The sequence below is a fragment of the Zingiber officinale genome, chromosome 5B (genome assembly GCF_018446385.1).
Source record: "Zingiber officinale cultivar Zhangliang chromosome 5B, Zo_v1.1, whole genome shotgun sequence".
NCBI lineage: Eukaryota > Viridiplantae > Streptophyta > Magnoliopsida > Zingiberales > Zingiberaceae > Zingiber > Zingiber officinale.
The window spans coordinates 124,219,428-124,291,516 of NC_055995.1; the positions used below are offsets into that span (position 1 = coordinate 124,219,428).

General features: G+C 36.0%; 4 protein-coding genes across 4 annotated transcripts; 2 read left to right on the top strand and 2 right to left on the bottom strand.

Moving 5' to 3' along the window:
- The first annotated feature begins 5,793 nt into the window (after nt 1-5,793).
- LOC121985768 (protein trichome birefringence-like 3) lies at nt 5,794-7,132 on the top strand. The gene is made up of 2 exons (XM_042539397.1): nt 5,794-6,116; nt 6,204-7,132. The coding sequence occupies exons 1-2, from the start codon at nt 5,998-6,000 to the stop codon at nt 6,631-6,633; spliced, it is 549 nt and encodes a 182-aa protein (XP_042395331.1). The 5' UTR covers nt 5,794-5,997; the 3' UTR covers nt 6,634-7,132.
- Nucleotides 7,133-8,084: 952 nt separating this feature from the next.
- LOC121985767 lies at nt 8,085-11,982 on the bottom strand. Its single transcript, XM_042539395.1, has 6 exons — nt 11,830-11,982; nt 11,067-11,274; nt 10,866-10,997; nt 10,726-10,785; nt 8,648-8,740; nt 8,085-8,558 (listed from the first exon to the last, which is right to left on the bottom strand). Exons 2-6 carry the CDS (start codon nt 11,214-11,216, stop codon nt 8,439-8,441), a joined length of 555 nt encoding a protein of 184 aa, XP_042395329.1. The 5' UTR covers nt 11,217-11,274; nt 11,830-11,982; the 3' UTR covers nt 8,085-8,438.
- Nucleotides 11,983-32,797: 20,815 nt separating this feature from the next.
- LOC121987830 (protein trichome birefringence-like 42) lies at nt 32,798-34,763 on the top strand. The gene is made up of 4 exons (XM_042541552.1): nt 32,798-33,305; nt 33,398-33,572; nt 33,698-34,041; nt 34,121-34,763. The coding sequence occupies exons 1-4, from the start codon at nt 32,830-32,832 to the stop codon at nt 34,458-34,460; spliced, it is 1,335 nt and encodes a 444-aa protein (XP_042397486.1). The 5' UTR covers nt 32,798-32,829; the 3' UTR covers nt 34,461-34,763.
- Nucleotides 34,764-56,033: 21,270 nt separating this feature from the next.
- Nucleotides 56,034-59,932, bottom strand: LOC121985772 (TPR repeat-containing thioredoxin TTL1-like). The gene is made up of 7 exons (XM_042539403.1): nt 58,710-59,932; nt 57,755-57,950; nt 57,494-57,675; nt 57,083-57,416; nt 56,810-57,005; nt 56,614-56,720; nt 56,034-56,529 (listed from the first exon to the last, which is right to left on the bottom strand). Exons 1-7 carry the CDS (start codon nt 59,642-59,644, stop codon nt 56,377-56,379), a joined length of 2,103 nt encoding a protein of 700 aa, XP_042395337.1. The 5' UTR covers nt 59,645-59,932; the 3' UTR covers nt 56,034-56,376.
- Nucleotides 59,933-72,089: the final 12,157 nt, after the last annotated feature.

The window sequence follows — 72,089 nt, forward strand, 5'->3', positions numbered from 1 at the left end:
GGGTGGCCAAGCCTTGCTTGGTGCCCAAGATGTGGGTTGGCCAAGCTATGCTTGGTGCCCAAGCATGGGGCCGACCATAATATAAGAGAAAAAGAAGTTTTTATTTAAAACAAAATTTTATTAAAATCTTTTCTTTTATAGCTTTCTACACAGGATCAAAAGAGATATTTTAATTTTGTTAAAATCTTTCCTTTTTTATAGTTATCTACAATGGTTTAAAAGAAAGATTTTAATTTTGTTAAAATCTTTCCTTTTTGTAACCAATAATTATAGAAATAAAAGGAAGCTTTTGTTAAAACAAAGTTTTGTTATAATCTTTCCTTTTATAGCTATTTACAATGATTTAAAAGAGATATTTTAATTTTATTAAAATCTTTCCTTTTTTTTGTAACCATTCACAATAGCAAACAAAAGGAAAATTTTGTTAAAACTTTCCTTTTTAGCCGCTAGGAAAGAATATAAAAGAGGAGGAGGGTGGTGCCCAAAAACATAACCTAAGTCCTCTCTCTTTTATTTTCTTGTGTGGTCAGCCCTCTTCTATTATTTTCTTTCTCTCGAGGCCGGCGACACCTTGCTTCAATCTTTGTGGGCGACGGTGCTTGGAGGAGAATAAGAAAAGGTTCGGGTGCTTTGTCTTGGTAGATCGTCGCTCAAACGACGTCCAAGAGGAGGAGAGGAATACAGCAGAAGATCAAGAGGTTTTTGTCTGCGAAGAAAGGTACAAATAGTTTTTTATTTCGCAACGAAACTAGTTTAGCTTTTCTTTGTATGGATCCTGAAATATCAACATAAGAGGCTATCGATTTTGTGCTTCAATTGAGTTCTCTTTAGTTAAACCAAAGGTTTACTGTAAGGAGTTTAAATATTTAATTTCTTTGAAAGGTTTTGTCTAGGAAGTGGTGGATGCTCCCATAACCAAGAAGGCCGAGTGACTCGCCAACGATCTGGAAGTCAATCCTCGAAATAGATATTTAATTAACTTCTGTAATATGGTTTAACTTCTGAAAAACACATGAGTTGAACTTGGATTAATAATATTAAGTTTCGTTACAATCCAAGTTTAACTTTTAAAGAACACATGGGTTGCTAGGAAAAGTTCTGTACTTATACAAATTTTTATACAAGGGAAATAGAACGGAATTCCGAATAACGCTAACATTGGTACCAGAGCACCATTCTCAATTCATCGAAACTTCCTGGGTCGCCGTCAGCACCAACTTCTGTAAGGAGATTGTAGAATCAGCTGATGCTTATATATGTGCTCGCTGGGTAGCTAGCTCTTCAATGAGTGTAGCTCTGTGGGGTATTCACTCCTGAGTTCTGATTAAGAAGGAAAAAGCTGTGGTTGCACTGCTCAATAGAGTCACTGTTGGAAATGGACCCTCATTTGGTTGGGTTTTCATGGCGAAATTCTTGACACTAGTTCAGTTCAGAAATAATTTGATATTGTAGATTTGTAAGTACTTTCTGTTGGATGAATAAGCTCACCCTAACAACATTTAATGATAAAATCTAGCTATATTATTGCTAAAAGAATTATTAGTTAAAATTAATTTCCATAAGATAGATATTTGAATTCATTGTTCTAATCGTCTCCTATCTATAATGGAGTTGTTCGTATTGACCAACAATGTGAAGAAACAAAGATATCTTAGAATCATGCAATGGTTTTACTATATATTTTTTTAGAAATGATAATTTCATAGGTAAAAGATAATGATTAGGCAAGAATCCAAAAAGATGAAGGGAAGTAGAATATTCTCTATTTTATCGCCTTTCACATGTATAACATATTTGTTATTAAATTATTAAGTTGTATTGATTAGAAACGACGTTGACGGAAAGGACACATAATTTTGCTTTTATTTTCTAGACTTAACTTCTACCCAAATTACGACGAAATATATATATTGGCAATAAAAATATATTTTTTTTATTTCGACTAAATTATATTTTACTTTCTTTCGGAAATGTTAAATTAATTAAATTTAATCAAACATTTGACATGCGGATCACATGGGCTTCAGCAGCGAAGTGAATCCATCGTGAGCCCATTTAAGTGCTTCTGCAAGGCATAAGATGGTAAAGAAGGTAATCAATCTAAATTAAATCAAATCTAAAATGAATTAAAATAATTATTCAAATTTAATTTAAAATTTTCTATTAGCTTGAGTTTGCTTCAAACTTGATTGGTGTAGATTCTATTGAACTTTTAATTTGACTTTATTTGATTGTTGGAATTTTTACTTTGTAAATTTATTTGATTAATTATTAAAGTTATAATACAATTTTATTTATTTATTTTATTTTTAAAAAAATATATATATATAAAAATTTAATTGAGTGTTAAAAAATAAAGTTCTAGTAATATTTGTTTAAATGCTATTAAAATATTAAAAAATTAAAAAGGTTATTAAGTTCTAATAATACGATTTTTAAAAATTATATAATATTTTTTGCTACTCAATCAACTTTTATCTAAAATTTAGAAGAGCCCTAAAAAAGTTAGTAAAAAAGGTGATATATATGATATTTTTGTTATCAATTAAGCAGTAGAACATCTAAAAATTGGAAGAAAAAAAATATGATGCATTTTATTATTATTTAGAACGATCTTGTGATTTTTAAGAATTAATATACTATATTGTTATTTTAACTTGTACAAAGGATTTAAACTGATCCTAACTAAAAATAACGTGCACGCACCACATTTTTTATTTTTTTTAATGGAAAATCTATCTAAGCTAAGGGTAATTTAAAAATATATATATATATGACGCTAATCGAACAAAACCTAGCAGTATATTTTAAAAGCTTCTTAAAGGTTATTGCCCAATCAAATGGTCCTACTTAGGTAGGACAATATAATTTATCTTTAGGCATGCAGTGGATTGACAGGCTAAATTAGTGAGAACATAATTTTCCCAAGTACTTTGCCACCCGGATTTCAAAACAAAAAACAAAATCCATGAACTGAAAAAAGCTTCGCAAAGGCCATTTTAAAAAGCCCTTGATAGGAAACATGATGGTTCATGCGTTAACATAAAAACAAAACAATGACAAGGGTACGGATATCCTACTGATCTGTACTCTACTTTCTAAGCCGATGGCAACTTTTTTCCTTTTTTTTTTTTTTTTTTTTTTTTACTTGAGACGTGAGGCACGTGAGAGAAAAAGATTATGATCAAGATTCTCCACCGATCTTTTCCATCATCAAGGTTACTTTTTATAATTGTTAAATTTACTCGGATCTAACTGGTATGAATTATGAAAGTGGCATTCATGGGAAAAGTTAAAGAAATATAACATGTAATTGTTCTTAATTTGTGAAGTCATATTTCAACCGTAATTTAAAGCCCCTCCTAGTACGAGAGGTTCGCAGACCCTTAGCTTGATTGGATCAAAACGATGCCTCATTATTAGAGCACATTAATTACACTTTGCCACACCCTCACTCATCGCTAGCAAGCTTTTGAAGCACATTAATAACATCTCATCTCGGTTGCCAAATCCACTTTAATTAATGCAAATGGACGGCATGCATCGTATCCTCCTTTTACCTTTTTGCCGAGTCGATGAATGAAGGGTCAGTTAATGCATCCATCAAAAGTGCATCTCGTTCGCTAGGGTTGAACTAAGCCACGAAAAGTTATGACGACGAAGACTTGTATTCGGCATTTGCACCTTTATTGTAGAGGACGCTATTCTACTTTCATGATCGACACATTAAATCGGAGGAATAATTGATAGCAGCAATTTAATTAATGGCTTGACTTGTGAGGATGCAGCTGGTGAGCTACTAGATTAGTTTTATGGGCTATTTACCACCTGCTCCGCTTTCTAAACCCCGGCCCCGGCAATGATGCATTGACAAAGTATCTAAACAACATATGACGTTGGGGTGTTTTATATTACCACCTGCTCCGCTTTCTAAACCCCAGGGCAATGATGCATTGACAAAGTGTCTAAATAACATATGACGATGATAAGGTAAGTAACGTGGTGCTCTCAAAGTCGGGATTAAGGTTAAGAAAGGCAGATGGTGTTGCGGTCAAAGTTAGGAGGAGTTTACAATCGGTTGGTATGCTCACATGTCGCAGCCAAATGGTCTGACCGATCGGACCTTAGGTCTAATCAGATCTTGAGTTCCTCAAAAATAATGAAATCCCGAACTATATCAGTGTCACCCAAAAGCCAAGTCTTCTTATCCACTTGGAGTTAACACAGTCACACTCAGAGTTAACATAGTCACATGTCTTAGTCGATTGTTCCAACTGACCGAACCTACAGCCCTACTAGAGAAGCTAGACATGTAGCTCGACTGGGTTCTTTGGCTGAGCGGAGGCCAAGTCCTTGAAAGTGATATCGTTCCTTAATTCGACCCGACCCGACCCTGTCTACAAATGAGGTCATGACCAGAGAACTCAGTCGCCCCGCCAGCAAAGCACATTAAGGGTCCACTAACCCAACGACCTAATGTTTTCTTTTGGCATTTTGTGTAACGGTTGTCAGAGAACCAAGGAAATATTTCCTATACAAGCAGTACGATGGAGGTTTCTACTTTGCGAATTGCAGAGGTGGTGGGCCTATTTTCAGAAGGTGTCAGAATGTCAGAAGAGTCGATCATATTTTAGTAATGCATCGAGATTAGTAATGAGAAAAAAAACAACACTATATAAGAGAGTTTCTATCTACATACGCTGGTTCGCGAGTCTTCATTATCATTGTGCATCATTCGTAGTTATTGTTCTTCATCTTCTCGACCACTACTTGTCTGATTTAAATGTCGGAGTGCTTGTGCAGGGATCCTTCCCTGGTTTGATTGTTGACGTTTTCTTCTCTTTACTCTTTTTTTTAATACGTATAATACCTAGATGTCCTCTGCATCTAGCTCAAAGCCATTTTATAGTCAACATTGAAGTCACCTGTCTAATTAATATCTTCCCTGATTCAGACGAATCAATAATCACAAAAAACAAACTCTTTTCTTACTGTAATCGATCATAACTATGGTCAATTGCAACAATCGGCATGATTGGTGGCTGCTACAAACACCCATATTGTGGGATGCGATTTGGTTGTGGGCCTCTTGGCCTGGACGATCGTGCCTTGGATGCAGTGGCGGATCCAAAATTCAAGTATGGAGGGGTGCTTTTTACATGCAACAAAGGACAATATCTTTTATCTCCACCGATGAAACCCTATAATACTAGGGGTTCCACTGCCGACAAAGAAAGACGACCGCCGATACCACCTCCCCACTTGATCCACCTTTGCTTGGATGTGGATGTGATTTTGCGATCGAGTCTAGGTCGAGTCTATAGTAGGCCATAAAATTGCCGTCGTCGGTCATGCCCTGTGACCTACCTGTAATTTTGCGGCCTCTCGGTGGTCATGACATCATGACTTGAATCTAACTGCGATTTTACAGTCGAGTTCAGGCCGAACAAGGAGGGTGTGAAATTACAGGCGAAGTGCATAAATTACTAATTAACTAACTGCGAATTAAGGAGGCCATAAACCAGTGACTGTGATTTTGCGACCTCATCACAACGGATAATTGTGGCAATTCGTCGCACTAGTCGAACTGATTATGACGGCTTCGTCATGACAACCACCCCCAATTTTGCGGGAGTCCCGGCGGTGACATTGGAAAATAATTTCTTTAACTGTTTTATATATATTTAACAAAATAAACGCACACCTTATTAAATATAAAAGTTAAGTGTACTGTTTTTTACATATTTTAAAAAGTTAAGTATACCATATTGCTAAATTAAAATAAAAGGGGCTTTCTTTTGGAGTCCGATCCTGGCGGAGCTGAAGGAGAGGAAGGGAGACCGTGCCAAGATCCTGCATCTCGACAATCTCTCCACCAGCGCTCGCTTCTGGCGAGGCGCCGACGTCATGGTCTTCAACACCGGCCACTGGTGGACGCACCATGGCAAAATGAGGGCCTGAGACTACTTCCAGCTCAGAGAAGAACTCACGGAGGAGATGGAACCCGCCGAGACTTTCAACAGAGCCCTCAGAACTTGGGCTCACTGGGTCGACCGCAACAACGACCCTCGCCGGACCGCCGTCTTCTTCCGCAGCATCTCGCCAGAGCACAAGAGGTAATTCGGAAAGTTTGAAACACAAAATGCAGAACCGAAATTTGATTTCAGTTAATGTGAAATTGTGAATGGCGGATTAAACTGCAGGGAGAATTTACAATGGTGCTACAACCAAACTCGACCCTTCTACGACAACGAGGGATATCTGCAGCTGTTTCCCAAGTCGATGGTGAAGCTGGTAGAGAGGACCCTCCTGAGGATGAGGACGCCAGTGCGTTATCTCAACGTGACGAAGCTGTCAGAGTTCAGGCGGAATGCCCACACGGGCGTGTACACTAAACGGCAGGGGAAGTTCCTGACGCCAGAGCAAAGGAACCGAAGAGGTTTGCCGACTGTGGCCACTGGTGCTTGCCCGGATTGCCCGACACTTGGAACGAACTCCTCTTTGCCTCCCTCCTGTAAACCAGCTTCCTGCTTCATGAACAGAGGCTGGTGGATCACAATCCTCGACGGTGTGACTCAAGATTCTAATGGCGCTTATACATTATTTTTGAATCTAATTAGCAGCAATAGTTGAATATCAGTCGACGTAGGTATGCAAATTGACTTCTTGTAGATTTCATGCAAGAAGAGGCAGCTGTGACCTGTGTATTTGTGGCGTAGCAGAATGCTGCATCATATCCTTGTTACGTGCTCACTCAACCACAGAATTCAACAGTTTTTCTTTAAAAAAACAAAAAGAAAAAAAAAAAAGAAAAAAGAAAGATAAATCATGTTATTGGAAACGAAGTAGAGACCAGTATCACCTGCATCTTTTCTTGTCGAATTACAAGATCAAACGAGAGAATGTTCTCTGTAGATGTATTACACATGTGGTTGCGTAACTTGCCTCATTCCAAAAGTCATAGTTATTAGGTAAGTGAACTTCATTTTCTGGGGATAGACAATCTTGCCAGCATATTCACTTTCTCCTAATCGAATTATGCTTTGTAATTTAGGTTTATTATAGTAGATTAATTTAAACCACCTAATTAAGGACTTGTTATATGTATGAAAAAGAAATACTTGAACTGCAAGAAAAGAACAGAGTTGAAGTACTCCGAAAAGCCCGTTCCCTTGACCAATTAATAACTATCATAACTGTGATTTATGCCTTAATAAATTTTTAATATAGACTCTTTTTTCTTAAAATTTATACTTTGACAATTATTCAAGATATTTTAGGGCATTCGTTTTCTATGCTACTTTCCCATTTTCAATCTCTCTAAGAGAAGAAATGATCATTAAAATCACTCTCTATAAAATAGACATTTGAATTCATGGTTTTAATCATCATCTACTTACCAATAATAGAGTTGTTTGGATTGACAAACATTGTAAAGAAATAAAAGCGTCTTAGAATATCCCAATCAAGCAATGGCTTTATAAATTTTGAGAGTACAAGTATTAGGTAATTTTGTATGCAGAAACACCTATATGGCATGAGATCAAGTGCTCAGATCACACAACACAGATATCTACGTCGTTGAAACATTTGTTGCTGTCAATTGCTGCATGAGGTTGGAGTACCATATGGACATAAATGCATATAGATGGATCGATACAAAATCAAATTCATTCACTTTTACCTTAGTCCATTAGCTAGGTGATCACAAACAAAAGGCATGCAGCTAACTCAATAGTGTTGGCCGAAGGAATCATATTAATCCATTGAACTCTAACTGAGAATATATGATAAGTGGCATTCAAATCCATTAAACAGAATATTACATTTCATTAAGTAGAATTTTGTCAATATTCTCTCTATTTATTTTCTAACATTTTTTTTTCATCTATTAGATTTTGTACCAACACCATCAAATTACTATGGATAATAATGTTCATTATATGTACAGACACACACACTTACACATATGTTCTACTTATCTCATCTATCCATCTCAGTATTTACTATCAAAGAATATATCAAAATGCAAGATTAAAATGCAAATTACAACTTCAGAGGCCTGCAAAAAGATTATAAAATAGACAAAATAACCTCATGTGATCTTCACCATCACTTTAAACCAAGTTAAGGAAGAGAATTTACCAAACCATAGAAAATAAATTTTGCAAGCAAAAGAAGACTTGAGGCAGCAAGTAAATGGGATGTTTCTAAAGATAATTATCATATTCAGTTATAATCCAGCCATCATCGACCCATAATTTCTACTCCAAAAAAATGCCCAATAGCAAGTTGAGCATCTGTTGTCACTAAGATAAAAGTACCAACACAGTATTTAATAATTGTTAATCCTAAATAAAGTAGTCATAATTTCTACATTTAAAAGCACATAATTTCAAAAGCAACTATTGTCATCAAACAAAGTCTACTTTTAATTTCTACTTCCAAAATAGCACGAATGCAAGACAAATTGATCCTGCTGAAACAAAAGTACCAACACAGTACTTCATAATCTCAAATTTTACAGCTTCCAGTCCTGCTTCCACTTCCATAATTTCCTATAAACAAGAACAAAAAAAATCAAATTACCAATGCAAATAAGAGTTTATACAAAACTATCAAAACACTATGACCTAAAACACTTTACCCGGTTAAATTTGCTTGTTAATTTAATAACCAATTTCTTAAAATCTCTCTCCAGTTTTTCATTTTTTCGTACCACCGAATTAAAATGACCATCCTGAAATCAAAAGATAAGCTTATAAATGGAATTAGCAAATAATAAGATGAAAAAAAAACATCATTAGTAGATAGAAAGCTTTTAATAACTTTATGAAATATCATAAAAGTATTCATAACAAAATAATTTGATTAACTGATAGGTATTTGTTAATCAATATTTCAATAAAATAACAATATACATAGAATTTCTAGTTATGTGATAGAAATAAAATCAAGATTCCACCAATTAAATCTTCTTTGGAGACATTGATCACTAGTTTATATTTAGTAAATATTTATCAAATTATAATAATAGAAACGTACATCGAATAATAGGTATGATCATTGCAAAGATAAGGTTAAAAAGTTAAATCTAATTTTCAAGTCAAACTAGGTCATAAAGATAAAAACCTAAATGCCATTCAATGCCACTTAAATCAGAAATATTATCATGATAATATTTTATACTATCTAAAAGTTCATCTCAAGTAATAGATATCACAATAACTAGCACAATAAAATATAGTCTAAATATCTCAATATTACTTATAATAGAGGGATGTATGATTCATTTTCCAAATCAAATACTTAAGACATACGTAGAACCTAATTTGCATTGTTCAAGAAATTTTTTATTGTTTGATTAAATCTTATTCTATTTTCTAAAATAATAGAGCAAAATCAACAAACTATGCAAGTAACTATCGTATCAAGGTTAGACATATCTAAAAATTCAAATTCCAAATTCAAACTTGGTTTCAAGGTTCAAACTCCAAATCACACTTGCATTTTTTGATTACATCTCCTTTCCAAAATTAAATTCTAATGTCCACATTGGACTAAGGATAAATAGGTACATACATTCAACTATATTGGCTTGCATTCGCTTAAAAAAATTTAATTGCTAAGTGTATAACATGAAGGGTTAATTTGGTAAAGAAATTGTCCATTGTAAAATTTAATAATTATGATGAAGAAATAAATTGCAGATATAAAGATTATATCATAAAGTAACTATAACTCAAAATAGATACACTTTGCATGTAGATATCTTCAACACAACATCCAAATTCCAAACATATTCTCCAACATAAGGTACTCTCTAATTTAAGATGAGACAAGAAATGATGCATTATTTAAGATCCTATCTATATCCTTAGGAGTTGTCATACTAAACAATCAAACTAAATTAGCACATTCATCTTTATTAGTTAGAATATAAAATAACTTAAAATTTCCTATTTAAAAGGAGGGTCAAATTACAAAGAGTATTCAAAAATTGAGTAAAAAGATAATAGAATGAAAATAAATAAATGAAGTCATATTGCATTCATCCCATAGAGTGTTGACAAAGCAAATTTTGATATAGTGTCAATGACAATAGTACATAAAACTAGGACGATTGAAATAAGCAACTGCAGCCACGTTAGTGGCGATGATAGTAGGTAATAAATGTGTGGCATTCACTCGGAAAAATGGATGATACATATCACTTTTGGTGGTTATAGTATTTGATGGTGACGATAATGATGATGTCATGTGGGGATGCAATAAAATGCTAAATGAAATAAAAAAGTACAAAAAAAATTTAAAAGGAGGACAAAATGCATGCATGCAAATTCACATTGAGAAAAGTAAATTTAGAATATCTTTTGAACAGAACATAGTAAGACTATTGGGTAGTTGATTCAAGCAACCATATCAATTGACTTAGAAAATGAAATCATTTATAAGCATATTAAGTACCTTCAAAGAATGTTAACGATAAGGTGTCAAAAAATTATTGACACTCCAACGCATTTCAATATTCACTAAAATCGTATAAGTTACAATATTTTAATACACAACACTAATGAATAAAAATCTTTTCGAATCAACTAAATATAAGCATTAAGAATCAAACAAATAAAAAATTGATAATTACATATAGCATAGTAATTTTAAAAATGGACAAAAGTATTTGTCAATTAGCTAAACATGAGAGATATTTGCACTTCATATTACCTGCATGTGTTTCATTTCTAACTTGAATTGAGATAGGTCAGAATTTTGTTTCGCCATAAACTATAAAAATACCAAATAAATTATCAACTTCTGTAAAAAAGCATAATAAATTTCAAGAATACTTAAATGGATGTCAAAACCTCATTGATTGCCGACTTTGACACAACAGATTGTGCCAAATGATCTAAACTAGTATTCAAAAATGTTGTCAATGTTGATATGATTATGTACGCTTGATTAGGAGGCAAACCTTGAGCCTCTAATCTTCTAACCTGCAAAAAGATTATAGCAGAATTCAATTTCACTAGTAAACAAATTCAATTTCATTGTATAGAGCCTACCAGAGTCGATGTGTCAACAAGATAAGTATTATTTCCGTATATCTCTGTAACTTTCGAAGAAGACGAAGAAGGCGAAGAATAATACTGCAGAGACGCTAAAGAGGGTCGGATCAGTGACACTCTCTTGGAAACGATCGATAAGAGCGACATTGGAACCGAAGAGAGTGAGCGGCAAGGGGAAGAGAGCGAGCTGCCGAAACCTAGAAACCTGCAGGTTATTGTATTTCATCCGTTAGATCGTTAAGGATGTTTCATGACCGTCCGTTAATTAAAAATATTTTTTTAAAGAGATATAATAAAATAAATACTATTTTAGAATAAACAACAAACTCAAATTTTCCAATTAACTTGACAGAGACACTAAACTCTAAACTTGATTGAACAAATCATGCAATTTCTAAACAAACACAAATCTTGCAATTTCTAAAGCAAAATAACAGAAGGAAACTAACAGTTTTCTAGAGCAAAATTACAAACAATCTAAAGCAGGACATATTGAAATTTACAAAGCCATAGCAAATACTTAACAAATTATATCAAGCTTATCTCCTGCCTTCAAGAACACCTACGGCAGACCCATTGAATTTTTATTTCCAAATTTCTGATCTTTCAGTTCTCACCTCACTTATCAACCATTTATATTTTCTAAGGATTCAATATGCCATTCTGCTTTTTTTCCCCTCAAATAAAAGAATGGAAGTAAAAATTATCAAAGAAATCAAGCTAAAAGAGAAGGTTAAGACTATAAGAGAAGGGAAAGGACCTCGTGCAGAAAGAATCTGGCGGCCTGATAAAAGAAGGGAAAGGACCTCGTCGGCGAGAGAGGAAGGCGCAGCAGGGAACAGAGCTCGTCGCGGCGAGAGAGAGATCTCGCGGCGGGGAAAACCTAGTTTGGACGGGGAGCTCGTCGCGGCGAGAGAATTTATAGAAAATATATATATTTGTAGAATATATATATATTTATAGAAAATATATATATATTTGTATATTTAATCTAAATTCAGTTTCTCTGATTAGGATTTATAAAATTTAAAATAATAAAAATGTACTATAAATGGTTTTCTTGATTCAAATCTAATAGGAAGTGGAGTAATATGGGCTTTTCATTCAAGCCCAAGTATGAGAGATTCCTGGTCAATGAGATTTGGATCGAATAATAAGGCTTGAGATTTGAGAGGTTTATTTAGATGACAAAGTCGATCGATTTGGAGTGGTGATGGATCTTTCTAATAATAAAAGTATTATTGTCATAGATAAAAAATAAAAATATTATTGACATAAAAAGGTAATAAAATAAATGGAGATACCGGATATGAGAAATTTGGATCGAATAATAAGAAGTACAACATTAACGAGGAATCTCTAGAAATGGAGATATACCCACCCGAAACGAGCCATGGAGAAAACGACGACCACAAGAAGGACGCAGCCGCAAAGGTGAACCCAAACAGAGGCCAAACATGATGGTCAAGCTCAGGAGGAAACAGGAGCCGAGGAAGCTGAGAAGAAGCAACGACAGACGTGGTGGTGAAGCAGACGATTATTCCGAACCTGGTGTCGCTAATTCTGAGTAGCCAGGAGTTGCAGCGGCGGATGGCGATGGAGGTGCTTCGTTGTGTGGGTGCTGCTGCATGGTCGTCAACGTTGGCAGCTGACAGTGGCTGAAGCCGGAGATGATAATGGCGATCGATGAGCCTCGTGGAGCAGCAGTGGTGGGAGTACATCAACAGCCTGCAGCGCACCGTCGACGACCACAAGCTGCCGCTTTAAAACCCTGAATTAATAATATTAACCTCATTCACTAATTTTATAATTATAATAAAGCCCAATCGAAGGAATTGCGCACATTAAGAAATTGTAGATCAGAAATGCCCAAACGGCAAGGGATCCCAAATTGCAAGCAGAGTTAAGGCTTGAAATAAGAGTCGCACTTTATTATCTGACTACAGAGGCAAGATGAAACGAATTTATTAGATTCTCAGAAGTGATGAAAAATCTTGAACATCCAATAAGCAAATTGCAATTTTCCCAGGCAGAAATTATCTGCAAAATTTTCCTTGCCTAAACAGGTACAATATACATCATGGTACCAAAAGATTCAAAACATTGCAGGGTAGTCATGCAGGTTGTGTTCGAAGCATTTCATTTGTTGAGATATGATGGAATAAACACTAGAAGTTGACAATAAGATAAAAGTCACAGGAGGGAAATGGCCAAGCGTGACATTAATGAGATTATGTAGCATCCCACTGATCTGTTCTTAGATTAACACAGAGAAAATAAATTATGAATAACTATTAGCTATTACTGATATCAAGGCATGGAGGAAGACATTTATGAGATTATGAACTGTGAGGTGCACGTGTTTGGTTGAGTCTGTTTGATTGCGACATGACAAAGGCGCCTAGGAGGGTAATGGTGTCTCCAGTGGCACTGTCGCCCTGCAGTCTTGGACAAACATGTCCTTCATCACCGTAGCTCACCTCTCTAAAGTAACAGGTGGTCATAAAAAACACTAGGGTTGAGATCAACAGTTCTAACTTTCTGATATGCAGGAAGTTACAATTGCATTGAGAAAATGAGAGTAATCAATAATAAGGCAAAGTCAAATCAAATTACTGTCAAGTTTATTTATTTTAATTTGTTTTAAATCAGCTTACGCCACTAGAATTACTCAAAATCAATAGAAAATAGTTTCGAGATAAAATTCAACTTGCGATACAATAAAACAAATGGCGATATATTTAGAAGTTCACATGTTTTTTTTTCTGCCCTATATAGTGGATACAATTGTCAAAAAAAAATACATCTTTAATAACGGTTGATATAGATATATCGATATTAACGGTATATTGAAAATTTTAGTATGGTCAATATTGAGTTTAAGATTTTGATACGATATATACTGTATCGATACTGAAAGTTGAGTATAAACGATATGAAATTTATACCATATAGATTTTCGATATATCAAAATTTCGGTATATCGAATTTTTGGTATGGTATCGATATATATTTGTTTTATATCAAAAATTTTGGTATAGTATACAATATCATATAAAAAAATTTGGTACGGTATACCATCCCTATTGTTCAGCCTTGATAAAAACGATCTTGTCCAAACTGGAATTTGATGTAGAGCAAAGGTTGTTTCTATCACTACACATCAAAACAATACATAACTTGAGCAAGGAACCTTTTCAGGCCAAGGAAATTAGGGCCAACATAAGCAAGAAACCTTTTCCACCTTGGTGTCTACCATTTTTCACAGTCTTCTCTAAGTCAAGTAGCTAAAATAAAGACAAGGATCCCAAATTAACAATGAGATAAAAGTCTCAGGAGGGAAATGACCAAGTGTGACATTAATGAGATTATGTGGCAAAAGGCGATTCACTCGCCCCTAGCGGCCTCACAAATCCGTCCCTAAGCCAACATGGAGGAGTTAAATCACGGATGACTACTACCCATTAGTGCAAGTTGCCAAGGCATGGGGGAAGACATACTTGGACGTGCCGAGTTTCGAGACATTAACAGCATTATGAATTGTGAGGCGCAAGTGTTTGGTTGAGTCCGTTTGATTGTGGCATGACAAGGGCTCTTTAGACGGTAATAGTGTCTCTTGTAGTGTTGTTACCTTGCAGTCTTGGGACAAACAGACCCTTCATCACCGTAACTCACCTCCCCAAAGTAACAGGTTGTCATCGAAAAATACTAGGACTGAGATCAACAGTTAAAGTTTTCTGATATGCAGGAAATTACAATTGTAATGAGAAAATGACAGGAAGTAATGAGTAATGAGGCAAAGTCAAATCAAATTGATGTCAAGTTTATTTATTTTAGATTGTTTTAAATTAGCTTACATCACCATAATTAGTCAAAATCAATATAAAATGATTCCGAGATAAAATTCAACTTGCGATACAATGAAACAAATGACGATATATTTAGAAGTTTGCATGCTTTTATTTTTTTTATGCCCTATACAATGGATTCGATTGTCAAAAAAATAGATCTTCAATAACGGTTGATATAGATATATATCTATATTAATAGTATATCAAAAATTTTAGTATGGTCAGTATCGATATGAGATTTAAGATTTTGGTATGGTATACACTGTATTAATATTGAAAGTTGAGTATAAACGATATGAAATTTATATCATATCAAAAATTTGGTATATCGAAGTTTCGGTATACCAAATTTTTAGTACGGTATCGGTATATATTTTTCTTATATCAAAATTTCCGGTACAGTATACAATATTGTATAAAAAAAATTTGTACGATATATCACTTATTGCTTAGCCCTGTCAAAAGCACTCATGCCCAAATTAAAATTTTCCTTTGGTAGAAGGTAGCGTCTTCCTTGAGAGCACCAGTGTTGAATGTAGAAACAAATTATGCCTAAAAATAGATTTGTTGTGAGGATTATGAACTGTGAGGTGCAAGTATTTGGTTGAATCTGTTTGCTTACACCGTGACAAGCGCGCGCAGGAGGTGAACGACGTCTCCATGTAGTCTTGCCCTTCATCACCTCTGCTGCAGGTGACTTCACATAGATCACCTCCCTAAAGTAACAAGAAACCATCAAAAATACTAGAACTGAGATCAACAGCTCAAACTTTCTGATCTACAGGAAATTACAATTGCAGTGAGAAAATGAGAGTGAGTAATCAGTAATGAGGAAAAGTCAAATCAAATTGCTGTCAAGTTTATTTATTTTAGATAGACGTTGTTTTAAATCAACTCACGCCATTAGAATTAGTTAGAATCAATATAAAATGGTTCTGAGATAAAATTCAACTTATGATACAATGAAACAAATGGCGATAGATTTAGAAGTTCGCATGATGTTGTTTGTTTTTTTGCCTTGTATAGTAGATATGGTCGTCAAAAAACACATCTTCAATAACGGTTGATTTAGATATATCGATATAACCATATACCAAAAATTTTGATAAAATTGGTATTTAAATCGATATGAGATTTAAGATTTCAGTACAGTATATACTGTATCAATATTGAAAGTTGAGTATAAATGATATGAAATTTATACCATATCAAATATTTAGTATTATGAAGTTTTGGTATATCGAATTTTATGTGTGGTATCAATAGATATTTTTCTTATATTAAAATATTAGATATAACATACAATATCATATAAAAAAATTTGGTACATTATACAACCCCTAGTGCTTAGCCCTATCAAATTCACTCTCACCCAAACTGAAATTTGATGTTGAGAGCAAAGATTGTTTCTATCACTACACATCAAAACAATACATAAATAAATAAATATAGAATAAATGCACATAATAATCTTGAGATCCCAACACAACAGCTACAGGAGTAGCGATCACTGCTAGCTCTATCACCAACCTGAGATAAAACTTTACAAATGTAGGGTACTCTGCTTTGCATAGTTCAACCGGGTTGTTCCCTTCATTTATCTATCATGTTAATCCATAGGTTTTGTGAAAAAAAAAGTTATAAGTGTCGATTAGTATCACCCACAATAGCTCGTATTTGTGTTTTGCTCTAGCTTGCAAATCAGTCTCCACTATCTTAAAACAAAGCAAATTAATTGATACATTTCAAAAACAAATATAAAAAAGTTTAGAGAATGAGAAAGATGTTATAGTTTTCAGGATCAAGGTAGGCCAATGAGACAAAGAAATTAAGGCCAACATAAGCAAGGAACCTTTTCCACCTTAGTGGCTACTATTTTTCACAGTCTTCTTTGAGTCAAGTAGCTAAAAGAAGAAGAAAGAACAAAAAGTGATAAATCTATGACAAATTTCTCTGTAATCCACATGGTGTCAAAGTGCTCAGTAGAGGTAAATAAAATAACAAAAATTTTGATATACAACAAATACTATACTAACATATACCGAATATATATGCCAAAAATTTTGGTACAACCAGTATTGAAATTGATATGAGATTTAAGATTTTGATATGGTATATACCATACTGATACCAAAAGTTTAGTATAAATGGTATAAATTTATACCATTCAAAAATTCAATATACTGAAGTTCTGGTATATCAGATTTTTAGTATCATATCAGTATATATTTTTATTATACCAAAATTTTTGGTATAGTATATGATATCGTATAAAAAATTTTGGCACGATATACGACCCCTAGTGCTCAGCCCAGTCAAATGCCCAAACTAGAATATGATGTTGACAGCAAAGGTTATTCGCATCACTACATATCAAAACAATACATAAATAAATAAATTTAGAATAAATGCACATAATAATCTTGTAATCCCAATACGACAACTTCAGATATATTAGCAGCAATTACAATCAGCTCTACCACCAGCCAGAGATAATGCTTCACAAGTAAAATGCTCTGCTTTGCATAGTTGAGCTAGGTATTTCCATTCATTATTGATCATATTAATTCATAGATCTTTTGAAAAAATAGAAAGTTATAAGTGCTAATTGTACCTATACTCACCCTTAGATTTACTAACAATGACTAAATAATGAGTTCAAAAATTAGTATCACCCACAATAGCTCATATATGTGGTTTGCGCCAACTTGCAAATTAGTCTTCACTGTCTTAAAACAAAGCAAATCAATTCATACATTTCAAAGATAAATACAAAAAAGTTTAGAGAATGAAAAAGATGTTACAGTTTCCAAGATCAAGGTATGCCAATAAGAAAAGGAAACAATAGCCAACATGAGAAAAAAAAAACCTTTCCCACCTTGGCGCTTGTTATTTTTCACAATTTTCTCTAAGTTAATTAGCTAACAGAAGAAGAACAAATAGTGATGACCCTTTAATAAATATCTCTGTAATCGACGCAGTGTCAGGCTGCTCAATAGTGGTAAAGAAAATATCAAAAAATTTGATATACCGCACATATCATACCAACATATACCGAACATATCAATATTAACGGTATACCAAAAATTTTGATAAGGTCAGTATCAAAATTGAAATGAGATTTAGGATTTCGGTATGATATATAATGTAATGATACAAAAAATTATAATAAACGGTATGAAACTTATACTATATCAAAAATTTGATAAACCGATGATCTAATCATTGGTTCGATTAGATCTTGAGTCCCTCAGGGTCGATGGAACCCCAAGCAACATTAGTGTCATTCAGAGTTGAGTCCTTTTGGCCTAATCGGATATGCTAGGCGTATAGCCTGACTGGACTCTTAAGCCGAGTGGAGACTGAGTTCTCGAGAGGGTCATCATTTAGAAATTATAATTGGAAAAATAATGAAAAAGGTTTAAATACCTTTTGGATGATTAAAGGGTACATCTAATGAAGAGGTAGTATGCCTCTTAGAAAAGGATACGATCTACATCATCCATTTTGAAATAGATGGATAAGATCTAATTGAACCAAGAGGTTCTTATACCCTTTCACATCTATAAATAAAGTCCCTCACATACTCATTCATTGATACACTCACTTCCTTCCAAGCAAAGCAAACATTGCATTCTTGCATTGGAGAGTTCAAGAAGCTTCCTCGATTCGGAGGTCTTGCGATTTGCAGTGCTACTATCGCAAGATAATAGTCGTTGTATCTTGGGAGATGATTGCAGTATTGCGTGAGCACCGTGTGCGGAGCAAATTCATCTTAAAGAGATAGAGTTTAACTCTAGCCTCGACTTAGCCAAAAACGGTGGTATACTATCATTCTGCCTGCACTCAGTTTGCATCAACAATAGAGGACACAACATGTTTAAGACGAATTTTCTTCGTGCAAATTGATAGCTGGAATCAACGACGTTCCAACAGTCGTTCCAATCGGAGAGAAGTCGGAAAAGTTCGATGGAGCCGACTTCAAAATATGAAAGCAGAAGATGTTGTTCTACCTAACAACATTAAACTTCGTACGATTTTTGCATGAAGACCCACCAGCCGCTACGGAAGGTAATTCCGATAGTAAGGTTGCATGTGATGCGTGATTGCACGGAGATTTCCTGTGTCGTAACTGTTGGTGCGGTTAGCACTAACGGTCTAACTCAGGTTTTGATGAATGACAAATCAGGTTAAGTTAGGTTTGTCGTTGTCTAACACTCTAATCGAGTGTGCAGGCGAAGTCCAGACAGGTCGACGGGCTGACCTGATGTCTGGCACGAAGTCCAAACGGGTCGACGGGCTGACCGGACGCTTGGCACGTAGTCCAAATGGGTCGACGGGCTGACCAGACGCTTGGCACGAAGTCCAGCTAAGTCGACGGGCTGACCAGATAGCTGGCGAGAAGTCCAGACAGGTCGAAAGGCTGACCGGACGTCTGGCAGGTGAGTAAAGGTAAGTCACTAGAAGGGACTGACTGTGAGGATGCGTTCCCAGAAAGGGAACATTAGGCGTCGATCCGGCTTAGATCCATTTCGGACATCTAAGTCGAGATCGTGACTACATTCCGGTTTCGGAAAGACGGAATCTAAGTCATACTCTTGATATTGAATTTATAAACTGTGCTAACACTTTATTTTGCAGGAATCATATTATATACTTGCCTCATACTAACCTTGTCTTGCAGGAGAAGGAATCTCTGGAGAAAGGTGGTCCGGGCCCCCGGAGGTCCAGGCGCCCGGGAGGCAGTTTTTATCTTGAACGCGTCGTCACCACGTGGAGCTCGCTGGTTGGACCTGCCACGTCTCACCAGGGCGCCCGGAAGGGATCCGGGGCGCCCCGAGCCTCATATAAAAGAAGGGTTAGGGGTGGAGCTAAGAACAACAACTCTGAATTGAAGAACTCGCTCTCCTGTGCTCCTGCGACGCTGCAAAGCTCCGACAAACGCGCTGCTTCTTTTTTAAGTCTCTTATTTTGTCGGTATTGCTTTAATTCTGTCATTAGCATTTTTCCGTACTTAGTTTGTAATATCTTTTGAACTGCTAGTGAATTGCCCATCGAAAACACCCTTGTGTACGAGCCTTGGAGTAGGAGTCGCCAAAGGCTCCGAACCAAGTAAAATTGGTTCGTGTGTTAGCATTGCATTGTTTTATTTTTCCTCTGTGTTTACTCGATGAATTTTTGTAATCGATATTCACCCCCCCTCTATCGAAATTCACGATCCAACAGTAACTATGTTCTCAACGCATTGGACAACGCATTGTATAACGTGTATTGTTCAATAGAGACGATAAAATCTCTATGGGAGTCACTTAAAAATAAATACAAAATCGAAAGCGTCGGGTTGAAGAAATTCATCGTCGACCTATTTCTGGATTTCAAAATGCTGGATTCCAAGAGTGTAACATCTCAAGTCCAAGACATGCAACTGATAATGCATGATTTGGATGCCGAAGGCATGAAACTAAACGAGTCGTTCAAACTAGCCGCGGTAATCGAGAAACTCCCTCCGTCGTGGAAGAATTTCAAAAATTACCTAAAGCACAAGCAAAAAGAGATGGAACTTGAAGACATAATCTTGAGGCAACGAATAGAGGAAGATAATCGAAAGATGTCCGACTCCAGAGGAACGAAGTGGGCAGTCGACGAGATGTCCAACCTGGCTGAGCCAAAAGCCAAAAAGCCGATGCAATCCAAAAATAATGCTCAAGGCAAGAAATTCAAGGGCACATGCTAAACTGCGGAAAGCCAGGACACATGTCTAAGGATTGCAGACGCCCGAATAAACCAACCAAGAGTCAGAAGGATGCTGCGAACCAAGTCGTAACTTCTGATGACATGGAATTGGATCTCACTGCGGTCGTGTTTATAGCCAACGTGGTGGTGGATAACCCGAAGCAGTGGTGGATCGATACTGGAGCAACCCGTCATATCTGTTCTGATAAGGCGATGTTCTCCAAGTATACTCCGATAAGTGGAAAAAGGTCCATATGGGCAATTCCATGACATCCCCGATTGTCGGACTCGGGAAAGTTGTTTTGAAAATGACGTCTGGGAAAGAGCTAATGCTCATTGATGTGCTCCATGTTCCCAACATCAGGAAAAACCTAGTTTCTGGATCAACACTTGTTAAGGTCAGTTTCAGACTAGTGTTCCAGGCAAATAACTTTGTACTTACAAAAAATGATGTATTTGTAGGTAAAGGGTACTTAGAACAGAGTCTGTTCAAAATGATTGTAATGACTGTACACCGTGAATTTGATGATAATAAAATAAAAGTTTCCAGCTATGTTGTTGAGTGTTTTAATTTGTGGCATAATCGACTTGGGCATGTCAATAATAATACTCTAAAACGTCTTGTCAAGTTAAATTTATTACCAAATGTCAATGTTGACGAAACACACAAATGTGAAGTGTGCGTGGAAGCAAAAATGACGAGACTACCTTTTCATTCGGTGGAAAGGTCAACGACTCCTCTAGAGTTAATACATAGTGATCTATGTGACTTAAAATTCGTGCATACTAGAGGAGGTAAAAAAAATTTTATTACTTTTATCGATGACTACACGAGGTTCTGTTATGTCTTTCTTTTAAGAAGTAAAGATGAAGTCTTAGAAGCTTTTAGAACCTATAAAACATAAGTTGAAAATCAACTTGATAAACGAATTAAAATAATTTATAGTGATAGAGGAGGAGAATATGATGCATTGTTTGATGAGTTTTGTTCAGAATCTAGCATTATCTATCAAACAACGACGTCTTACTCGCCTCAATCAAATGGTGTTGCCGAATGTAAAAATCGGACACTAAAAAAAATGATGAATGCCTTGTTGATAAATTCAGGCTTACCCTAGAACTTGTGGGGGGGGAGGGGGGGAAGCTATAGTATCAGCAAACCACATTCTCAACAAAATCTCTCACAAGAAAAATGATAAAACACCATATGAACTATGGAAAGGCCGCGAGCGATCGTACAAATACCTAAAGGTATGGGGGGTGCTTAGCAAAGGTCGAAGTACCTAAGCCAAAACAAGTAAAGATTGAACCTAAAACATTCGATGCGATATTTGTCAGATATGCCCATAACGGTAGTGCATATCGATTCATAGTTCACAAGTCAGGATATTCATGTGGGAACAACCATAGAATCTCGGAATGCGATATTCTTTGAAAACATATTCCCAAATAAGAATGGAAACATTCAAAGTGATAACAACGGAAGTTCTAACGAAAATGACGTTTCTGAACTTAGTTGTTGTAAAAGGACTATTGATAATCAAAGCGTAGAACCACGTCGGAGCAAACGAGCTAGAGTTGAGAAATTGTTCGGGCCAGACTTCATGACTTTTATGTTAGAAATGGACCCAAGAACATTAAGCGAAGCTCTCTCTATTCCCGACACCCTAATGTGGAAAGAAGTCGTCAATAGTGAAATCGAGTCCATCATGAATAATTATACTTGGGAACTAGTAGACCTTCTTTCTGGTACCAAACCATTAGGTTGTAAGTGGATATTAAAATGCAAGTATAAAGCTGATGGATCAATTGATAAGTATAAGGCCTGACTTGTAGCCAAAGGGTACAAGCAAAAGGAAGGTCTTGACTACTTTGATACTTACTCACTGGTGACAAGGATTACATCCATACGACTGCTGATAGCCATCGCAGCACTGTATGACCTTGAAATACACCAAATGAATGTTAAGACTACGTTCTTAAATAGTAAGTTGGAAGAATAAATCTATATGGAGTAACCCGAGGGGTTCGTAGCTCCAGGAAAAGAGGAAAAGGTGTGTTGACTTGTTAAGTCGTTGTACAGACTTAAACAAACGTCTAAACAATGACACAAAAAATTTGACAAAATAATGTTGTCAATCGAATTCAAAATAAATGAATGTGACAAATACATTTATGTTAAAACCATACCTGAATGTCATGTAATGATCTGTCTATACGTAGACGACATACTTATAATGAACAGTAATCATGAGATAATCATAAGTATAAAGAAAATGTTGACCAAGAATTTCGATATGAAAGACATGGGTCTAGCAGATGTTATATTGGGAATTAAAATTCTCAGGACATCCGATGGGATAGTTTTGACATATTCCCATTATGTAGAGTCATTATTGAAAATGTTCAATGCGAACGATCTCTCTACAGTGAAAACACCTATGGATCTAAGTCAACACTTAGCAAAAAATCATGGTGAGTCCATATCGCAATTGGAATATTATCGGATAATAGGTAGCTTGATGTATCTCACAAACTGCACACGTCCGGATATTGCATGTACGGTCAACAAACTGAGTCGTTTTACGAGTAATCCAAACGACATCCATTGGAAAATATTGATGCAAGTTCTTAGATATTTGAAATATACTATGAACTATGGATTATATTACGAAAAGTATCATGCTGTCTTAGAGGGATATTGTGATGCTAATTGGATATTAGATACAAAAGATTCCAAATTCACTAGTAGGTATGTATTCACAATCGGTGGAAGAGCGGTATCTTGGAAATCCACAAAGCAGACATGCATAGCTCGGTCAACTATGAAATCTGAGTTTATAGCATTAGACAAAGCAGCTAAAGAAGCTAAATGACTGCGAAATTTCTTGGAAGATATTCAGAGCTGGACGAAACCTGTGCCTACCGTACTTATACATTGTGATAGTCAATCGGCGATTGGAAGGACATAGAGTAGTATGTATAATGGTAAGTCTCGACATATATATCGTAGACACAATACCATTAGGCAGTTGATCTCGAATGGAGTGATTGCAATCAACTATGTCAAGTCCAAAGATAATTTGGTAGATTCTCTTACGAAGGGGCTAAGTCGAGATCAAGTATACTGCTCTTCGAGAGAAATGAGATTAAAAATCTACAACTAAAAACGACTGTAGCGCCTAGGGATGTAAACGAGCCGAACCGAGCCGAACAGTATCAGGCTCGAGCTCGGCTCGTTTAAGTTATATTCGGGCTCGAGCTCGGCTCGAGCTCGAATCGAGCTTTTATCACAAGGCTCGAGCTCGGCTCGTTTTAGAATTATCAGGCTCGCGAACAGTTCGAGCTCGGCTCGTTATTAGATCGATTATCAAAGTTAACGAGCCTAACTCGTTAAGTGAGCTCGGACTTGTTTTCGGGCTCGTTTAGAGCTCGTTTTTGGCTCGTTTTAGAGCTCATTTTTTGGCTCATTTTAAGGCTCGTTTTAGAGCTCGTTTTTTTGGCTCGTTTTAGAGCTCGTTTTTTTGGCTTGTTTAAGGATCGATTTAAGGCTCGTTTTTTTTGGCTCGCAAGCCTATAAACGAACATGTTCGCGAGCTCACGAGCCGAATATCCTTAAGCTCGAGCTCGGCTCGATAAAACTGTCGAACTCGAAATCGAGCTCGAGCTCGGCTGGATAAGATAAACGAACGAGCTCGAACGAGCTTTTTACCGAATCGAGCTCCGAATAGCTCGCGAACCGTTTGGTTCATTTACATCCCTATGTAGCGGTAACCCAACCTTGTTGACTGGAGATCCCAAGATCTTGGTTCAATGGGACAACGAAGTTACATAAGTTGTGTTACAGCATATGAGATATATTATCATTATCTCTATCCCAATCCTAGGATGAACTTGTGTTGTCTTACCACATGTAGTGAGGTTAAGGTTATGCTTTTAATAACTTCTATACCTTTATAAGGTGGAGTATGGTAGGATACTCTTGATAGAAGTGTCACTTATGTGAGTGCGAAAACTGACCGTTTTAATGAAACACTCATGAATTCAAGATGGTATCCATGGCCAAAACGGAACCAACCATGAGAACCCAAAGTAAGTGAGATAAATCTTTGTGTGGGTGTTATTGTCTTAGTATACACAAACAGTTGAGCAGTTAAAGACATCACGTTCACCGCGCAGCCTAGTATGCTCGATAACATTCCACTACGGAAGGTTCAAAGTCACAAGCTACATCTCCCGATGCATTGACTTATCGATTGAACTCTCCTTAGGTGATAACATGCATGCATTAATTTTTATTTATGTGGGGAATTGTTAAAAATTATAAATGGAAAAATAAGCAAAAAGGTTTAAATGCCTTTTGGATGATTAAAGGGTGCATCTAATGAAGAGGTAGTATGCCTCTTAGGAAAGAATGCGATCTACATCATCCATTTTGAAAATGGATGGATGAGATCTAATTGAACCAAGGGGTTCTTATACCCTTTCATATGTATAAATAAAGTCCCTCATATACTCATTCATTCATACACTCACTTCCTTCCAACCTAAGCAAGGATTATATTCTTGCATTGGAAAGTTCAAGAAGCTTCCTCGGTTCGGAGGTTTTGCGATTTGCAGTGCTGCTATCGCAAGATAAAAGTCGTTGTATCTTGGGAGACGATTGCCGTATTCCGTGAATACCGTGTGCGGAGCAAATTCGTCTTAAAGAGATAGAGTCTAGCTTCAGCTTCGACTTAGTCGAAAATGATGATATACTATCATTCTGTCTGCATTCAGTTTACATCAACAATAAAGGACTCAACAAGATTTTCATGGTGAAATTCTTGACTGCATTGTCTCAGAAGCTGAGGAGGAATTAGAAGAGGCGATAACTACAGCCACTGGAGAAAAGAAGGATTGCCTATTTGCCTGGGTTTTACCGAAGCAACTGAACGTGCACAAAGAGGACACATGACAGTAGAAAAATGGCACCGTAAGAACTGAGAAGGAATTTTTCCTCTTGGCTTTGTGACTGAGCTTTTTTTAGGGCCATTCTCAAGCTATCTAACACTCTAAGACGATCGAGACATGAAATAATACACTAGTTCAGCTCAGAAATGATTTGATTTTGTAGATTTATCAGTAGTTTCTGTTGGATGAATAAGCTCACTCTAACAATACTTAATGATAGAATCTAGCTATATTATTGCTAAAAGAATTATTAGTTAACATCAATCTCTATAAAATAGATATTTGAATTCATTGTTCTAATCATCATCTACCTATAATAGAGTTGTTCGTATTGACAAACATTGTGAAGAAACAAAGATATCTTAGAATCATGCAATGGTTTTACTATATATTTTTTTTAGAAATGATAATTGCATATGTAAAAGATAATGATTAGGCAAGAATTCAAAAAGATGAAGGGTAGTAGAATATTCTCTATTTTCTCGCCCTTCACATGTATAACATATTTGTTATTAAATTATTAAATTGGTTTGATTTAAAACGACATTGACGGAAAGGACACATAATTTTGCTTTTATTTTCTAGACTTAACTTCTACCCAAATTATGGCGAAATATATATATTGGCAACAAAAATATTATTTTTATTTCGATTAAATTATATTTTACTTTCTTTAGGAAATGTTAAATTAATTAAATTTAGTCAAACATTTGACATGCGGACCACATGTGCTTCAGCGGCGAAGCGAATCCATCGTCGGCCCATTTTAGTGCTGCTGCAAGTGATTGTAAAGGAGTTAATCAAACTAAATTAAATCAAATCTGAAATGAATTAAATCGTTAAAATAAATTATACAAATTTAGTTTAATTTTTTTTATTAGCTTGAGTTGGGTTCAAACTTGATTGGTGTAGATTCTATTAAACTTTTAATTTGAGTTTATTTTTGATTGTTGGAACTTTTTACCTTTTTAAATTTATTTGATTAATTATTAAACTTATAATACAATTTTATTTATATATTTATTTATTTTTTAAATAAAAAATATAAAAAAATAATTGAGTGTTAAAAAATAAAGTTCTAGTAATATTTGTTTAAATGCTATAACAAGATTAAAAAATTAAAAAGGTTATTAAGTTCTAATAATACGATTTTTAAAAATTATATAATATTTTTTGCTACTCAATCAACTTTTATCTAAAATTTAGGAGAGCCCTAAAAAAGTTAGTAAAAAAGGTGATATATATATGATATTTTTGTTATCAATTAAGCAGTAAAACATCTAAAAATTGGAAGAAAAATAATATGATGCACTTTATTATTATTTAGAACTCTTATGATTTTTAAGAATTAATATACTATATTGTTATTTTAACTTGTACAAAGGATTTAAACTGTTCCTAACTAAAAATAACGTGCACGCATCACATTTTTTATTTTTTATAATGGCAAATCTATCTAAGCTAAGGGTAATTTAAAAAATAAATAAATAAATGACGCTAATCGAACAAAACCTAGCAGTATATTTAGAAGCTTCTTAAAGGTTATTGCCCAATCAAATGGTCCTACTTTGGTAGGACAATATAATTTATCTTTAGGCATGCAGTGGATTGACAGGCCAAAATCCGTGAACTGAAAAAAAAGCTTCGCAAAGGCCATTTAAAAAGCCCTTGATAGGAAACATGATGGTTCATGGGTTTAACAGAAAACAAAACAATGACAAGGGTACGGATATTCTACTGATCTGTACTCTACTTTCTAAGCCGAGGGCAACTTTTCCCATTTTTTTTTTTTTTACTTGAGACATGAGGCACGTGAGAGAATAAGTATGATCAAGATCCTCCACCGATCTTTTCCATCATCAAGGTTACTTTTTATAATTGTTAAATTTACTCGGATCTAACTGATATGAAAGTGGCATTCATGGGAAAAGTTAAAGAAATATATTAACATGTAATTGTTCTTAATTTGTGAAGTCATATTTCAACCTTAATTTAAAGCCCCTCCTAGTACGAGAGGTTCGCAGACCCTTAGCTCGATTGGATCAAAACGATGCCTCATTATTAGAGCACATTAATTACACTTTGCCACACCCTCACTCATCGCTAGCTAGCTTGTGCCTTGTGAAGCACATTAATAGCATCTCATCTCGGTTGCCAAATCCACTTTAATTAATGCAAATGGACGGCTTGCATCGTATCCTTCTTTTATCTTTTTGCCGAGTCGATGAATGAGAGGTCAGTTAATGCATCCATCAAAAGTGCATTTCGTTCGTTAGCCACTAAAATTGACGACGACGAAGACTTGTATTTGGCATTTGCGCCTTTATAGTAGAGGACGCTATTCCACTTTCATGCTCGACACATTAAATCGGAGGAATAATTGATAGAAGCAATTAATTGACGGCTTGACTTGTGAGGATGCAGGTGAGCTACTAGATTAGTTTTTTGGGCTATTTACCACCTGCTCCGCTTTTTAAAATAGTTTGATGGGCTATTTACCACCTGCTCCGCTTTCTAAACCCCGGCCCCGGCAATGATGCATTGACAAAGTATCTAAACAACATATGACGTTGGGGTGTTTTATATTACCACCTGCTCCGCTTTCTAAACCCCAGGGCAATGATGCATTGACAAAGTGTCTAAATAACATATGACGATGATAAGGTAAGTAACGTGGTGCTCTCAAAGTCGGGATTAAGGTTAAGAAAGGCAGATGGTGTTGCGGTCAAAGTTAGGAGGAGTTTACAATCGGTTGGTATGCTCACATGTCGCAGCCAAATGGTCTGACCGATCGGACCTTAGGTCTAATCAGATCTTGAGTTCCTCAAAAATAATGAAATCCCGAACTATATCAGTGCCACCCAAAAGCCAAGTCTTCTTATCCACTTGGAGTTAACACAGTCACACTCAGAGTTAACATAGTCACATGTCTTGGTCGATTGTTCCAACTGACCGAACCTACAGCCCTACTAGAGAAGCTAGACATGTAGCTCGACTGGGTTCTTTGGCTGAGCGGAGGCCAAGTCCTTGAAAGTGATATCGTTCCTTAATTCGACCCGACCCGACCCTGTCTACAAATGAGGTCATGACCAGAGAACTCAGTCGCCCCGCCAGCAAAGCACATTAAGGGTCCACTAACCCAACGACCTAATGTTTTCTTTTGGCATTTTGTGTAACGGTTGTCAGAGAACCAAGGAAATATTTCCTATACAAGCAGTACGATGGAGGTTTCTACTTTGCGAATTGCAGAGGTGGTGGGCCTATTTTCAGAAGGTGTCAGAATGTCAGAAGAGTCGATCATATTTTAGTAATGCATCGAGATTAGTAATGAGAAAAAAAACAACACTATATAAGAGAGTTTCTATCTACATACGCTGGTTCGCGAGTCTTCATTATCATTGTGCATCATTCGTAGTTATTGTTCTTCATCTTCTCGACCACTACTTGTCTGATTTAAATGTCGGAGTGCTTGTGCAGGGATCCTTCCCTGGTTTGATTGTTGACGTTTTCTTCTCTTTACTCTTTTTTTTAATACGTATAATACCTAGATGTCCTCTGCATCTAGCTCAAAGCCATTTTATAGTCAACATTGAAGTCACCTGTCTAATTAATATCTTCCCTGATTCAGACGAATCAATAATCACAAAAAACAAACTCTTTTCTTACTGGAATCGATCATAACTATGGTCAATTGCAGCAATCGGCATGATTGGTGGCTGCTACAAACACCCATATTGTGGGATGCGATTTGGTTGTGGGCCTCTTGGCCTGGACGATCGTGCCTTGGATGCAGTGGCGGATCCAAAATTCAAGTATGGAGGGGTGCTTTTTACATGCAACAAAGGACAATATCTTTTATCTCCACCGATGAAACCCTATAATACTAGGGGTTCCACTGCCGACAAAGAAAGACGACCGCCGATACCACCTCCCCACTTGATCCACCTTTGCTTGGATGTGGATGTGATTTTGCGATCGAGTCTAGGTCGAGTCTATAGTAGGCCATAAAATTGCCGTCGTCGGTCATGCCCTGTGACCTACCTGTAATTTTGCGGCCTCTCGGTGGTCATGACATCATGACTTGAATCTAACTGCGATTTTACAGTCGAGTTCAGGCCGAACAAGGAGGGTGTGAAATTACAGGCGAAGTGCATAAATTACTAATTAACTAACTGCGAATTAAGGAGGCCATAAACCAGTGACTGTGATTTTGCGACCTCATCACAACGGATAATTGTGGCAATTCGTCGCACTAGTCGAACTGATTATGACGGCTTCGTCATGACAACCACCCCCAATTTTGCGGGAGTCCCGGCGGTGACATTGGAAAATAATTTCTTTAACTGTTTTATATATATTTAACAAAATAAACGCACACCTTATTAAATATAAAAGTTAAGTGTACTGTTTTTTACATATTTTAAAAAGTTAAGTATACCATATTGCTAAATTAAAATAAAAAGGGCTTTCCATTTTACCAGAATAATCAGGAGCTAGCGTTTTTTTTAATCAAAAGACACTCCATTATTCTAATATATTGTTCCACATTATTATTTTTTTACCATCTAGTCCTATATATAACAACAAGATAAATTCGCGTGGTAACCATTATTATTATTTCGTAACTTCTATGGTCAGTTCGTAACTGTTCTATCAACAAGTTTTAATTAAAATTTATTGTTGGCCCTACACTATTTAAAATTTTAAAATCTTTAACGTTAGTCAACTGCTGATCCAGTCCAAGCCTGTGCTAAAACTGACAAAAATTTTAATAATCGAGTTGTTTTAAAATCTTTAACGTTAGTCAACTGCTGATCCATTCCAAGTCTGTGATAAAACTGACAAAAATTTTAATAATCGAGTTGAACAGTTGATTGTTGATCATAAAGTTAAATCATATAATTTAACATCCAACATGAGATCATTGATAAGATTTTATATTAATTTTTCATCGAAGTATTCATATTAGATGATCCAAAAGTTTAACATCCAATATAAAAATACTTTCAAATGAACAATAAACTTATATGATTATGATGTAATAGAAAGACGTTAAATTGTCATCCAAATATTTATAGTTTAATTTAGTTACTATGTATTTATAGTAATTTTTTTTCTAAATAAAATATATAATCATAAGATATTGAACTTTTAATCTGTCAATCATAAATATTTTTTGATTTATCTGGATGATTATTAGAAAATTTTGATGGAGCTGACTATTACCTAGTTAAAAAAATAAATTTAGAAATCATTTCATACCTGATAAGTATAAAAGTTGGATACTCAAATTAAATATTATAAAATTTTAGCTGCACGTTGCAATAAATTGCTCAAATTTTTATAACATTGACTTTCTATGAATTTCAAATTTGTATGTCATGACATTGGCAGGATCAGTCTATTTTTTTAGATATTTTATAAAGTTAAGTATACATTTGCTAAATTACAGATAGTTTTTCTGTAACATTATTTTTTTGGGTAAAAATAAAACGGGCTTCCTATTTAATCGGTCGGAATCGTGGTAGAGGCAATTTTTTTTTTAAAATTAAAAGGATGCCCATCCTACCAAACCTCCCCTATAACATAACATTACTATTTCTAATATATTGTTCTCATATTATTTATCTCCAGTCATTCAATTAGTTGTACGAATAAGATAAGTGTAACCGTTATAATTTTATAATTATTATAAGGTGATGTTTTGAAAAAAAATTTAATATGACATTAATCGATTGCTAATCCAATCTAGGTCTGCGATAAAATCGGATAAAAATTTTTTAATAATCGAGTTGAGCGGTTGATTGCTCATCACAAATCCAACACGCTAAATTTGTTGGCGAACGAGCGGTAGACTGTTGATAAAATTGAGATATAATAGAAAATAATTATGTATTTTTTATAAATTTAAATTTTTGATACTCAATTTAAACTAAGGGTGGCCATTCGGTTCGGGTTCGGGTTCGGGTTAACGGGTTCGAGTTGGCGGGTTGGAAAATGACAACCTGAACCCGACCTGATTATGAATTCGAGTCAAACTATTCAACCTAAACCTGATCTGTTTATTTTTACTTGACCCAAACCCGACCCGTTTGACCCGTTTAACTCGTTTGACCCGTTTAACCCGTTTGACCTATTTAACCCGTTTGACTCGAACATGACCTGAATTCAATAAAGAAATTTTGTATATTAAATTAAAAATTAAAAATAACATTTATCTAAATTGAAAATCCATATCATAAATGATAAATCATAGCAACATTGCTATCAATAGCACATCTCTTTGTTTAGGATTTTTAACTTTTTAAAATTTGTCATTTTAGTTTAAATTTATAATTATAAACGGGTTCGCGGGTTATAATTGGATCATTTCAGATTGACCCGAATCCGACCTGTTTATTAATTGGATCAATTGGGTCGACCCGATTTCGACCCGAACCTGAAACTATCCAATCCTAACCTGATTTTTTCGTGTTCGATTCGGATTGTGTTTTCATGTCGGATCAAAAATTACCACCCCTAATTTAAACATTATAAAATTTTAACGGCACGTTGCAATAAATTGCTTAAATTTCTATAACTTTGACTGCCTATGATTTTCAAATTTGTATGCACACAGGTCGATAAGTGAAAGGACAGTCGGCACGAGAGCGAAGCATGTGGAGCTGAGCCCGAGGAATAGATCGGAGACGGAATGGATTCGAAGGATGAGACGCCTTTTCAGTAATTATAAAAAACTCGAGGTGGCATTCTGATTTTTGCCTTGTAATCAATCATTCAGGTTCATGCGCAAAGTGATTGTACCTCCTTCTCCCTTATGCCTCTCTCTTCCTTTTTATCGTCTTGTCCATATAAATCCAACCTAACATTCTTCTCCTGTGTCGTGGAACATTATACATACCTGAAGAGAAAGCGCACCCAATCAAGTTTTAACGTCTCTTGCATTTTATTTTTACATTTAAAAAGAAATTACAATATAGAGATGAAAAAAGAAATGTTTTCATTGGGCTTTTTTTTTTTGTTCGGTCTGAAGAGTGATGGCAATAATGGCCCTTTTCCCAGTAAACTAAACACTAGGAGAATTAATTTATCACGAGAGATCTCGGATGCTCACCATGCGCCGGTGCGGCCAATGCTAACCCGGCTACGATTCCGGTCCGATCGATTTCATCATCAGCTCTTTAAATCAAATCCATGGCGTAGTAAATACTAAATAGTGCTGCATGCTTCAGTACAGCTTCGTCATGGAATACTACTCCTCCTTCCTTCCTCCTCCCCTCTTCAGCCGGAGATGGCTTCTCCTCTCCCTCGCCGCCCTCCTCGGCTACCTCTTGCTCTGCTTCACCCTCCACCGCATCTTTCCGGCCCCGAACGTTATAGCCATCGCTTCTTTGTCCTTTCCTCGCCCCCAGGGAGAACTCGACTCGACGCCGTTAGCGCCGGCCCCTTCGGCGGCCCCTCAAGTTAGTCATTTAGCACTGACGGCCAACTTTCCTGGCAACGTCTCCGGCGTGGACAGCGCGGAGGAGAAATGCAACTTGTTCGAAGGGAGGTGGGTCTATGACCCGAGCCGGCACCCGCTCTACCGCTCCCAAAGGTGTCCTTTCCTCAGCGACCAAGTGAGCTGCCAGAGAAGCGGCCGGCCGGACTCTGACTACGAGCGGTGGCGGTGGCAGCCCAACGGCTGTGACTTACCGAGGTCTTAACTAGGACAGTAGCAACGTCAAATTTAATTAGGAATTAATTCTGTCTAATTAAGAGACAATTACGACTAATTTAAATGAATTAAAGGTTTAATGGGACGGAGACGCTGGAGAGGTGGAGGGGGAAGCGGGTGGTGGTGGTCGGCGATTCACTCAACCGGAACATGTGGGAGTCGATGATCTGCATACTCTACTCTGCGGTTCACCGGAAGCACGTCTACGTCAAGGACCGCAGCGCCGAGCACAAACTCTTCCGAGCCTTGGTAATAAATTTTGTCTGTCTACTTTTGTTTTAAGAAAGGCGCACAAACTCTTCCGAGCCTTGGTATTAAATTTTGTCTGCCTACTTTTGTTTTAAGAAATTAACTTGTTTTATGTTGAATTATAGGATTACGATTGCACGGTGGAATTCTTTTGGAGTCCGTTCCTGGTGGAGCTGAAGGAGAGGAAGGGAGACCGTGCCAAGATCCTGCATCTCGACAATCTCTCCGCCAGCGCTCGCTTCTGGCGAGGCGCTGACGTCATGGTCTTCAACACCGGCCACTGGTGGACGCACAACGGCAAAATGAGGGCCTGGGACTACTTCCAGCTCAGGGAAGAACTCACGGAGGAGATGGAACCCGCCGAGGCTTTCAACATAGCCCTCAGAACTTGGGCTCGCTGGGTCGACCGCAACGTCGACCCTCGCCAGACCGCCGTCTTCTTCCGCAGCATCTCGCCAGAGCACAAGAGGTAATTCGGAAAGTTTGAAACACAAAATGCAGAACCGAAATTTGATTTCAGTTAATGTTAATGGTGGATTAAACTGCAGGGAGAATTTACAATGGTGCTACAACCAAACTCGACCCATCTCCGACAAAGAGAGGTATGTGTGGCAGTTTCCCAAGTCAATGGTGACGCTGGTAGAGAGGACCCTCCTGAGGATGAGGACGCCAGTGCGTTATCTCAACGTGACGCGGCTGTCGGGGTTCAGACGGGACGCCCACACGGGCGTGTACACTTCGAGGCAGGGGAAGCTCCTGACGCCGGAGCAGAGGAAGGAACCGGAGAGGTTCGCCGACTGTAGCCACTGGTGCTTGCCTGGATTGCCCGACACTTGGAACGAACTCCTCTTTGCCTCCCTCCTGGAAACCAGCTTAACTACTTCGTGAACAGAGGCTGGTGGATCACAATCCTCGACGGCGCGATTAAAGATTTTAACGGCGCTTCTATATTCTTTTTGAATATAATTAGCAGCATTAGTTGAATATCAGTCGACGAAGCAGTGGTCAGAATCACTTGCATCTTATCTTAGTTGAACACGAAACGTTACAACAAGATCAAACAAGAGAATGTTCTCTTTAGATATATTACACATGTGGTTGCGTGACTTGCCTCATTCCAAAAGCCATAGTGAACTTTCATTTTCTGGGTATAGACAATGTTGCCAGGTCAACATATTGACGTACCAATTCAATTCATATTCACTTTCTATCCTAATCAAATTATGCTTTGTAATTTAGGTTTGTATAATAGATTAATTTAAACCCACTGGTTAAGAAATTGTTATATGTTTGAAAAAGAAATACTTGAACTGCAAGAAAATAACAGGGTGGAAGTATTCTGAAAACCTGATCACTTCAGAAAATTTTACTTTCACAATTATTCATGACATTTTAGGGTCACTCGTTTTCTCTGCTATTTTCCCATTTTCAATCTCTATAAGAGAAGACATGAAATGATGTCCTAGTTCATCTTACAAATGATTTGATTTTGTAAACCAAAAAGTAGTTTCTGTTAGATGAGCAGCTCAGTCTAACAACATTTCTTAGGGGAGCGGATCTTCAAAACCAGGAATTCCTGGAGATGATGTCCGCCTTGTCGTCCTGGTAGCCTCGGAGGCCGACGAGGATGATGTCCCCGGCAGCGATCCAGACCTTCTTGTGCATCTTGCCGCGGATGTGGCAGAGGCGCTTCGATCCGTCGAGGGAGGCGACGCTGAAGTTGGAAGAGGCTAGGGTTCTTTTGGGCATTGGCGTGCACGTACTTTGCACGTGGGGGAGAGTTTTATACCACTTATATGGTCCAGGGAGGGACCAGGAATTCCTGGTCCAAAAGATCCGCTCCCATTTCTTAGAATCTATATTACTAAAAGCATTATTATTAAAATCAATCTCGCTAAAATAGACATTTAAATTCATTGTTTTAATCATCATCAACTTACCAATAATAGAGTTGTTGGAATTGACAAACATTTTGTATGCAGAAACATCTTATATCGTATGAGATCAAGTGTTCAGATCACACAAGACACATAGATATCTTGTAGATGTTATGGCATCCAAGTGATCCTTGAATATGTCCTTAAAACATTTGTTGCTGTCGATTGCTGCATGAGGTTGAAGTACCACATCGACATCAATGAAACACAGCGCGGATAGATGGGTACAAGATCAAATATATTCACTTTTACCTTAGTCCATTAGCTAGGCTGAAGTACCAAAGGAATGCAGCTAACTCAACAGTGTTGAATCATATTCATCCATTGAACTCTAACTAAGACTATATGATATAAGTAGTATTCAAATCCATTAGATAGTATTACATTACATTTCATTAATTAGAATTGTCTATATATATATATATATATATATATATATATATATATGATATCTTGCACATCCATTCGGTGCATATTCCCGGACGACCCTCACCGGATGCTTGGATATGTGAGGGTTGTCCGAGAGTATGCACCGAATGGATGTGCAGGCTAAATTTACCTTATATATATAGAGAGAGAGTTTGCTACACTGCGGATCATATGTTGTGGACCCGTATGTGTCACAGTGATCCAGGTGCCTATATATTTTTTTTTAAATCAATATTTTCTTAAAAGAGAAATACTATATTTTGTGAACATCTAAAATTTTTTATCTTGAATACTATAACCCAAGAAGGAATACTGAACCCTAGAGAGAAAATCTTATTAGTTTAAACTCATTATAACCTAATCCCTAAATCCTAAAATCTTAAATCCTAAATGCATATAATATACTTTGTGAGCATATAAAATTTTTAACACTATAACCTAAGAGGGAAGCATAAATCCTAAAGGAAAAATCTTATTCGCTTAAACTCATTATGACCAAACTCCTAAATCCTAAAATCTTAACCCTAAACATATACAATATATCCTAAAACAAAATTAAAAAAGTTACTAGATGGTACCTGGACTAGGTCGTGCACGAGTGTCTGGATTAATTCTAAGTGCCCCAAGTCAAGTCCGGATGAATCGACAGTATATATATATAGAGAGAAAAAAAAAATAGCGAGCACATTCTTACCCTGCACACCCATAGGCGACTGAGTGGCAGTCCGGTCGCTCGGATGATCGTCCATGTGTCCAATTCATTTTTGCCTATCGAGGCTCCCGAACTGGGCTCTGGGCACTTGAACTACCACTCAATCGTCTATAAGTGTACAAATAAGGGTGTGCATACTAAAATTCTCTTTACTAATCTCATCTATCCATCTTAGTATTTCCTATCAAAGAATAAATCAAAATACATTATTAAAATGCAAATTACAACTTCAATCGGCTCTAGAAAGACTTCAAAATAGATGTATAACCTCATGTGATCTTCACAATCACTTTAAACCAAGTTAAGGTACATGTCATGCTCTAGTGTTAAGAGATTGCAAAGAATTAACTAAACTATTGAAAATAAACTTTGCAAGCAAAAGAAGACTTGGAGCAGCCAACAATCAAATGGGATGTTTCTAAAGATAACTGTCATATACAAGTTAAAATCTAGTGACCATCAACACATTATTTCTACTCCAAAAAATGCCCAATAGCAAAAGGTGAGCATCTATTGTCACTGAAACAAAAGTACCAACACAATATTTTATAATTGTTGTCATTAAGTCTACTTTCTAAAGTCCATAATTGCAAGAGTAACTATTGTCTCCAAACAAAATGTATTTTTAATTTCTACATCCAATATGACATGATTGCAAGAGAAACTATTGCTCTGAACCAAACACCCAACACAGTATTAATGATTGAGAAACTTGTAGCTTCTAGTTGTGCTCTCAACGCGGACATTTCCTATAACTAATAATAATAAATAAAATTACTAATGCCAAATAAATGAGTTTATACAAAATTATTAAAATACTCTGGCCTAAAATACTTTACCCGATTAAATTTGGTTGTGTATTTAATTAGCATCCATTTTCTTGATATCTCCTTGAATATTTTTAAACTTTTGTTGCATCGAAGTAAAACATTGTCTTGAAATCAAAAGGTAAACTTATAAATAGAATTCACAATGGTGAGACAATTGAAGTTGAATGAAAAGAAATAGAATTACATCTTGTTGTTACACAATAGTACTTCTAAATCTATTTTTAACGTACATAATTGCATGAGTAACGATTGTCACAAAACAAAATCTACTTTTAATTTCTACATCCAATATGACATGATTGCAAGATAAACTCTTGCTTGCGAACCAAAACACTCGACACAGTATTTTATGATTTCGAACTTTGTAGCTTCTAGTTATGCTCTCGACAAGGACATTTCCTATAAATCATACTCTTTAATTAATAATTTGACCCTTTGATAATTAATTTTGGTACACCCAAAATTAAATTATATTAATATTTTTTTTCTTTTTACATTATAAATAATTTTAAAACTTATTAGTAATTTTCTTTGATTGTAAAAAATATGTATTGTCATAGTTCTTTTTAGTCTCACATTTTAGGATTGTCAACACCATTAGCGAAGAAATTTCTATACATACTTTTGGTCAGCGGTGTTAGAAAAACACACCTTTCTCGACCTTTTAGCAAAGATAAGTGAAATATCTATTTTTATCAATTTAATGTTTGATATAAAAAATTAAATAAATTTTTATGAGGGAGAGTCACTACTACATGAGTATGACTTATCTTTAAAAACTCCAATTTATGTTCTTGACTAGTAATAATAAAAAATCAAATCACTAATATCAAATAAAAGAGTTTATATAAAACTATATTAAAATACTATAACCTAAAATACTTTACCTTGATTAAATCTGGTTGTGAATTTAGCATCCATTGAAAACATTGACCAGAAATTAAAAGATAAACTTATAAATAGAACTAAATAAATGAAGTTTTAATATTGTTATGTAATAAAAATAGAATTAACATTGCACCAATTATGTCTTTTTTAGTGACATTGTTTCACTACTTTAATATTTCGAAAATATTTATCAAATTCTAATAAGAAAAATGTACCACAAATAAATAATAGATATGACCATTGCAAAGGGCATGCCATTGAGTCTAAATAACGAAGTAGGATGAAGACAAAGTTAAAAGTTAAATCTAATTTTCAAATCAAACTAGGTCAAGATAAAAAAAAAAAACCTGGAAGCGTGCAATTCAATGCCACTTAAATCTGAAATATTATCATGATAATAATTTTATAGTATCTAAAAATTCATCTAAGTAATAAACATCACAATAACTAGCATGATAAAACATATATAGTCTAAATATTTCAATATTACTTATAATAGAGGGATGCATGATTCATTTTCCCGATCAAATACTTGAGACATATGTAGAACCTAATTTGCATTGTTCAGGAAATTATTTATTGTTTGATAAAATTTTATTCTATTTTCTAAAATAATAAAGCAAAATTAACAAAAGATGATGCAAGTCACTATCATGTCAAGGTTAGACATCTAAAATTTCAATGCCCAAATTCAAGCTTGGTTTCAAGGTTAAAACTCCAAATCACACTTGCATTTTTTTTTTATTACATCTCATTTCCAAAATTAAATTCTAATGTCCATGTTGGACTAAGGATAAATGGCTACATACATTCAATTAAATTGGTTGCATTTGCTAAAAAAAAATTAATTGCCAAGTATAACATGAATGGTTTATTTGGTAAAGAAATTGTTCTTTGTAAAATTGAATAATTATGATGAAGAAATAAATAGCATATATCAGCAAGTAACTATAACTCAAAATAGAGACACTTTGAAGAATGTTGACGATAATGATTGTCAAAAAAATTATTGACACTCTAACGCGTTTCAATATTTACTAAAATTGTTCTCAGAACGTGGCTTAATTAATGGTTAATGCACCAACGTTTACACAATAGAATCGGGTCGATCTTCAGTATTAATACTGATGATTAAAAGATCTTTCCATGCATTTGATATATGTGTTGATATGAGACCGATTGACGGAGGTGTTGGGGTGCTCAGACAGGAGAGATCTTTTGGTCCATATTTTTATGGACCAGGGGATGGATCACATAAAATTACGATTGGATCGTGACGGCGATCCGACTACAATTGATTGCGATCCTTCCTTAGATTCATCGTCTCCCCAAGTTATAGTTTGGGTCAGGACGGGTGGTCAGAGGTCGCCTGAAAGCCACCCTCCACTCTGCGACTAGCAACGTAACCTGATCACTTGTCCATCACCAGCGGCCTTCAGGCTACCTCCGGCCACCCGTTCTGACTCAAACTATAACTTAGGAAGAATGGTGAATCCAAAAAGGGATCGTAATCAATTGTGATCAGATCGCCACTACGATCCGACCGTAATATTATATTATCCATCCTTTAATTCACAAAAATATAGACTAGAAAATCTGATCTTCACTGGCGCTAGCGTTTCCCTTTGCACAATATTTACTAAAATCGTATAAATTACAACTTTTAAATACACAATACTAATGAATAATAATTTTTTCAATCAACTAATTAATATAAGCATTAAGAATCAATCAAATAAAAATTTCATAATTACGTATCATAGTAATTTTAAAAATGGACAAAAATTATTTGTCATTTAGTTAAACACATCATGACATATATTTACACTTCATATTATATGTATATTCTCCAATTCAAACTTGAATTCTGATACATCAGAATTTTGATCAACCTCAAGCTATAAACACACCAAATAAGTTATCAACTTCTACCAAAATAAATAAATAAATTTAAAGAATTATCAAAAGATGTCAAAACATCATCCATTATTAACTTTGACACAAAGAATATGTCTAACTGGCCTGAATTAATATTAAAAACTCGATAGTTATTAATGTGATGACCACAGCGTAATTAGTAGACAATCCTTTAACCTCCAATCTTTTAACCTGCAAAAATATTACAGCAGAAGTCAATTTGATTAGTAGACAAATTTGGTGCATAGAACCTACCTAAGTCAATGAGTCAATGTGTCAACTATGTAAAACTTATTTCCATAGATCTCCACGACTTGCCAAGAAGGAGAAAAAGAATACAGCAGATGCTAATGGGGCAGATTAGCGACCGGCAAGTATTGACTCTCTTGAAAGTGAATAGCAAGGGTGATATCGGGAATGAAAGAAAGTGAGTGGTGCCTTTAGAGGTATTGGATTGGCAAGGGTGTAATCATGCAAGTAGGGGTGAACAAAAATTCAGTTAAACCAAACAAATATATCGAGCTTACCGAATTTTAAAATTCGGTTTGATTAATTTGATAATTTGATTTTTTTTCGCTAAAAATCTATTTTTTAAATTAATTTGGTTCAATTTTAATTCTATTTTTTTTATTCAGTTAAATGGAATAAATTTAAATTTAAAAATTGAAATGATAAATCTCTAAAGGGAAAAAAATCGATTTTGGTTTTAATTAAATCTCCTATTGTTTTTTTTTAAAAAATAGTTAATTCAGTTTTTATCAAATTAGCCTATATTTTATTGGTTGAATTTATTTAGTTTTTATTAGAAAAATTGATTGGTTTGGTTAGTTTGAAAAAAAAAATTGATTAATTCGATTTTTGGATAATTAGGTTCATTCAACTTTAACCAAATACTCACCCCTATAGGCAAGACGGGGCTTGATTATGTGAAACCTAGATCGACATTTGATTATTTTATTTCATCCACTGGATAATTAGGGATGCGTGTGGATCCTTCATGACCATCCGTTTACTTGATTTAATTAAAAAAAATCTTTTAAGACATTTTGTGATAGCTAATATAATTAAATTTTAGTATCTAAAAAAATAACAACAACAACAATCAAACCTTTTTTCTCTAGGTGGGGTCGGCTATATGAATCTTTTTACGCCATTGAACTCTATCTTCTGTTATATCATCATCTATATTTAAATAAATTTTAGTATCTAATATGATAAAATTTATAATAAAATCAAATCATGATATTTTAATACACAAATCTTAGTAGGTAATCCTATCGATCTTTTAACATTAAAAAATATTATAGAAGTATTAAAGTAGAAGTCAATTTAATTAGTAGACAAATTCAACATCAATTTATAGAACCTACCAAAGTGATTGCGTCAACTAGGTAATTCTTATTTTCATACATCTCCATGACTTGTGAAGAAGGAGAAAAAAAAATACTATCAAATATTGACTCTTATTTTCATACAAACTGTTGCTACTGAACAAAAAGGTCAACATAATATTTTATGATATAGAACTTTGTAGCTTATAATTGTACTTTATGTGTTATTTCCTATAAACAATAATAAAAATATAAATTATCAATACCAGATAAAAAAATTTATATAAAACTCTTAAAATACTAAAACTTAAAATACGTCAAATCTACATATTAATTAGAGGTGACGAGCTACTTATGAGTCATTCGTGAACAACTCATTCAAAATTCGATTAGAATTCATAGTTGATCAAGTTTGAACCAGCTTAATTAGAAATTGAATAGTTTAATTATTATAAATTCAGTGATTAATTGAGTTAAATAAATCAGTAATAATATATATTTTTATATATAATTATAATATATAATATATTAATTTATTTATTAAAAAATAAAAAATTAAGCTCATTCCATAATTAAATATTGAACTTAGCCCAACTTTACATGTTCGAGTGAGCTCGAACTTGAATCAAATCAGTATAAATTGAGTTGAGCCAAACTAGATTAACTTGAAGCTCGACTTCACTCGTTTAAGACCTACTACTAATACAATATTTTATATCGTTGCCACTAAAATTAATAAGACTTAATATTTATACTGTTTAAAATGAATAATTACAAGAGTAATTGTTATACCGAATAAAATTTTTTACATCCAACTCGATTGATAAAAAAATCAAATAATTAATGTCAAATAAAAAAAATTGATATAATTAAAACCATTAAAATATCAGGACATAAGATACTTTAGCGGTCAAATCTGACTACGAACATAATATTTTATAATTGTTGCTACTAAATAAAATAGTATTTCATATTCTCACTTTTAAAAGTACATAATTGCAAGTGTAATTGTTTTCACCAAACAAAATCTTCTACCTCTAAAATCGCATATGAAAAATTATTGCTACTAAACAAAAGTGTCAATAAATATTTTAAATTTTTGAGCTTTGTAATATCTAGTTATGATAAATATTTTAAATTTTCGAGCTTTGTAATATCTAGTTATGCTTTTTGATGTTAGAATTATCTAGAAATAATAATAAAAAATAAAATGTTAAATGACCAAAATCCGCCGATTGCACGGGAAACTATTTCTACTAAAACAAAGTGTCTAATACAATATTTTAAATTTTTGAACTTTGTAACGTCTAGTTATCGAGAATTACCTAGAATAATAATATCATAACATTCAAGTGAGAGTGTTAAGAATAGAAGTCATTCTAATAGATTCTATTATGATTAAAATTCTATCTTCTCACTTACCTCAATTAATGATCTAAACTTTTTATTTTTTATCTCTCACTTTAATATTAAGAGATCTACCATTTCATCTTATCTTGATTAATATATTATTTATATTGTCAGTCCTATAAATAGGACATGTACAAAATTATTAAGATGTTTTTATTGAAAATTAAATAAATTTCTCCTCCTTTTCTCATGTTTATTTATAATTCTCTCGTTGTTATTATGCTCTTAGTTTTATAATACTTAACAATAATTTAAATTCCAATTCGATTACTCTTTTCTAAAGAAGTAATATTATCAAATTAGAAAATAAGTTTAATTAAATTACAATTGGCAACTTGAATACAAAATAAATGAAACTGAAAATCAAATTGCATAAAATCAAACTAAAATACTAACCATATAAATAAATTGAACTCGAATACACAAGACACTATAATGAATAAAAAAATCAATTTACTAAATATAAGCATTAACAAATAACAGATTAATAATTATTTATAGAATAACAATTTTTAAATTGGACAAGATTAATTATTTGTTCATTAGCCAAATACAACATGGATATATCTACACTTCATATTACTTATATGTTCTTCATTTGAGACTTGAATTGTGAGAGAGTAGAACTTGAACAATTTCAAATTATATAAACACCAAATAAATTATCAACTCCAATAAACAAAGACATAGTAAATGTAAAGAACACTAAAAATGGATGTCGCTACATATTTACCGAAGACAATGTGCCTATTTGGTAAATTTTATATTCATTAGTTTTCACAACTTGTAAAAACATAAAGAAAAGTATTAGCCCAGAAAGAAAATCGACACACACTAATGTCGATGAAATCAATTACCATACTCTTCCAAAATACGAGGGACCTCAAAAATCGAATCGAATTAATGAAAATCGGACTAATTATTTTTTTTTCAAACTTACCAAACTAACTAAATTTTAATAAAATAAATTAAATTGATAAAAAATCGGTTAATTCAATCGAGTTTAGAATTAATTATTTTTTTCAATAATTCAAGGATTAGTTAGAGATTTAGAAGTTCACTTAGAAAATTTACAAATTAATTTTTTATTTTTATTTATTCGGTTTAATCGAATAAGATATTTTAAAATTTATACTCGAATACACAAGACACTATATTGAATAAAAAAAATCAATCTACTAAATATAAGCATTAAGAATCAAACAAATAACAGATTGATAATTATTTATAGAATAATAATTTTTAAATTGGACAAGATTATTTGTTCATTAGCTAAATACAACATGGATATATCTACGCTTCATATTACTTATATGTTATTCATTTGAGACTTGAATTGTGAGAGAGTGAAACTTGAACAATTTGAGATTATATAAACACCAAATAAATTATCAACTTTTGTAAACAAAGGCGTAGTAAATGTAAAGAACACTAAAAACAGATGTTCCAAACCTTATAAATTCCGGAGTTTGACACAAATTTCAAATGTCCTAAACTAGTATTTTATGTACTAAACTAGTATTTACAACTTTTTGTTATATTAATCTTTTTAAATAATACCTGCGCCTCTAATCTTCTAACCTGTAAAAATCTAAATATTTGTTAACATTTTAAGCATCATATATGAATTTAACATCAGTATATATACCGAAGCCAATGTGCCTATTTGGTAAATTTTATTTTCATTGGTTTTTAAAAACATAAAGAAAAGTATTATAGCTCAGAATGGAAATCGACACACACTAATGTCGATAAAATCAATTAGAATGGAAATCGACACACACTAATGTTGATGAAATCAATTACCATACTCTTCCAAAGTACGAGGAATCTCTAAAATCAAACCGAATTAATGGAAATCGAACTAATTATTTTTTTTTTTCAAATTTACCAAACTGACTAAATTTAATAAAATAAATTAAATTGATAAAAAATCGATTAATTTGATTGAGTTTAGAATTAATTATTTTTTTCAATAATTCAATGATTAGTTAGAGATTTATAAGTTCATTTAGAAAATTTATGAATTAATTTTTTATTTTTGTTTATTCGATTTAAACGAATAAGATATTTTAAAATTTATACTCGAATAGACAAGACACTATAATAATAAAAAAAATATTCTACTAAATATAAGTATTAAGAATCAAACAAATAACAGATTGATAATTATTTATAGAATAACAATTTTTAAATTGGACAAGATTATTTGCTCATTAGCTAAATATAACATGGATATATCTACACTTCGTATTACTTATATATTCTTCATTTGAGACTTGAATTGTGAGAGAGTAGAACTGGAACAATTTCAAATTATATAAACACCAAATAAATTATCAACTTCGGTAAACAAAGGCATAGTAAATGTAAAGAACAGTAAAAACAGATGTCACAAACCTTATCAATTCCAGAGTTTGACACAAATTTCATATGTCCTAAACTAGTATTTTATGTACTAAACTAGTATTTACAACTTTTTGTTATATTAATCTTTTTAAATAATACCTGCGCCTCTAATCTTCTAACATGTAAAAATCTAAATATTTATTAACATGTTAATTAGCAGTATACATGATTTACCGAAGTCAATGTGCCTATTTGGTAAGTTTTATTTTCATTAGTTTTCACAACTTGTAAAAACATAAAGAAGAGTATTAACTCAGAATGAAAATCTACACACACTAATGTCGATGAAATCAATTACAGTACGAGGGATCTCTAAAATCGAACCGAATTAATGGAAATCAAACTAATTATTTTTTTCAAACTTACCAAACTGAATAAATTTTAATAAAATAAATTAAATTGATAAAAAATCGATTAATTTGGTCGAGTTTAGAATTAATTATTTTCTTCAATAATTCAATGATTAGTTAGAGATTTATAAGTTCTCTTAGAAAATTTACTAATTAATTTTGTATTTTTGTTTATTCGGTTTAATCGAATAAGATATTTTAAAATTTATACTCCAATACACAAGACACTATAATAAATAAAAAAAATCAATCTACTAAATATAAGTATTAAGAATCAAACATATAACAGATTGATAATTATTTATAGAATAATAATTTTTAAATGAGATAAGATTATTTGTTCATTAGCTAAATACAACATGGATATATCTACACTTCATATTACTTATATGTTCTTCATTTGAGACTTGAATTGTGATAGAGTAGAACTTGAACAATTTCAAATTATATAAATACCAAATAGAAATTATATAAATACCAAATAAATTATCAACTTCGGTAAACAAAGCATAATAAATGTAAAGAACACTAAAAACAGATGTCACAAATCTTATCAATTCCAATTAAAAAATCGGTTAATTCGATCAAGTTTAGAATTAATTATTTTTTTCAATAATTCAATGATTAGTTAGAGATTTATAAGTTCACTTAGAAAATTTACGAATTAGTTTTTTATTTTTGTTTATTCGGTTTAATCGATATTTTAAAATTTATACTCGAATACACAAGACACTATAATGAAAAAAAAAATCAATTTACTAAATATAAGCATTAAGAATCAAACAAATAACAGATTAATAATTATTTATAGAATAACAATTTTTAACTTGGATAAGATTATTTGTGCATTAGCTAAATACAACATGGATATATCTACGCTTCATATTACTTATATGTTCTTCATAGAGAGTAGAACTTGAACAATTTTAAATTATATAAACACCAAATAAATTATCAACTTCCATAAACAAAGACATAGTAAATGTAAAGAACACTAAAAACACAGATGTCGCAAATCTTTGTTGGGAGATTGTTGGTGCAATATTCCCCAGGTCAAAGTTGACCTAATTTGACTGAGCTTCAATTGGGTCAAGCTCGAGTCTTAATGTTTATATTTTGATGGTTTGACAATACATGTTTGACAATAAATGTAGACAACACATGGAGATTGTAGGTGTAATTGTTCATGTGTGGAGATTGTGATGGACAGTTAAGTAGGTCAAGGTTGACCGGATACTTGACTGAAAAATCCTGGTGAGTGGAACCAGGTGAAAGTCCTAACTTGGAGGTTAGGCAAAGGAAGTCCTGGTGAGTGAAGCCATGCAGAAGAAAATCCTGGTGAGTGAAGACAGGTGAAAGACCTAGTGAGTAAAGCTAGGCAGTGAGGAAATCCTAGCGAGTGAAGCTAGGTGAAAGTCCTGGTGAGTGAAGCCAGGCAGAGGAAAGACCTGGTGAGTGAAGCCAGGCAGAAGAAAAGTCCTAGTGAGTGAAGCTAGGCAGAAGGAAATCCTGGTGAGTGAAGTCAGGTGAAAGACCTAGTGAGTGAAGCTAGGTAGAAAGAAGTCCTGGTGAGTGAAGTCAGGCACAAGGAAATCCAGATGGATCAAGACTGATCGGATATCTGGTGTTGGAAAGTCCAAGTAGGTCAAAGGGATTGATCGGATACTTGGCACGAGGAGGAAAGTCCAAGTAGGTCAAGGGATTGACCGGATACTTGACACGAGGAGAAAAGTCCAAGTGAGTCAAAGGGATTGACCGGACACTTGGTGAGCGAGTTCTAGCAGGTCAAGGGTGACCGGATGCTAGGCATAATGTACCAACGAGTCATGGTTGACCGGATGTTGGTTTAGGAGGCTTTAGACTTGATTTTGGGAGAAATCATGAGCTGGATCGATCAGCCGATTGATTGGCTCATGCCCAATCGATCGGCCGATCGATTGGACGAGTCTTCACAACAAGCCTCCTCCCAATCAATCAGTGGATCGATTGGGGGCGAGTGTGCGATCGCTCAGAACAGTGCTGGATCGATCCAGAGCCCCCAATCGATCGGTGGATCGATTGGGAAGTGTGATTTCACACGATAAGCCTTGGATCGATCAGCCGATCGATCCAAGTAATTCCTGAGAGCACAGAGGCGCTTTGGATCGATCGGTTAATCGATCCAAAGCCTCCCCGATCGATTGGGAGCAATCCAATCGATCGGGATCCGACCGTTGGCATCAAATTTAGCTGCAGGCGTTCGATTCCTTCGGTAGAACTTCACGCATACAGCTCCGATCTACACAGGCGACTCCATAGCTTCTCCACAGAGCTCTCCACGCCAGATCTTGAAGATTCTTGGAAGTTTTGTCCAAGTCAAGAGGCGAAGAAGAGAAGTTAGGGTTAGGGCTTTTATTGCACTTCTTGTAAGCTTTTGTTTGTTTTTTACTGTCCTTTTCTTTCTTCTTGTATTGAGAGTCTTGTAGGGCTTCTCCGCCTTCGGTAGTTACCGTAAAGGAGTGTTTTATTAGTGGAGGGTGCGTGCGTGTGTGGATCCTTGGATTAGTTACCTCTTGTGAGGTGGATACCAAGTAAATCCTTAAGTGTTAGCGTTGTATGTTTTTGTTTCTTGTATTTCCGCTGCACACCATCAAAGAAACAAGCAACGAAGAACACGAAACGCGCGACGAGCTATTCCCCCCCCCCCCCCCCCCCCTTCTAGCTACATTTCGATCCCAACAATCTTATCAATTCTAGAGTTTGACACAAATTTCATATGTCCTAAACTAGTATTTTATGTACTAAACTAGTATTTACAACTTGTTATATTAATCTTTTTAAATAATACCTGCACCTCTAATCTTCTAACCTGTAAAAATCTAAATATTTATTAACATGTTAAGCATCATATATGAATTTAACATCAGTATACATGATTTACCGAAGCCAATGTGCCTATTTGTTAAATTTTATTTTCATTGGTTTTCACAACTTGTAATAACATAAAGAAGAGTATTAGCCTAGAATGGGAATCAACACACTAATGTCGATGAAATCAATTACCATAGACTTCCAAAATACGAGGAATCTCTAAAATTGAACCGAATTAATGGAAATCGAACTAATTTTTTTTTTTTTTCAAACTTACCAAACTGACTTAATTTTAATAAAATAAATTAAATTGATAAAAAATTGATTAATTCGGTCGAGTTTAGAATTAATTATTTTTTTCAATAATTCAATGATTAGTTAGAGATTTATAAGTTTAGTAAATTTACGAATTAGTTTTTTATTTTTGTTTATTCGGTTTAATCGAATAAAATATTTTAAAATTTATACTCGAATACACAAGGCACTATAATAAATAAAAAAAATTAATCTACTAAATATAAGCATTAAGAATCAAACAAATAACAGATTGATAATTATTTATAGAATAACAATTTTTAAATTAGACAAGATTATTTATTCATTAGATATATACAACATGGATATATCTACACTTCATATTAGTTATATGTTCTTCATTTGAGACTTGAATTGTGAGAGAGTAGAACTTGAACAATTTCAAATTATATAAACACCAAATAAATTATCAACTTCAGTAAACAAAGGCATAGTAAATGTAAAGAACACTAAAAACAGATGTCGCAAACCTTATCAATTCCGGAGTTTGACACAAATTTCATATGTCCTAAACTAGTATTTTATGTACTAAATTACTAGTATTTACAATTTTTGGTTATATTAATCTTTTTAATTAATAATTGCCTCTAATCTTCTAACATGTAAAAATCTAAATATTTATTAACATGTTAATCATCATATATGAATTTAACATAATATACATGTTGGCCTAGGGACGGGTTGACGGGGGCGTTGGGGCGAGCGAATCGCCTTTTGCCACATGATTTACCGAAGCCAATGTACAAATTTTATTTTCATTGGTTTTCACAACTTGTAAAAACATAAAGAAGAGTATTAGTCCAGAATGGAAATCGATACACACTAATGTCGATGAAATCAATTACCATACTCTTCCAAAATACGAGGGATCTCTAAAATTGAACCTAATTAATGGAAATCGAACTAATTAATTTTTTTCAAACTTACCAAACTGACTAAATTTTAATAAAATAAATTAAATTGATAAAAAATAAAAAATCGGTTAATTTGGTCGAGTTTAGAATTAATTATTTTTTTCAATAATTCAATGATTAGTTAGAGATTTATAAGTTCACTTAGAAAAATTACAAATTAGTTTTTTATTTTTGTATATTCAGTTTAATCGAATAAGATATTTTAAAATTTATACTAAACCGAATTAATTGATATAACCAATTTTTTTAGAAAAAAAGAAATTATGAAATAATTAAATTGAATTTTTAAATTTGGTCGATTCGGTTGGTTTGTTCCATTTAATTAAATTTGTATCCACCCATAATAGTAACAAAGTGAGAAACCCTAAATAATACTAAAAATATGAAAGTAAGAACATTAAATTTGCATAAAATTGAACTGGAATAGTAATAATACGAAATTATAAATTTAATTCTATCGAGTTGCAAATTATTTGTGCAAATTGGAAATTAATTAAATCAACAATGTTTCTACAATTTCAGTTAATTTTTGTTTATTAATCAAATATTTATAAACTTGAAGTGTTATCAGAATAGATAGAAAGTATATAAGCAATTAGGGGAATTAAAATTGTATAAAATAGTGACTATCAATTTGTTATAGTTTAATACAGTTTGTTGACGAGACGATGATAGAGTTGTCCATGGACTTTGCTTTATCCGAGAAAGAATAGAAGAGGATTTGTAATAAAATCAATAGAAAATAAATACGTGTTAGCATGCTATAACTCCTAAATTGGAGTAGATTTTATGGACCATGAAAGACCTGTGAAACTATGCCTCGCAATGTGAGGGATATGATAAACTGATTTAATGTTTGAGATTAGTGTGAGAACCTAAATAATTTGGATGGGTAATCATATGCAGAGAGAAAAAATAAAAAAAAAAAAATTTAGGATAGACATATAAATTTATAGTTCATCATTTTTATTTTTATTTTTATGGACTCATCACTGGATTTCTAGCTCCTAGGATCAAGAGGGTCAAGCTCGATTCTGATCTTTCTCAGATCAGCACACAAAGATCATCCCTATGAGGAGGAGGCAAGATTTCCGAACTTTAACCACGAAACAGAGAACAAAGCAGAAAAGTTCTTCGAAGCTTTCTTCACTTTGAGATCCTAGTGCAAGTGGATGCGTACTTTGAAAGTCTTTCTAATTTTTCCAGTGGCACTTCAGACTCGACCTGAAAGGTTCCAGTTACCCAGTTACATCTACATATATACCTGAATTCCAGTTACATCTATTGTACCAGACGGAAAAATACAAGCTTTCTTGTAGCATGCAATGCTCAAGTAAAATAACAATTATCTTTCAACATATTAATTAATGATCTACTTGCAGTTTTTATTTTTGAAGTGCTTGTATGTGGGATCGGGATCCTCTGTTCCTCTTGTCTTGATCCGCTCTTAGATCGGGACAAGGAGATTGATGGGAGACAATGATCCCCATCTGTTAACAGGTGGGGGGCCATTGTCCCTTACCAATATAAAGACTGGACCATGAATTGGTCCAACTTTTATGGACTAGAGGATCCGCCCCCCTCGTGTGATCTATTAATCCAATTATTAATCCAATGTTTGTATCTTAACTATCTATTAAGAAAAATTAATATGTTAATTTACTAAATCTATGATTAGATATTTAAAAAAAATGAGAAGAGGTCCTACTATTATCCAGGACAACATTTTACACCCTTGAGCATATCAAAAAAAAATTAGAAAGAGCAGTCATGTTTTTTTATTTATCCAAAAGAGCACCCTAATTTTAAAATTATCAAAAAAGGACCAAATATAATATTATTCCCTTCCTATCCCTTCCACTAACCTCCTAAATCCTCTTTCTCTCTTGTCATTTTCACATATTAGGTTCCACCGTTGGGCCTGATATGAGATCACATCAGACCCAATGGTGGACTTTATATTTTCCAATATCAAGATCACTCTGGATGTGATATGGTCCAATATCAGGCCACACTCCATATCAGACCCAAATTGAGTCTGATTTTTTTTCCATATCATGCATGTTAGACCGATATGGAAAATATTAGACCCATGTTGGGCCTGATATGGTCCAATATCAGGTCTAGCGTGTCTAATATTTTTCTATATCAAACTTATGCATTGAAAAATAGTATGAGATTTAAGAGGTTGGTGGGAGGGATAGGAAGAAGGGGTAGGAAGGGAATAATACTGTTTTAATATTTTTTTTTTTGATAGTTTTAAAACTAGGATTTTTTCTAATATATAAATAAGGGAATGTGATCGCTTGTTTTGGTAAAAAACCGAACAAAATATTAAAAAAAGAGGAAAAGGAGAGGAAATGCTTGGATTCACAGTTATAGGAGTCTAATTCTTATAATTCTAAGATTGAATGGCAAATAATGCAAGGATGATGAGGTGTTTCCTTCAATTTGAATTTAATTTTGGAGAGATGCTTTACGAATTAAAAACCTTCCTAGTAACCTAATCTACCTAAACAATGAACTTCGAACCTAGGTCATCATAGTCCCAATTTGGGCTAGTTGCCATAAGTCACGTTATGGGCTACATTGTTGGCCCAATTGAGCATCTGCCAACCCGATCAGGCTCTACCCAATTAAGCTTTGTAACGCTTTTTTAGATAATTATTTTTTGTTTATTAGGAACTTTAATTAACAATAATTAAGCTACTCATAATATAAATTATTTATGTGCTTACCCGATTCTATAGGTTATAAAAACATCTTCAACAAATTGATGACTATTAATTTCTGAAATTACGTCATGGTTGGTTCATGGTGGCAATATACATTAGTCATGGATCTCTTGCATTCCATGCAATATACATCCTCTATTTGATGAAAGAAATTGAACAAAAGAAGAGAGAAAGTATATATATTTTTTTGGATATTTTTATTTTAGCACTCAACTTCGTTGCGTTTTCTGGCTCAAATGTGGTTAGCATATATCGTATGCGGTTCCATCAAAAAATAATTTTGAGAGCAAATAAGGCATAATGGAGGTGAAAGGAACTTGTATTTTTATTTTTTTCAAGACAGATGCAATCTCTATAAGAAATGAAATAGATTTTATGTTAGCATTGCATTCATTTTCCTTTTCTTGTTTACTGCCGGTTTACGGTTGATTGGTGCTGTATAACTGGCATATGATTCTTAAAGTGATGTAAATTAAATGAATAAATGATCTAAGATTGATGTTCCTATCGTTTGCCATATGATTTTTGGTAATATATTGCAGTATAAATGAGATGTAGATACGATGCATATGAAATTTTGATCAAATTGTGTTCAGTTGCTTGATGCGATCCCAGTTGGCATTGTAGTGAGAAAGACTGTCAAAAAAAGAAAAGAAAAATGGGATTTTTAAAATTATTTAAAATTAAGTATATAATATATTGTGGCTATCCATTAAGTTTTAATTAAAAAATTATTAGTAAAAAAGAATAAAAATAAAATCAATTATTTAAGTGTAGGCCAATAGCTGGGATAAAGAGTAAAGCAATTCGAGTAGCCATTTGATGATCAGATTTATGGAACAAAATAGCTAGACAGGACCAAAAAACAATAAACACTTCTGTATTTGAAGCAAGAGAACCAACACTTTTAGATTTGGTCACTCGATTGCTAAACAAATATTTTGACCAGAGAGAAATTAAGACAAACTTCAAGAAAAAGTACAAATAATTAAGGAAAATTTCAAGAAAAAACTATTAACTTTTAGTTAATCTAAAACTATTTTTAGTCTAATAGGCATATATATGACGCTCATCAAATCCCAAAGATGTATACCTCTTCTTGCCTAAACGGCTGTGGCTGTGGTTTAATTTCCAGTGGAATAAAATTATAATTTTCAAAAGATAGATAAACTTTTGACTTTGCATAGCTCTTTGACGGAATGAAGTTATAGTTCCAATGGAATGATCATTTTGTGCTGTTTCCCCCCGCTCTCTCTATATATTATGTATATAGAGATGAATCTAGGGTATCAGTATGGCCGCTAATTAAGGTCTAGCCTTGGATCTTTCAAAGGGGCCCTTCATAGCCCTACATGAACTATATGTGCATGAGAGTGGATGCATGACACCCTCTAGTTCTTTGACCTAGATCATATATAGTTTATTGACCCTGGAACAAATGAGAGTGGAAGCCAAGCTTTGCCTTCCAAAGAAGGGAATTTAATAGGATGTAGATCCTACTAGTAGATCTTAAAGGTGGTGTGACCTTGTTCTCGCCTATGCCGCTCCTCCTGCAACACTCAATTTAAAATGTTGATGGAAGAGCAGTAGTAGCAGACTACAGTTTGCAATGCGTGGGTGATGGTGCTCATTGGTAGATCCTTTCTCTTAGAGTTCTAGCTAGCTAGGTTTGGCACTCAGAAAATTATTAAATTGTAGTTGAATCTTGTAAGGTTATATGATATAAAAATTTATTAAAATGAACGTAATTAGATGAACAGCTAGCTCCTTTGTGTCATCCATTTACATATATTCCACTCATATTTTCTCTCTTTTGTATTTGCTGTCTATTTGATCTCAACCATCTATTTACATATTGAAGTGATATTTTATCAAATTAATAAGGGCGTTTGATCCCCTTTACATATATCCTCACTTTTTATTCCTCCAGAATACAAACCAGAAATAAATTTCCTCATTTTCCTATGATCACTTATTTATTTATTGTCTAATTTTTATCCCACGAAGTAGGAATCACAGCCCATTGAATTTTACTCAGTGGTAGGCACCACCATCTTCGACGGTTTCGACATGAAAAAAAAAAAAAAAAAATTCTCTCACCCGAATGCCCGCCGGTCCACGGTGAGATGAAGAAAAATAAAGCACTATACCCAATAGCCTCCATAAAAATCAACCTTTATCCAATGAACTAATTCTACCATCTAAGTATCAACTTTTTCACAGTTTCACAAGATGATAACTCTTAACCAAGGCCCACCTAGACTGTCCCCTCTGAAAGGGAGATAAATTATTAAGGACTTGCCCAACACTATGATCCTTTGTATAAGAGTCATATAATCCGTGATGCGTTTTACATACGTTACCTAGGCCCACCATGTTCGTGTCTAACGTTGTATTGTCACTCCATGAGATTGACCTATTTGTTCCTTCCTAGTGTTCTAGGAGTAGACAAATTTCACACTACAGCTTAACTTGTCTGAGTGCACTGCCAAACGTTAATTTCAACCAAAATGCTGGTGGATCATTTATTAGAGGAGCTGAGCTGCATATCACAGGTTGAATAAAATAGGTATTCCAAGAATTCCGTTGCAAAAAGAAAGGAAAGAATTTCAATTGCAAAATAATAAACCCTTTAAACCTCTTTACCACTATATGAATTTGCTAACTCGGATGGAAACTAGTGCCGTGCGACCACAGTGAGCAATACGGCAACCTAATTAACATTAATTAACACAACGAAATTTCTATCAATGTGGATTTACATTAACATCTTCACAGTCGCTAGATCGGGTTGAATTTACCTTCTTTTTCTTCTCTTTTTTAGATGGCACCTGCTGCAGCATAGTTAGTGAGTTTAGAATCATAAAATAGTAAAATGCCAATGCTTTACAAGGAAGCATCTCCACAACACATTGTGGACCAACTTCAAGACTCCAGTCTGACTTTTGCTGCCCTTGTTAGCTGTCAGAATATTTCCAACTTGTAATAGTCAAACACAAGTAGAAAAAAAAAGAGGCAAAAATGGTGATGAGTGCCCTACACAATCAATGCATCCAACAACAACTACAAGGATCGAGTCACCGCTTAGTAGCATTTATTGTGAAACCTAAATCTTCGAGCTAGGGGACCATTAGCACTAGGTTTTAATTTATGCTGAGATATGTGAGAAACTGTTGAAAGCCGTAGCCACGAAAATCACCAAGCAGTACACAGCACATCAGTATATCATTGCATTGTAGAACAAATTTCAGATAGTTCTGCGTTTTTTAGTAAACTGAAAAAGAGCATATCAAGAGCAAGTTGTAGATAGCATGCATTGTGGAAGGAGAAAGAATTCATAAAGTTGTTTTATTTCATAGAAGTGGTAGCACAACAATGCAACAAGGGAAAAAAAATCAATGAACCCCTTCCCCCTCCTCCCTTCTTTCCTTCCCGCCCCTCCCATCTTCAGCTTCCAATGTTCTATTCGTATGCTGTATATACATGCACTGAACAATTATCCACTTCACTACTCAAATGCAGGCACAGGTATGTAGGGAAAATAAAGGTGGACTGACAAGGAATGAGATTGGATATATTAATGGAGCAGAAAATGGTAAGAAAAAATGGGTCAAATGGACAAGAGGATGAAGCAAAGTAAAAGTAAAGGTGGAAAACTTGAGCTCTTTCTTTTTCGACTCAAGTTCACTCTCTGACACAAAACAGCTACTTTGTATCTCAGTTCCTAGATCAAGTTCTGTGAATTTTCCAGGATCTATCAAAATAGCTTCTGTCACCTTAAAGACTGTAGTGGCTCACCGATGACTCCAACATTTGTTGGCTAGGGCAAATTATCTCCTTGACTGTTCTTCCATTTTTGTAGATCTTGAATGTAGGGGCTATCCTAACATTCTCAGCCTTTGCAACAGCAGGACTACGGTTGATATCAACCTTTGATACAAGAAATCAATACAATCAGAAACCAAACTAGGAGAAAGTCAACAGAAGAAAGTGATGCAGGACCCAAGATATCACCTTGATAAAGTTTGTAGATGGATGACGGCTGCACATAGCATCAAGAAAAGAGGATAGTTGAGTGCATTGTGAATTTAAAGCTGTCATGAAGTAGGCAACTGAAGATCCTGAAATAATAAAACCAACTTAACAAAGGTCAACAATGCAAAGTAAACAATAGAACTAGTAATCAATAGAAGTGAAAATTGAAACTGACCCGGTAATGATACAGCTGCTTGGTATTGTTCCACACTAGTAACTTCCACACCAAACTTCAAGTTAGAGACATCCTCACCACGAGAAGTCTTTAGTGCAACCTGGGCATGGAATAAGGCTTCAGCGACATCAGTGTCCCCTGGAAGTTCTTTCCTCAGTGCTTCATAATCTCGTACAGCTTCAGCCCAGCGCTCAAGCTGATTATGAACAGAGAAAATTCTCAATCCTTCATAAGAGAATAATAATGCCAATGAAGCAAGATGATAGGTGATACCTTGGCATAGGAATCCGCTCGTCTGAGAAGAGCCTTAGTGTAGTTAGGTTGGAGTCTCAAAGCTTCGTTGCAATCCTCCACAGATTTAACCCACTGTCCAAGCTTCGAACGGCAAGCTGCTCTGTTGCATAGAAGTACTGGGTTTGAAGGACTGGACCTCAGTCCTTCCCCATAAGCTGTGCAGGCCTCTGCAAAATTTCCAGACTTAAAGAGCTCATTTCCCTGAGTCCGAGCTCTTGCTACTGATCTTATGTTGTTTAATGCTGTTGTCACTTCTACACTCCTAGCATCTATCTGCCTGGCCTTTTCAGCAGCTGTTACTGCATTCTCAAACCTACCATATCCATTTTAGTTTCATGACCCAAGAAATGATTTATGGTATGATATGAAACTTTGAAATAGTCAACTCACCTTCCCAATGCCATATCAACTTGCGCTTTAACAATGTAGAAATAGGAATGGGAAAGCATGCCAAAGACTTTGGTAGCTGAGACTACGTGGATTGAATCTTCAATTTTAGATCTCGTCAAGTTTGAGTCAGCCTCATCAAACTGATGAAGGTTGAGGAGAGCTTCTGCCCTCAACGCAACAAACTGAAACATAAATTCAGAAGTTGACGACATCAAATTTGCATTCAGAATGCAGGATAAATAAATAGTGTGAAGAATTTACCAGCAAAGAAGAGTCTGCTCCTGCAGCAATTGCAGTATCAGCTTCCCTTAATGCACTCTTCCAATCACCTATCCTCCTTGCAGCTTCACAGAACCCTAAGTTTCTCTCTAGTTCTTGCAACTTCTGCAACTCAACAGGATCGGGCGGATGTCCAGCCAAGAAAAGGTGTTTCCTTCCAACATCAACAAGCCCTAACCTGTAATACAAAATTCTTTAGAAAATGTCTCATATCTAGAACCAATTGTAATTTGAGAACCAGTCAAAGGTAACCATGTAGAAAGTGTGAACCAGAGTTTGGTGAAGTTATCATGGAGGATTGCAAAATGCGTGTACTATAGTTTCAAAAGGAATCTCAGTTTGATCACTGTGCTAACCAGGAAAGATATCTAAACCGACAATCCATGTGATGCATTGCAAAAGGTCAATCAAACATGATAAACAATGTCTATAAACGAGTAAGAAACACTGAAACTCTGGACCTCTGGTGAAGGAATATGCATCACAACAATTTGTACCACGTCGACACTCAAATCAGTTAAATCAAGCTCTACATAGAAGAAAAAAAAAAGAGAGAAAGAGGTAAACAAAACCCTAATCCCAACAGGATGACGAGATATAAAAAAAATACTCGCACTATCAGTGTCGTCAGTTTGAAGCTAACAAAAACATAAACTACAAAAGGAATCAACAGAAACCAATACCTTTTGGATAAAATGAACATAAAACAGAGGAGATCTACCAAACATAAGGATCATAAGTTTGGGCAGACCATCCCCAAACTCGAAAATCAACCACAAGGAAAATTGTATGCCAAGTGACTTAAAAAAAAAAAAAAAAATCAATTGAGTACTCAAACCTGACCTTCCAGATCATATTCTAAAATGTAGGAGAGCAAGGAGCACCACCGAACCAAGAACAAGTTAACTAGAACACTTCCATCGGTACAACTACTAACCGTATGTATATAGATGCTAGCCGATGCTGCGCCCGCACGTTTGTCGGATCCAATCGGACTGCCTCCTCGCATTCTCTTGCTGCTTCTCCTACCCTGCCGAGCCCCACAAGAGCCGCCGCACGATTGCTCCGGCATGCAGCATTTTTCGGGAACGTGGCAATCGCTTTATCATAAAGGGCAAGAGCATCTGCATACAGCCCCTTCTTGTAGAGTTCATTCCCGGCCCTTGTTAGTTCCTCGGTATCAATTCTGCCCATGTCTCTCTTTGGGTTCGAACCCTCCAATTTCTCTCTGCTACCAACTGCACCCCGGATTACGCTGCCATGGCCATAGTTGCCAGTACCCGACCCAAGCACATCGCTTCTTGGCGTCGTCCTCTGCATCATTCCGGTCTTCCCGATCTTCCCTGAGGGGCAGATGTTCCCCGCAGGAAGCACATTGGCGACGGGAGAGCTGGCCGTGCTACTACCGCCGCCGCCGCCGCCGCCGCCGCCGCCGCCGCTACTGCTACTGCTACTGCCACTGCCGCCGGAGTAGATCTGCGGCCCAGAACCCGATCGACGGTGGAAGGGACTTCTCACATTTCTTAATTCCATGGATATCGGGCTGGTCTCACCAGAGAGCTCGCCGGAGTGACTCGGCTTCCCGACGCCGGCCACAGCGGCGCCAGGATTTGAGACCAGGTGGGCAACGGAGGCATGCGTCAAGGTCTTCGCTGAAGCGGGTCCAGAGGAACTGGAGCAGCTGCTGCTCTGGGATGGGTTGCGAGGCCGGAGAGGGGAGACGGGGGACCCGAGGTCGGGGAAGTCAGGTTTGTTCTCCTCCACGTTGAGCGCGGACTTGAACCTTTCGACCACGGGTTGGATCCGCCCTGGAGACAACGAAACTGAACCGCATCCCTGCTCCGGCCGGTCCGTCTCGCCGGCGCGCGACATCTTAGCGGCCTCGTTTCGTCCGCTTCAGGTATCCCGTCCCACCTCCCGCTTCCTCTCCCTCGCCGGCAACTCTCACAGTCGCAATGCCTACAGAAGAGAAGAAACCACCACCAAACAGTACAACAATCTCTCAAGGAGACAGAAATGCGAGATCTCGAAATGGGAAAACCAGAATAGAATAGTTAGGGAGAATCCAGCGATCTCAACTAGAGATCAAAGAATGTGAGTAGCGTCAGATCGGACAACGCAAGAAGAATAAGGAGGAGGAGGAGGAGGAGGAGGAGGAGGAGCAGCAGCAGCATAAGAGAGGAAAGAAGGGGGAAAAAAAGAATTAGGGGAGCCGGAAGCCAATAAATAGAACCCATTGTTTTCTCTTCTCAGTTGAAGAGTAACGGGTCCTTCTCCCTGGCCGTGACGTGTCAAAAAATTAAAAACAATATTTCTGGCTCAATCGTTTATTATTTTAAATTGTATTTTTAGTCGGGTCCAAAAATCAATCTCCCACTTTCGATCTGTTTGTTGATCGCTGATTTCCATGACTAAAGTGCCTAACAAAATCGCAACTTTTAATTTCCTCGTGTGTGAATTTTAGGGTGCGAATGAGGGTGTTTAGGTAATTGAACGCGGGGTGGGAGGCAAAGGAAGGTGGCCATGTGCCGGGATCCATGTGCCAGCTGGCTCATTGAGATTTGAAGGGGCCCGAATCCCTCCGTCTTCCGCCAGCTAAGCACTTCACGGCTCCACTCACGGTGATTTGGATGGACAATTCTTTCACCGCTGATCAGACAGCAGCCCATGGGCCCTGATGGAGCGATTCGGTCGCTCCGTGTGAATTGTGGGTGGCATTGGTAGCGCATTGACCCAACTAAAAGGATAATATGAAGGAAAAAAAAACCCTAAGATGATTTAGTTTTGTCTTTAAATTAATGTCCGTTCTCGAGGAAGATGCAACTTAGGTTAGGTAATAGATTAAAAAGTGATGTCGTTCCCGGTCTCATGATCAAATATAGACAGAAAAATCACAAGAACATTTTAATTTAGCATAGAGTCTGAGATGTTACATATCTAACGAATCATTTTACATCTGTTGGATATTGATTCAGATCTATTAAAATAAATACGGATACAGATATTATCTGTGTGTCAATCCATAGAGTCAGATTGATGTTATTTCCTAAGATCGCACCCAGATGGCGACGGATGCACATACTGATTACACGATTCAATTCCAAAAGTACTAATCGGGAAGTGAAATGTGACTGAATTGGGCAATGTCCCAAATTAAGGCAGCGCTCGCGTTGTTCCCTTCGTCTTAGTTGTAACTCATACCGAAAATAACGAAATCTTCGTCGTGACCTCATCGTCGGAGCTGACGTCTCCTTGATCGATCACCGGCGAGCCGCTGCCGTCCGGCGCCAGCGAAATAGACGGAAAAAGCCTGGTTGCGCGCGAAAGGACCGGGACGACTCCTGCAGCCAGGCCCATGGTGAACCGGAATGGTCAGAAATCTCGGCTTCGATCAGAAGACGAACCACGACAAGGTTCAAAATGCACTCATCTGTCGATTTTCGTGGGCATCTCGGAATCCACGAAGGCACGAACCTTGAATTACAGACAATTCCCACACGCACTTCTTTTGTATTTTTCTACCGCGAGAATTAAAAACCCAAAAATTAGTAGTTACAATTAGAGTGACCAAACAAAATAGAAAACTATACCAAATTAGGACTTAATTACTCAAGCAAAAACTCCAATGAAGAACAGAATAGACACCAACATTGAAAACTCAAAAGCAGTTCCAATTTTGATCATAGGAATAGGTAAAATAATATCACCTTTTTTTTTTATTGATTACTCATTTGTTAGATTAGTTAACTGACTCGATTATTATCAGAGCAGTGCATGTGAACTTGCATGGGTGCCTGGGTGGCCGTGAAGGGACACGTGAAGCCAAGCTTGATGCGCAACAATGGAGGTAGTGAAGATGGTTATGATGACGACGGTGGTTGACGATTTTGCAGTGTGCTGTGTGGCTGCTAGCGTCTAGGGAGATGATTCCCATTCCAATGGTGTCAAAGGCAAGCCAGTCCATTCTTCTCTGCTGCCTGATTTTGTTTCCTACTACATGCCATATTCTTCCTGTCGAGAAAGACTATGACGTAGCTAGTTTTCAAAAGCTGAGTACCTATCATAATGTGGCCTGTGCAGAGGATCGATCTGCAACTGACGACGGTGCAGCAGAAATCAAGCCAACGAATGGATAAGCCTCGGTCCGATCGATTTGACAGCATCCCTCCATACATACACGAAATGATGAAACCATGTCCGCATGTGAGAGTTGTCATCACAGAATGATTGGTGGTGCAATCTCTGATGATGTGAGATTAAAGATGAGTTTGGATTTCACAAGTTTTGTTCACATAGGAAATGCAGCCTTGTGCATGCATCTGTACATAGCAAAGGCAGTCAGCTAATTTTGACTTCACGAATACCAAAAACTAACTAATTTCATAAACATTATTTTCAAAAAGAAATAGTTAACAAGGAAGCCAATCTCAATCACAAATTATGCACAGATAGCCATGCCCTAATTTACAAATACTGGTGAACAAAAAACAAGAGCTCATGAAAAAGCACAAAATTTGAATTTTAGAGTGTTTGGGAGCTTTATATTATTACGATATAAGCTTTAAGAACGACCTCAGTAGCTAGCCTAACACATTCCGATGTGAGATTAAATCAGGGTGTACTGCAGGTAAGGACAGGCCTCTGTGGACTGTCTTCAGACAAGCCATCAAGCCCTTGGCTAATGTTCAATCTTGTTAGTTTTTATATGATAGAATTAATAAGGACAATAAATACATAATTGTTGTATCTTTTAGCATGTATTTCTTAAGGTAGGATTATTAGCTCCATATTCAAATGGGGGAAAAAAACATGCAAAAGTTGTTGCTCCATTCTTAAACCTTGATTCAAGGTTCAATGTTCTCGATGCAGTAGACGCAGCTGAAAGAAACACCATCGTCCAACATACGTTATTGTTTCAGAGGGATTGTGTCAAAGAAGTAAACTAGCTTTTCTAAGCCAATAGTTCTAGATTTTGAATAGAACTAAAAGAAGTTGTGCGTAAGCTCTAGTTGATCATTTTAAGAAGTAGATTTTGTTGCGAACTTCAAAATGTTTCAGATCAATACTTTCACCGGCTCTGCCAATGTTTATAAATCTTCTAATACTGCATGTCTTTATGTGCTTTTCTTTTTGATGCTGCATAGAGAAATGAAATCATGTTTGCTTTAACAAAAAAAGGTAGATCCGTTATCTTAGCGGTCCCCTTAGTGCCGGCCTCATGGATATGGAGGGAGGTTTATGTAGGTACACAGGCCATAGGCGCATGGCGGGGTAAACCCCAAGTCGTCAGTTCCTGAGAATCGACCCCTGACCATTATACCAGAGATATCATGCGTCCACCGTTTGCGCTACGCCCTGGGGGCATCATGTTTGCTTTAACACAATCAGGAACAAGTTGGTGGATGGCAAATAAGGTAGATATATAATTTTAGTTTGCTTGTGTACAAATTCTAAATGATTTATGTATAAAATTTAAATCACTATTTCTGAATTGAATGCTAAATACTAGTACAATTTAGTCATTTAAATAAAATTGTAGGCTCTATCAAAATTATATTATAGATATTAAATTTAAATGTAATCTAACTTTATTTAAAAAATTGATAAACTCAGTTATTCTTATTGACTAGTCCTGGGATGACCGATCTGATTCTACAGAGGTTTTCCACTTGCCACTAGGGTAAATCAAGAATTGCGTGCGGTGGGCAACTTAGAAGCTCAGCATCTTTTGGATACGCATCCTGTTTTGAAGAAAAATTTCTACAAATATATCATAGCTGAGGATCGAACTGTGAGTATCTGGGTGATAATCTGTATATCCTACCACGGTACCATAACCCTAGAGACAATCTAAATTTATTTAAATGTAGATCCGCTATATTAACGATCCCTCTAGTGTCGGCCCCATGGTTATGGAAGGAGGTACATGTAAGTACACAGGCGTCGAATATGATAGGATAAACTCCAGGTCATCAATATCTGAGAATCGACTCTTGACTATTACGTCATGTCAGATCTAAATTTATTTAAAGCTGATATAGTAAGTTGTAAAAGCTTTCTTGAAGGGGGTATAAAAAATCTTTTTATATCATAAGAAAGTCTTCACAATCAAAAGGAGCTGCAGCATGCTGCTCCTTCAGGACTAAGCACCCCAAATAAGCCACGACAACTAAAAGGAGAACTGAAATTCACTAGAGCAATCCAACGCGATTGCAGAAGCCAAAGTCTGCTCATCAATCAACAGTACACTCTCAAGGCTCATCCAAGCTAGTCCTTAGCAAAAGCCGAACATAAGCTATATAATACATACTTTGGATAAGCTTAGTAAGTGCCCTTGTTGAGGGAATGGATGGGCAGACTCGTAGCCCAAAAAGTTTTGGCACAACAGCGTGTGCAGTAAAATTTGCTTCCCATGCATCCTTATATTGTCCCTTTTTATGGCCATTTCATTAATTTAGAAAAGATTGCACTTCTTTCACTGTCCAATAAATTTTCATTCTTCAGCCCATCAAACTTCAGTTGCTACCCAAAATATGATCACCACTTTCTCCTTTGCTTTTTCGGACATTTTGTTGAGATCATGCCACAGCAATAGCGATGAACCGCAAAGAAGAAATCAAAGAAAGAAGAAACACTAGAGAGAAGATAAAAGGTTACCGTGATTCGATGAGCCTATCCTATAAAATGGCCAAGAAATCTCTAGTAAAAATTTCTCTTTAACTTTAATGGTTACAATGATCCTATTTAATTATACAACCCTATCTAGAACTATCAGATAGATCGATCCTGACGGATCGGACCGACCCGTAGTGGATTTGATCGACCCGTGGCAGATCGGACCTACTCTAGAGGATTTGACTGACCCGTGGAGGATCGAACCGACCCATGGCGGATCGGACAGACCCGTGGCGAGTCTGCCATTTAGCGGGGTTGGCCGACACGTCATCTTAGTAGGTTGGAAAATCTTTAACCCTATCCAAGGTGGGCTATGGGTTAGACGGACTTTTATATATATATATATATATATATATATGGATTACATGGGTCAAATCTATGAGCCCATTGATTTTTTTTATTTTAGTTTTAAGTTTTGGAGAGTTTTTTTCTCAACTCGTGGGTCAATCTAAGCTTGTCGTGGACCGGCGGGTCGACCCACGCGGATCGTGGAAATTCTGAACCCATCTTTAAATAGCTTGATAAAATTTCAACACAATCCATTTAAATTATTTGACGGGGCGAGCCAACTTGATAGATCCAACCTAAATAATTGATGACTCTAGCCTTAACTCCTACATGGTATTTTGGACCTAAATTACCATGTATAGACGTGATTACCAAAAATTCTGCAACTCCTCGACTTAACCCGGTGCCTCTAGCACGGGTCACGACCAGATCGTGATCTTGGCCATGCCCATGACATGGGGTGTGCTCGAGCCAGCAGTGCCTCTAGAACGAGGTACAAATAGGTCGTGCCCCTCTCCAACAGATCCGATCATGGTCGTGTCACATGATCGTGACCGTCGACACACTCTGGTCGTGCTTGGCGCCACAACCGTGTTTCTTTACGCTCGTCAAAGGCTCAAAGCTGCCACACCCTGCCAGTGCTTCCTAGCATGGTCGTGCTCGACTTCAACTGTATATGAGCCAACTCCAACAATTTCCACCAATGCGAATATCCACCCTTTCAGAGAAACATAAGCATTTAAGAAGACCTCAACCTGGAATGCCAAGTTTGAGTACACCTCTTCTAGCAACTAGAGAAATAGATCAAGTTCAAGCAATACTTGAATTTTTCTATGGTAATTGGCTTTGTTAACATATCTGCAACATTGTTAGAAGTGTGAATATTCTCAAGTATAATTTCCTTGAAAGAAATCAACTCTCAAATTTTGTGAAATCACACATTAATGTGCTTGGTTATCACATAATACACTTAATTCTTCACTAAGTAGATAGCACTCTGGCTATTACAATACAACTTGACTCCACCTTATTAAATATTTAGTTCTCTTACTAACCCCATAAGTCATAAAGTTTCTCTGACTTCAGCTACTGTCATGTACTCTAACTTAGTGGTATACAATACAACTATGATAAAAGTGGCTATGATATCAACTACTAGAATTTAAATCATGTTTTGTACTAAATATACATGTTAACTGAATGTGGAAAAAAGATTGAGTGTTACCTCCAACCATTGATATTTGAATAATGCAGTGAACATCACTTTTGTTGCTTAATACTTTAGAGATTTATAAACACTTCAAACCTCTTCTTAGATGGTGTTATTATTCTTGAAAAGTGTGTATGTAGAAACCCTAAAGGCCACTATTTATAGTAAACTCATTACCACCATTGAGTCAACCCTTAAGATTGTGGTAAATCATGACCTGATAATCATGCACTTAATAAAAGATATGATATGCATATTAAGCTAAAATATTGATTAATTATGTACATTTAAATCTTACAATATATGACCACTTAATTAAGATAAAAGATTGTTCATGAATAAAATCTTAACAAATATGTGGTACTTAATTAGGTAAGATTTGTAAGCAAAATAAAATCTTTCCAACATTCTCCCACTTGGCATATATGTATCTCATCATTTACTAAATGAGTGAACAAGATACATGAATCATGGCGATATGTTCTCTAAACGCGAGTATTACCTTTTATGTATTACAATGAATCATGTTTCTCAACCAATATATCTTAATGAAAAAACTTTATGTTTATTTGAGGTTGAACTTTAGTGATATTTCTCAAATTAATGAATATGTATACGAATATGAGAAAATATCATAATTGAGTTTATTGTAACCAAATTGTTCTAACAACAAAAATTACATAAGAGAACCAAGTCTCATTCTCTCTACATGATCCCTAAATTTCAACGGTAGTGCACCTTTAGTCAAAGGATCAGCAATCATCAATTCAATGATAATGTGCTCGATAACCACTATCTTATCTCTAACACGTTCTTTTATGATTAGATACTTAATGTCGATATACTTAGTTCGACTCCCACTTTTATTATTCTTAGCCACAAAGACAACAACTGAATTGTTAAAATATATCCTCAATGGTCTAGAAATAAAATCTACAATTCTAAGCCCCTAAATGAAACTCTTCATCCAAACAACACGTAAGGTCACCTTAAAACAAAATACGAACTCAACCTCTATAGTGGAACTGACAGTCAATGTCCGCTTTGCACTTCTACAAGACACAACTCCACTAGCTAGCATAAAAATATATCTTGAAGTCGATTTTTATGAATCAATGCAGCTGGCTTAGTCTGAATCAGAACAGTCGATCACTTTTAAATTTTTAGCTCACCTCAAAACAATCATGTAGTCTTTAGTCCCTTGAAGGTATCTCATCACCTTCTTTGTATCTTTTCAATGGTATATACCTGGATTACTCTGATATCTTTCCAAAATACTAACAACAAATGCAATATTAGGTTTAGTGCAGACCTGAGCATATATCAAGCTTCTGACAATAGAAGTATAAGTAATGTTTTTCATTTGTTCCCTTTCAAAGTCATTTTTCTAACATTGATCCATATTGAAATTTGTTACCCTTTATAATGGGAGCTATATTTGGTGAACAATTTTTCATCTAAAATCTCTCTAAAACTTTGCCGATATAGGTTTCTTGAGACAAACCTAAGATTCTTTGAAATCTATCTTTGTGTATCTTAATGCCAATGATATAAGATACATCACTCATATCTTTTATGTCAAAGTTCTTAGAGAGGAATTGTTTTACCATATATAGAAAACTCTTATCATTAGTTGCAAGTAAAATATCATCTATATAGAGAATAAGGAAATAAATCTTACTGACTTTCTGGTATATACATTGATCCATGACATTCTTCAAGAAACCAAATGAGAGATGATATGATGAAATTTCAAATACCATTGACGAGAAGTTTATTTCAATCTATATATGGATTTCTTGAGCTTGCATACCAAGTTTCACCATTACTAGAGGAAAATCCTTTTGGTTGTTTTATATAAACCTCTTCCTCTAGATCTCCATTAAGAAACATTATTTTCACATCCATTTGTTGTAACTCTAAGTCAAAATGTGCAACTAATGTCACAATAATGTGAAAGAATTCTTTCTTAGAGTCAGGAGAAAACATCTCTTTGTAGTCGATTCTTTTCCTTTGAGTGAATCCTTTAGCCACGAGTATTGCTTATATCTCTCAATGTTGTCCAATGAGTCCTTTATTTTGAAACCCATTTATATCCTATGGTTTTTGCACCATCAGTTAACTTAACAAGATCCCAGACTCCATTTGATGTCATAGAATTCAATTCTAGGCATCATACCAAAATTTTGATTCACTATAATTCATGGCTTATGAAAATGTTTTAAGGTCATTTTGACTCTAACATTAAAATCTGATTCTTGCATAAACACAACATAGTCACTAGGTATTGCTGATTTCCTTATTCTATTAGATCTTCTTAAGTTATCCTCTTGAGGAACTTTTTGTTAAATTGGTTGAACAATTTCTTGTTGTTCTTTATTATCAATTTGTTCAACTAGATTTTTATCAACATTTAGTCAAATCTCCTCAATTTGTTATCTAACACCATTTGTGTTTGAGGGGTGTAAATGACATCCATAACTTAAACAAGGTGGTTCATCATTAATGTGATGCTTCTCAGAAGCTGTCTTGAAAAAAATCACTCCCATTAGTCAAGTCATTCTCAAGACATTTTGCATTTCTTGATTCCACAATTCTAGTGTTGTGAGATGGACAGTAAAATATATATCCTTTGGACTTTTGGACATATCCAATAAAATACCCACTTATATTCCTTGGGTCATGTTTCTTTTCTTGTTGGTTATAAATTCTTACTTTAGACAGATATCCCTAAATGCGTATATATTGCAAACTCAATTTCCAACCTTTCCACAACTCAAATAGCATCTTTAAAACAATCTTGGTTTAAACTCGATTTAATTTGTTCACTGTTGTTTTAAGAGCTTCAATTCATAAGGATTTAGGAAGTTTGGTGTTGTTGTGCATACTTCTAACCATGTTCATTAAATTTTGGTTTCTTCTTTCAGCCATAGTCTGGTGAAGTAGGCATGGTGTATTAGACAACAATTCTATTTTCTTGAAGAAACTTCACAAATGGACCAAATGCTTCTCCACTCTCAGTGTATCTACCATAGTATTCTCCACCTCTATCCGTTCTCACAACCTTAATTTTTCTTCACACTATTTTTCTATCTCAGCCTTAAATATCATAAAGGCACTTAATACTTCATTTTTATTATGAAGCGGGTAGATATACATATATCCTGAGTAATCATTAATAAAAGAGATATAGTATTTTAGATCATGCATATACATGTGATCCGGCGGTAAGAATGGGGGGCCCACCTTCTGAAGGGTCCCAACCTAAGGACGGATGGAGGGCTGGCCAAGCGGGTAATGGTCCGAGCGGAGCTAGAGATAACCCATCCATGGGCTTGGGTTTCCGACGCCAAGGCAGGAAGATCGAAGGGCCGAGCGGAAGTCCGCTCGGCTGGGACCGAAGGGCCGATCGGGTGGTCCGTTCGGCCAGGATAGGGGCGAGAGTACAAAGGTGGCCGAGCGGCCTATGCGCTCGGCTCGGGTTATGGGATATCAGCAGAAGCATGTCTGATGATTAGGCCGTACATAAGATCACACGATGGAGGATCTTGCCGTCACATCATGGGAAGGTTGATGCAGTAGCAGTATGACCTCATGGACGTCTTCTTGACAGATCCATATCTGGGCATGGCCCTTCTGACAGACCCATACCTGGGCATGGTCAAAGGAGGGTGGTTGCTTTGACTGGCGCGCCCAGGCTTCTTCGAGAGGTCTATATAAGGTCTCCATTTCTTCACCGGAGGTAGGCAAATCTTCATCTTGAGGCCACCTATTCGTTATTCCTCGCCTGACTTGAGCGTCGGAGGGCCGTCGCCGGGACACCCCTCCCGGCTCGGTTTTACTGCAGGTTCGCCGGAGCGCTCGAGGATCCAGCAGGGAGCGCCACGTGCCCAGTGTCCGTTGACTCCTGGTTCGGACAGGATCAAATTGGCGCCGTCTGTGGGAACGCGCCTGTATCCGAGCGGAATAGATGGACGAGGCTGGATGACCTCACACCGTGATGCTCTCTCAGGAGAGGCCAGACGCTCTAATTGAGGCAAGAGCAGCTAAGCTCGTGGAGCAACAGAAACAGAAGGCTCAAGCTGAGCGGATAGCACAGCTGAGCGGACCGACCGGAGCAACAGGCGAAATGGGGGCAAAATGGGGGTCCGACCGGAATTCAAGTGGGAGCAACGCCTGCCCCGATATCGGTCCGACGAGGAAGCCTTGATGAGTTTCGACAAGTATATATATTCTTCTCACTCCACGGGTATTCGGGAGTCAAGAAATTGGGTCAGATCCCCTGCTGGTCGGCAGGTCAGTTCTTCAATTATTTCTGTTGCTCATAAATTTGTAGTTTCTTGAGTAAAAACTCCCGTGCCGCTCGGCCGGGAGTGTATTAACCGAGCCAAAGGCTCGATGGGAAGATCCCGTGCCGCTCGGCCGGGAGTATATTAACCGAGCCAAAGGCTCGATGGGAAGACCCCGTGCCGCTCGGCCGAAAGTAAATAAACCGAGCCCCGAGCTCGATGAGAATCCCGTGCCGCTCGGCCGGGAGTAAATAAACCGAGCCAAAGGCTCGATGGGAAGACCTCGTGCCGCTCAGCCGGGAGTGTATTAGCCGAGCCAAAGGCTCGATGGGATAAATCCCGTGCCGCTCGGCCGGGAGTATAAAAGCCGAGCCAAAGGCTCGAGGATAGAAGGCCCTGGACCGTTCGACCAGAGGTATATTGTACGAGCCGCACGCTCGAGGATCGAAGGCCCCGTGCCGCTCGGCCGGAGGTAAATTATCTGAGCCAAGCGCTCGACGACGAAGGCCCCGAGCTGCTCAGCCGGAGGTATAGTATCTGAAGGCCCCGTGCCGCTCGGCCGGAGGTAAATTATCTGAGCCAAGCGCTCGAGAACGAAGGCCCCGAGCCGCTCGGCCGGAGGTAAATGGGTCGGGCCAAGCGCTCTAAAATTGAAGGCCCCGTACCATTCGGACGGAGGTATATTTGTTAGGTCCAAAAGTAGCTAGAGGGGGGGGGTGAATAGCTCGTCGCGTTCTCGTTGCTTGGCGTTGCTTGTTTCTTCAAAGATGTGGCAGCGGAAAATACACAAAACAAATACACAACGCTAACACGATTGGTTTACTTGGTATCCACCTCACAAGAGGTGACTAGTCCAAGGATCCACACCAACACACACACCCTCCACTATGAATAAACTCTCCTTTATGGTAACTACCAAAGGCGGAGAAGCCCTATAAGACTCAATACAAGAAGAAAGGGAAGGAGTACAATAAATAGAAGCTTACAAGCTTACAATGAGTGCAAACCCTAACCCTAGTTTCTTCCTCTTGCAATAGATCCGCCTCTTGACTTGGAAAGCCTCCAAGAACCTTCAAGAACTGGCGATCACGTGCTTGTAGAGAGCTGTGGAGGAGCTGGCGAAGAGCTGGAGTAAATCGGAGAAGAGATCGTGAAAAGATCGCCGAAGACCACGCTCGCCTGCGGCTTTAAACACGACGCAACGGTCGGATCCCGATCGATTCGAATGTTCCCAATCGATCGGGGAGGCTTTGGATCGATCCACGGATCGATCCAGAGCGCCTCTGTGCTCTGGAAAAGCGCCTGGATCGATCCACGAATCGATCCAGCGCTTATCGCGCGAAGCAGCCTCGTCCCAATCGATCCACTGATCGATTGGGACATCTGGATCGATCCATGGATCGATCCAGAGGCATTCTGTTCGCTGGGAGAAGCCTGGATCGATCCACTGATCGATCCAGCCCCTGGATTGATCCATGAATCGATCCAGTACTTGGTTTTTGCCCAAAACCAAGTTCCAAACCTCCCTAACCAACATCCGGTCATCCTTGACCTGTTGGTACTTCATGCCTAGCATCTGGTCACTCCCTTGACCTGCCAGGACTCCCCACCAAGTGTTCGGTCAATCCCTTTGACCCACTTGGACTTTTTCTCGTCGTGCCAAGTATCCAGTCACTCCCTTGACCTACTTGGACTTCCACTAGATGTCTGGTCAACCTTGACCCATCTGGACTTCCTTCCTTGCCAAGTATCCAGTCAATCCTTTGACCTACTTGGACTTCCCAACACCAGATGTCCGATCATCCTTGATCCATCTGGATTTCCTTCCTTGCCTGGCTTCACTCACCAGGACTTT

Coding starts and splice junctions, on each gene's coding strand:
- LOC121985768 (XM_042539397.1), top strand. CDS start 5,998: ATGGAACCCGCCGAGACTTTCAACAGAGCCCTCAGAACTTGGGCTCAC. Junction 6,117..6,203: donor ATCTCGCCAGAGCACAAGAG/GTAATTCGGAAA, acceptor ATTAAACTGCAG/GGAGAATTTACAATGGTGCT.
- LOC121985767 (XM_042539395.1), bottom strand. CDS start 11,216: ATGTCGCTCTTATCGATCGTTTCCAAGAGAGTGTCACTGATCCGACCC. Junction 10,786..10,865: donor CAAAGTCGGCAATCAATGAG/GTTTTGACATCC, acceptor GTATTTTTATAG/TTTATGGCGAAACAAAATTC. Junction 8,741..10,725: donor TAGAAATGAAACACATGCAG/GTAATATGAAGT, acceptor TTTTGATTTCAG/GATGGTCATTTTAATTCGGT.
- LOC121987830 (XM_042541552.1), top strand. CDS start 32,830: ATGCTTCAGTACAGCTTCGTCATGGAATACTACTCCTCCTTCCTTCCT. Junction 33,573..33,697: donor ACAAACTCTTCCGAGCCTTG/GTAATAAATTTT, acceptor GTTGAATTATAG/GATTACGATTGCACGGTGGA. Junction 34,042..34,120: donor ATCTCGCCAGAGCACAAGAG/GTAATTCGGAAA, acceptor ATTAAACTGCAG/GGAGAATTTACAATGGTGCT.
- LOC121985772 (XM_042539403.1), bottom strand. CDS start 59,644: ATGTCGCGCGCCGGCGAGACGGACCGGCCGGAGCAGGGATGCGGTTCA. Junction 57,951..58,709: donor CTAGCATCTATATACATACG/GTTAGTAGTTGT, acceptor TTTGTATTACAG/GTTAGGGCTTGTTGATGTTG. Junction 57,676..57,754: donor GAGCAGACTCTTCTTTGCTG/GTAAATTCTTCA, acceptor TTTATGTTTCAG/TTTGTTGCGTTGAGGGCAGA.